Source organism: Pieris brassicae, chromosome 2, assembly GCF_905147105.1.
Source record: "Pieris brassicae chromosome 2, ilPieBrab1.1, whole genome shotgun sequence".
NCBI classification, from domain to species: Eukaryota; Metazoa; Arthropoda; class Insecta; order Lepidoptera; family Pieridae; genus Pieris; species Pieris brassicae.
This window is the reverse complement of record NC_059666.1, coordinates 22,428,091-22,500,179: the sequence shown is the minus strand read 5'-3', so window position 1 is coordinate 22,500,179 and position 72,089 is coordinate 22,428,091. Positions and strand designations below refer to the sequence as shown.

The following is a 72,089-nucleotide window of genomic DNA, read 5'->3' as shown; positions in this document are numbered from 1 at the left end:
TATAGGAAAACGTGAACATTCAAGAGTTTATTTTAAATTAATTCATGTGAAAATAATAAATGCACGCTGGACAAAATACTATCACTAAATACTTCAATTACGAGCACTTTACACTTTCACAGTACTTGTTCACTTGTCTTCAGTATTTGCACATCTCTTCAGTGTTAATCTCTTGCAATCGCACCTGAAACTGAGTTGTCTGGTCGCGTATTATTTTGCTTATATGTATATATATATCCCTGGAAATGAAAGTAAACAATATATCACTGAGAAGAATTCCTCTAGACAGATCTTTTCTGGGAAGGATTGTCACTGAGTAGCTGGTGTTATATCTTTATCGCACAATTTAACTTCAAGAAGTGTCTGACTATCCTCTTTTGTGTATCATTCCATCCTTGTTCCACTTCTAGAAACGTGAATTTCAATTTTCTAATATGTGAAAGAGCCTCCCACAAAACGGTCATAAATTATATTAAGTCTCTTAGTAGTAGAAAAATCCTAAAACATTTAATTTATCCATTTTCGTAACAATACTTGAAAATACAACCAATAAAAAAATTATAGCATGTATAAATACCTACAAAACAAGTAGTTTGACCAAGTGGAATAACAAGAATAAATTTTAATAATAGCGTTCGGGGGTAATTCAGGGGTAAGCTTTAGAATACCCTCAAAAATAACATCGATTTTGAAACCTTTATTCATTAGTAAAACTTCATTGCAGAAACATAATGCGATTGACATAATTAAATGAAAAGTAGGACAACTGGCGGCCTTGACGCTTTGAGGCTATCACTTTCAGGCAATCACTGTGAGACAAAATGAATTACCAAGAAGTGTAAAAATATATACGAATTATAGTTATTTAGACAGTATAAATCAATTAAAATATATGTAAACAGTGATCAGGACAATATTTAAAAAGAAAAAAAGTGCTCATACATATCGATAATTTGTAAATTAAACGAAATAGCTTTTTAACTACGTTTATTAGTTAAAAACTATTATTTCATAAAGCGAGTATTAGAAAGCTTAGCGGTTATATTGTGTACTATATGTTTTTTACTCGTCATCTTCCATGTCAGTACCAGGAGTAGTGGCATTAAAAAACGCTCTGGTTATGGCTTTCAGCATTTTCCTGGTTCCCTGTCTTAAAAGAGTCAGCTTGAATTGCATCAACACTATCAAGTATGTCGACATGAAAGAAATATTCTGAAATAATAATTACTTGAAATATGACTGTCCAATGTTGATTCATAAAAAAATTGTTAAATAATTTCCTTTGTAATTAAATACAAAAACTAAAACACTTGTATTTTACGTTAAAGTATCACAAATTTATCTCCATAAATATCTTGGTATTAAGTTTTTAAGTTAAACAGTTTCTTAAGAGAATCTTGAAGCTCAACTAGTTAAACCAATTGCTTGAGCAACGTGGTCGCTTAAACATTAATCAAAGTAATTATGAACTTCGATAATAATGAATATACTCACCGCAGTAAATAACTCCCTGTTAATATTAGTGAAGCCATCCAAGTTCATTATAGGAGGATTCTTGGCAATGGCGACTAGGAACATTTCAACCTCGCGTTGGGCGTTTCGATCGATGACACCTAGATTTACGTTCAGCAAGCGAACTTGGAATTCCAGACCGACCTAATGGACAGTTAATTATGCTTCACCACAGCACGTTGTTTAACAATAATCAATAGCAATATTATACACAATTATAGTAATTTTTAAAATTCTAATAGTTAGACATCTCACAAACACGCACACATAAACACATACATAAGCACAGCCACAGCAATATTTATAAGTATATTTTACAAGGGTTAGCCGTTCGTGGTAATTCAGGTAAGTATTTTCCTTCAAGAAAATACCGTACCAATTCAAAGGCCGGCAACGCACTTGCGAGTTTTGGCAATGAGAATGTCCATGTCCTCTTATATGAAAATAAATTAATATTTTGTAATGGTTTATAAAATCTGCTACATTAATAAAAATGAATAAAATCTGATTACCAATGCTGTACGCTTAAATAACGTAAAACAATTATAGACAAAGATATTCAGTATAAATTATAACCTATGTTTATCGAATCGTGTCTATGACGAGCAACACACATCTCAATTGCGTTTAATGTCAAAAAGTATGAATTTGGAATGTTTTCATCGTTTCACTACCAAAGACTATAGATTTTCCTATGTCTTACTTAAGCCTTGATTTCGATTTCGCTCAAAGAAAACAATTTCCACGAAGCTAGTGTACTTCAGTTTAGTAGTATTGACATTTTATTTTGTGCTGTAGTTTGTATGGAATAAGTGTTTTTAAAGATTCTAAAGTGATCTCAAAACTATAAGAAAACAATTACTTGCATTGTAAATCTCTTTCTTTGAGTTTTTTAAAGAAGTTTGAAAAGCAAGAATAACTAGTTCTTTTAAATTACCTATACCTATTATTGATACAGCATTTGACAATTGAATAGTATTTAATTTGATAACGAGTAAATATGTTTTGGGTAGGTTCATAAAACAGCATTTAAGATTTAATTTAAATTACATAGTAGTAAATTACGTTTATAAAGTTCAGTCAAACAATCATTATGTTAATATTTACATAGCAAAGTTGAAAATATTTTATTTTAAACAATATAAAATTCTTGAGAGCCATTCATGTAAATAAATAAATACAAGTAATAAATTGAAAAATAATATTTTCATTTTTCCAATCTCATATAAAAGTTCATTCCAATATACATTCACATCATGCGGTAACCGTTTTGTGAAAAGAGCTGTTCATTTACGATCAGCATTAAAGCAATTTTTAAATTAAACTGAAATTGAATTGCGTCTAAGAAAAACATTCTCCTTGTATAATACAAGATTTATCTGCATCAACAGATATATTACTGAAGCTGTTTACTGTCGAATTTTCGTTGTAGTTTCGTTATAAATATTTTAAAAAATTCGCTTCTTATTTTAAAACAAATAATACTTACTTTTTATTATCTAGACTTATGGACCGAGATTCTATCTGATTTTTTATAGAAGAAACTTCATCCATAAAACTTGGAAGTTAGGAACATATCATTTATGCGACTATAAAGTCAATTTACAATGATTATGACATCTGAAGCAAGTAATAACTTGCAGTAAAGCAAAAAAAAAATAGCTTTTATATTAAAAATTCTTGATTTAATTGTATCCGTGTCCTGTTCATTGTCCAATGGGGAACGCAGGAGATATGTTACGATATTTTTTTGTGGTTTAATTGTAGTAAATAAATTATCTTACCTTTCTCGTGGCATGATAAGCTTCGTTACAAATGATAAAGAGTAGGGTCATGCAATAGCCAACTATAACGAAGAGGCCCATTTCTTTATAACTAAGCCCATGTTCTAATATTTCAGAGAGCGAGCCGTATAAGGATATAGTGGTCGTGAAGAAGATGACCATGCAATAAATACCGTACATGTTGGAATACGCCCTTCCTGGGGACAATTGCGTCATATTTTAGGAGGCTTATTTCCTTTATATACGTCTTGGATATGGCAACATTAAACTAATGGGTAAAACTTCGATTCCTTTGGGGAGACAAAATAGTATTCATGCATTAATTTTCTCCTCCAAAAGTTCCAAAAGTTGGTTTATAAAACAGCTGTTAGGTATGCACGCCTCATTGCTAAAATTATATTGGTGTTTATTACGATGTCTGAATCGCTAAACCCAACCTCACAAACTATTAAAAATATTCGGACAGACACACTGTCCAAAATATTTATAATTGAAATAAATTTCGAACAAAATCGCTAACAAATGAAGGAATGATTCCAAAATGCAATTTCATCGTATCCCTGTATTTATTACAGCAATAAAACGCTGTGTTGGTCTAAAATAATTATCTTTTTCAGTGGGTTCAAAAAGGTTTTAATCAAATCAAAGCACGTAAGTCATAAACATAAACATGTTTTATGGCCGTGTCCTGTCCATTTGGCAAAAATTCTATATTTAAACAAATGTCACGTGTGAAGATAAATATGTCGGCCAAGTTGAGAATATTCTAGTCGTGTCTATTCTAATAGTTTTCCAAGCTCTTCTGAAGTGGGTGGGTAATATGATAAGTTTTGTGACAGGAAACGTCAGCTTTGGAATAAAAAAATATAATATTCGTAAAGCTTAAGAAAATATGAGATTTGACAAAGAATAACTAATGTTATTTTCCATTTTGTTCGATGCTTTTATATTGTGCTTGCCTCACATATTGAAATAAATTTTCATTTACTATTTATAATTAATTTTTTGACATGAAATCTTGTTATGGGAAGGTAATCGCGTTACGGCGTTACGTAACATAGACGCTTTCCTGTCTCCCTACTCAGTGTTTAGAGTGCGTAAGCCACTGTTGACAGTGAGCATATAATCTAAAATTATCACCGTTTTTGAAAGTTAATTAAAAAAATATCATTAATCATCAGTATAATCCTCGGAACGTTAAAGAATTAAATAGTTCAACTTAGATTATTTTAAGTTATCACTTCTGTCGGGCGTCTCGAACGCACACATTTTTTTTGGTTTAATTTTTGTTTCTCTTCGTGTATGTTATGTTAGCCAAGTGATGGTCAAATTAAATCTTGTATCAATTTGCCCAGCTTTTATAAACAAGTTATGTAAATAATACTTTTTATAATGTTTAATATATTTTTTATATGTCTGTATATGTTATAAATATACGATTGAAGAAATTACAGAATTACAATTTATATTCGTTTCAAATATCATTAAAATTACTTGTGAGTTGTTATTCAGCCAAAATACTGACCCAACTGTTGCATCATGTGTGACAAATCCACCCACAGATGGCGATACTGAGCGAGTTTCAGGGCCGGATCTTCCGCTTCAAGAGCCTTATGCAAGTTTGTTGCTAAACCTTTTGACGCTGTTCCAAATGCATTACAGTTTATATACCTAGAATTAGGAAAAAATAAATCAACAATTATTATAGTATTATTCATAGAAAATTACTTAAAGATAACCATACATTTTTATCGTGTGTTCTTGATAGAACGGAAAGGAGAAGCTTAAGAAGATCTTAACATTCTTTTAAGGGATAAGATGCAGGCGGATGACTTTAAATAAAGTGCTAACTGATAGACACTTGCAACGCCAGGCTTGCGTGTGTGTTGCCAACCATTAAAGGAATGGTACACTCTTCTCTTATAGACTCCTAAGTCATATTGGTTCAGCAATATCTGCACCTCTAGCTCTCCGTTAGCTGGTACCACAAAGAGATAGTGCAAGATCCTTCTACATATAGCGCTGTGTTGTAGAACGCTAGGCGATAAGGTGATGAGGTAATTATGATATATAAGGTACACAATGCCCAGAGAATGTTGGTTCCGGTTGACGCCGATCCGAAAAAGCAGAGTAGACGATTCGAGCCTCGTCTTGAAGTGAAACTTAAGTATAGTGATTATAAGGGTTAGTGTAGTATTAAGGACACACGATCAAAGTGTTAAAATATTTTGGTAAATATTCATTAAAAAAAGAAAAATAAGCCTAAAATATGTTACTCTTTAGCCACAAGACTCCCTGTAAAAAAAAGTTTTTCTATATAAAATTGTGATTCATAGAAAATAAACTTTAGAGCAATAATTGTTAGGAAAACTAGTGAAAATGCGATTAACACAAATAGGTCATTAAGGAGCCCTGTTTCACTGATGGCGTAAGCTCAGATCGATTAGAGCCAGCTGCTGATCCTTAATCTGAGGACACTTTGATAACACGTATAAAGTTATATATATATATATATATATTGTTTTAATAAAATAAAAAGATATTAAGAAAAAACTTTACACTATATGTAAAACGTTTCTTTTTAGCGTAATTTAATCCAAAATGGTATATTATATGGGTATAAATATATAGGTAGCGTATAAATTCTTAATAGGCCGACAACGCACATGTAACCATTTCTTCTGTATTAACTAAATATACGGAGCCTACGTAAAGTATGTCGAGTGATTTTCTAACTTCAGTGTATAAAACTACAAAGTATCTCGAAGTTACAATAAGAGCAGTTTAGAAAAGAAAATTTTTGTTGAAAATGACATTCTTATTATAAAAAAACACAGAAAATTACAAACCAGAGAGAACAGAAACCATCCAGCATAGCAATGATATGATAGTAAGCGAGCGAATGCCACAATTCAAAGTCGTCTTGTAAATAATGCTGTGATAGTATTACAGCGAAACTGAGGGCCCAAGAGAAAACACACAAGCCCCACGTCAGAAAGTGGAGGTTCGGAAATATTATCGGTGTTCCAGTTATTTTGAGATATTTCAACTGAAATTTATAGATGCACATTCAAATATCTAACATAATTACTATTAAATTGCTCATGTACAAGTATCTTATGTTAATTATAGATAATAAACTACAATTAATAATAAACCATCTTCGTCGTCGGCGAATATTTGAAATAATTTAATTATAAAAATATTCTGTAGTGTTTTTAATAATTAATGTTTTCAAGCATTTTTGATTGAATTAGAAAATATATCAAAATTTGAAACCACTATTAAAAGTAAGGTATATAAAAACTCTTTGTGTATATAAAAAAGTCTGTGTTACTCTAGAATATATGAAAAGTCATTTAATGACCCAAAACGACCTGATAATGTGTCCACATATTCTTAAATATAGCCACTTGAGGTCCATGACGCCAAGAAGCCACTGGTATGAGAAAATGTGGTATAAGGATACTTAGAAATATAATATTGTATATGACTTCATCGAATCGCTTATTCGAGTTCTGTTGGAAATTTGCGAACCGGTCTTTGCCCACTGCAATAAAATATATTTATTTGTAAATATAGTGAATTCCAATCTAAGAAAGAATATTGTCATTTGTCAAGTTTGAAAAGCGGAAACTAAACAAGTTTAATTTAACAGTAACGCTATACATTTCGATACAAGCGTTTAATATAAACCTCTTATCACAATTATGCTTTCCAAACACCAAACAAGATAAGCCCAGAGAGTAGATTTCGATATCCAGTTATATGTAGTCCGCTTTGTAGTTTGCGCATCTGGAAATATTTATTCAATGCATTGAATACAATTTTACATGCAGAATTTTATCTAGCTTCTATAAATATTTAATAGAACCGGTTATGTTGTTAGTTCATATATATATATAACTTAAATGATAACACGGTAGATAGTTTCCGCGTTGTAGGAGTACTCTCGCATAATGGCCCCATATAAAGCGTTATGTACAAGTGATTCACGTTTTAGCGTTTCTCGTTAAAGGGGATTTAAATCGAATATTAAGAAAATATGTTATGAGCGAAATAAGTGCGTACAAAAGAAATAAATTTCTAAATATAACGTATTAAATCCTCTGGTTACATGGACGAACACCGTGTTATACGAGGGACTGAAATCGCGTAATATAAAAATGCGTTATAAGGGTACCGTGTTAGAAGGGTGTACTGGTACTGAGCTTTTCATTTAAAAACACGATACCACACATATTAAATAATAGTATAAAAATGATTTTCCATTTAATTTAAAGCACGTTATGTAACCTAACTTTAGTTAAGTAACGTCTTTTAAATATTTTAAGTAATAATTAGAAGTGTAAGCCGAATGTAAACAAACTTAAAGCCAATATTGAGCCTCTTACTTTTTGCCACACTTATAAATTGTATTTTGACATTCTGTTTCTAATAATATCCAATAACATAAGTGTCATTTACATTTATAAACCCTTAGATAAGCCAAGTTCGTGTTTGTTAGCGTTTGTACCTCTAATTTTGTGTTAGTTATAACTTATAATACCTTATTTTAAACAATTAAAGGAATATATTACCGAGTTTCAAACAAAGAGTTTTATTAAAACATCCATATAAAAAACCGCTACCGAACTTAATTCGCACATGAAACAGCATTAACGGCCCCACGGCCCAAGAGTCCAAAGGGAACAAAATCGAAGTCTGAGGAAAGACTCTTATATTTGTGCCGTTTAATATTTTCCGACTGCTCTGCGGCCGAACCCTCCCCCACTTAATCATCCAGTTTTAGAGCTTTACAGACTTTATAAGGGTTGGTTATCTTCAAATACAAATACACTTTCTCTTCTAAATTAAATGCAAATTATTATACATATAAGTGAAAAGTACACTTAAAAAACTTTAATATAAATTAAGGAAACTTTGATATAACTAAAACAATTTTCAAATGAGAAAGTTTTAATCTTGACTGACGTTAAGCAATGCGTGGAATATATTCAGTCTATATTGCGTTGTTATTTTCTAAGTTGTAAGCGCTTTAGGCTCAAAGTTTCAACATTAAGCTTCTGAATGGTTTCTAAAGATTCGAAAACGGCCTTTTGCGAAACAGATGGTTAAAGTAATGCCATTTTAACGAAATTTGTTAAATAAGAATTCTTTAGATACCTTTTTAAGTTTAGACAAAGCCTTACTTGTTACAAATATTATATTTTGAAAATTATTTGCCATTGATTATATGTCATACAAATCTTAGACCTTTGGCTCGTCTATATATAGATTAATTTTTATACCGTTTATGACGGTAATTACTTTTTAATTTAACATTGCACTCACGTTTAGGTACTCTCATAATCGGCATTACCCCCATTATTTGAAACAAGACCAAGAGGCTTTTAGTGGTTATATAGAAACTGTCATGCTTGTCCAAAAGTTCGCCATCTTTATCCGTAATTTGGGGTCCATATACCTCCTTGGCATCGTATTCTAAAATCAAAAGTGTATTCTGGTTACACATTTATTTTAAATAACAATTGTATACTAAAATATTTATATTGATAGAATTTCTATTGAAAGAAAAGTACATACATTCAATACAAAAAAAACTTGAGATAGAACATACACAATACATTTCTTATTGTACGTATTAGTACATATTTTAATTCTGCTATGATGGTATATTTTGAATTAACGTTGTACTAAGTCCCTCTGTGTATGTAGCCCTAATGGAACAAGAGGTAAAAACATGATTCATTTAAAAAAAAATGGTTTAATAATGTGAGACACACTTCTTTTATCATAGTTACGATGATAGGTTTTTCATTCTAGACAAATTGGAGATCTGTTCCCACAAGTTGTCGATCTTTGGATCTTCACTTAGTCAAATTATTTACAATTTAATTACCCTACGTTATATACATTAAAGTATATAAATTAAAAGTTTTTATTGAACAATAGTCACACAAATTGATCTACCTTTTATAGCTTTTCCATTAAATTCTTTGTATGCATCGAATTTTCTGATTTGTTCGATACGATTTGGATTCATTTTAAAGTTCCGAGAATCGTTCATATTGTAATCGATTATTTTTCAATATGAAATTCAAATGGTTACGAGCGCACACTTCAAACGTGAATAATGGTATAGCAGCTCAAATAACAAAATAGCATAATCAATCATAACCTTTCCACCCTAATGCTACTTATGTCTTGCTAAAAAACAGTAGAGTAGAACAGAATCCTATTAACATTTTTGTAGTGGACTCAACAATCTTATTGGGAAAAGAATCGTAATTGGATTTAGCTTTTCAAAGATTCTTCAAGTATTGAATAGGATTGTCAATTTTTATGATTTCATTAAATAAGCTAAATTTCACGCCAATTTGATTATTGACGACATAGGTGGTTTTATATCCTTCAAGAAACGAGCGGACCAATTATTAATAGGCCGGCAACGCAAATGCTAGCCAGGTAGGCAATGTGAGTGTCCAGGGGCGAGCGATTTCATATCAGGTGAGCCTTCTCCTTCTGCCCCTTTGCCTCGTGTTATATTTAAAAAAAAGGAATAAGTTGAACAATAAAGATCAGGATGTGAACCTTGAGGATCTCCAGTTGGTGTGGCAAACGATCTTTTACTCAACGATTACTACGTTTTTCGTTCCCGTTTTTTAAAGTAACTTTTGGCTTATACACGTCATTGCTTCATCTCTATTCTTTCAAATTACCTTGTTCCATTAACAATAATATTGTTACGAAGACGGGTCGACTGCAATGTTTCTAGATTTTTTCCACTAGTTAGAGAACTTTTCAGCAGGCTGTAATATGATTTCTGACCGTTTCAGGACAGGGTCAATCACATATTAGAAAATTGTAATTTCCATAATGTTACCCTAGTTTTCAGGAAGCTGAAACCTTTTTTCAGTCAGTTTCAGAACATGTGTAGTCGTTTGGTGCAGTTTTCAGGAGACCCGTTTTCAGGCGTTTTCAGGCCTAGGTATACGCGTTTGATGAAGGAATATTCTAGACCGAACTTTCTAAGTGTGAGACAAGGACTAAATTATACGAGAGAGAGAGAGAGAAGATCAGAACTTTTTCGAAACTAGACTGAGCACTCTAGAACGCGGTACGACAAGGACGGAGCAACGTGCGAAAGAGACAAAGAGTGTGGACGTTCTAGAATTGTGCAATCGCTACTCAGTAGTAAACCCGCCTAGAAAGTTCTCGAATATTGTTTAGAATTATTCCCAGGGATATATAAGCGAGCCGAAACGCGACTAGTCGCCTTTAGTTTAGAAAGCGATAACAAGAGCGAAACACCGAAGCGATAAAGTGAATATAAGTGATAAAGTACTGTGTGAAGTGTGCATAAGTGAAGTAATTAGTGATTGTTTTTGTGTGTGTAATTAGTGCATCTCTGCAATTAATTTGTGCCCATAAATTCCTCATTGATTTTTCAAGAAATAAACCCTTGAATAAATCTACGGCATTTTCTATCCGATCTAGGGGATCGTCGTAACAATATTACACAAATTGTTTGATTCTAGATTCTAAGTCTTACTGTCATACAAACTCTGACTGCACACTAATTATTTATATGAAAATGATCTACCGCTTTCATACTTTTTATGCGCTATTTATGGAAAAGCTGTTAAAAATAGCCGGAGACACAGAAGATTATCAACTAAAATAAATAATACACATTGTTTTTACTACAAGCAAAGCCTTGTCCTACATTTAATTAAGACCACAACACCTCCAATACTTTCCCTGTGCGACGACAACTCTTAACGAAACAAATGACGCCACAAAGTCGCCAGTCATTAATTCATACTTCATACTAATGACGAGTTTCTAAAACAGTTAATAGCAACCTTAGTGAGTTGTTAGCTTGAAGTATATTACTACATTATTGAAGATTTCTTTGGCAAGACGGGCGCCTATTTTGTAATTTATTTATATAAATTACGCCAGCACGTCGTTAGTATAAAAGTAATGTATCTTATTGGAAAGATATAAGTTGGGAGTTCCACGGTAATTAAGCTATATATTGTAATTTATGGAAGATTTTCAGCTGTAAAGGTGGTGCAGATAGTTTTCCGTGTCTTTGGGCACTTAATCAGTCACCACCACAGTACTTTTTTAGAATGTAGATACTACACGACTGATTTATAAAATTAATGACTACATTCAAAAGCATACATTATATACACTGAAAGGGCTGTCAACGTTTATCTAAAGCAGAATAAATGGCTCATAAATTTTTATTTTGCACGATTTTGCGAGTATATAGTTTTTTTTCATAATTTGTGTAAGGCTGTCCATATAATACCTGATGTATTCAGCTTGATAATAATGAATTTTTTAAATTTGTTTTTAATTACGGGACCAATCTTCTATGCCTGGGTCAATTATTATTTCGGTTACATAAATGACTTCGCGATAACAATATCTCTCTCTATCTTAATTAACTCGACTGATTGAAGTTGATAATGTTGGATCAACCATACCGTGCACCGTTAGTCGTAGGAGCAGTGAGTCAAATCCATGGCAGAATACATCTACAAATCTCGCGTTGGTGAGACACATCAGAAGAATGGTTTTAACTCCACCTCATTGTTGAAAGTTAAAAAAATATTTTGCTGTTTTTGTGACACTTCATTTTGGCGACAGCTATGAAGAGATACAATACTTTACAATCAGATATAACATTTTTCTTCCAAGATGGTTAAAAGACGCCGTATGTAATCCTTGTCTCCGAAGGATTCCGTACATTGTGGCCACCACCAAATCTCGAAAATGGCCAGCTCACAACAACAAAGTGAATGCAGCATTATTTGTTGATGTTATGTTACTTAATGACTTGGCTCAGTACAACCTGCATCTGTTATTATTACATTGTGTGAGTGTGTGAGTTCCAGCATGGACAGTGGTCCATGCTTGTATGCATGTCCATGACCTAGTGCACGACATGTGGGAAATCCTCCAGAGATTCTGCAAGGCCGTCATGTGCCATAAACAAGAGGCGGAGAGGGCCTGGGAGTTCGATCCCGCAGCACATAAACCACAAACCACAATGTATTAACTCACAAGCTGAAATTCTCTGAAAACTGAAAATCGTACTTGACAAACAAGATCGTTTGCCACACCGTCTGGAGTTCATCAAGGTCAGGATGTAAACAGGATCTATTTTGAGAATTGTTCACCTTATTCATAAACGATATCTTCACCATTTTCTACTAACTCCAGGTTCAACCTGCTTGCCAATTACCTGATGTTGTAGGCAGGGCAACGTCGTCAGTGATGTAGTTCTGCTTCAAAGAGATCAGCTGGTAAAGTTATATCAATTGACCCTTAACCATAGATAAGCGCTTCACTAGGTAAAAATACCCACATACAAAGAATGGTGTTGTATCATCAAAGGAAATGCTCTAAGCGAAGTTTATCTCATTCGTATCATGAGGGTTGACTTAGACGGTAAACTAAACTTCCGTACATTTCGACAACATTACCAGGAAAAACTTCAAAACTCTGGGTTTTATCTTACGCAACTTTCAAAAATCCAGCACTATAATTCCTGTATAATATGCTCTTGTGTACTTTTGACTTTTGTAATCTGATGGAATCCCTACTATGTCCACGGATAAAGGGGTGATGGTGTGCATCTTGTATATATTGATTAGTTTTGTTACAAGAAGTTTAAGACGTTGCAAAAATGAAGGTACATTATTATCTCCACTAAGCGCACTAATTTGCTGTTCTACACTTGACAGAATGGCTAGAATGTCGGTTGCAGGGCCCGTACAATCTAGATATTTTTTCGGATCGCCCATCCGATATTAAGATGGCTTTTTTAATTTCTTTGCTATAATTTAAGTATTTTTTGTAATTCTTTTAAAAATATTTATATTTATAAATACAGAACAATACACCAACAACTTCCTTACACATGGGACACATATCATATTACCAGATTCCCTGTCATTTCCGTGAATGTACTGAGATGTAAGCGGGCTAACACGTGTCACAGTGAGCCTTGTGATTTATGTACTACTGCAGCTGTGGCTATTTATGTGATTATTATGTATCATATATGAGAGAATTGCCGATTATATAAAAATAGCAATTAATTACATTATTATTATGGTTATATAATTAGATTGGTTGGGATTAGGTTCGATATTCTAATTCGTTTAGGTACATAATTGTTGGTCTTGAGCAACAGTTGAGTTTTATCATTGGATGTCAAGGCAGAATACAAAATACGATGCGTATCACCTCGACGTCTGGCAGTATTTACCGTGCACCACCGCTATGTGGAAGCAGCTGCCCACTGAAGTACATCCAAACACATTATTACTTGAATAAAGCCAAGTGAAAATAGAAAGTAGAAAGTTCTCGTTATTGTCTAGTATAAGTTACAGTAATAAAATAGTTTTGTAAATTAAAAAGTATATTTTGAAAAACTGTACAATATTCTTTAATATATAAAAAAAAACAATTTTCCAATATGTGCTTTCTATATTTTCTTTTTTAATATAACATTTTCAACGTCTGATTATAATTTAAGACCCTTTTGTTCTTTGTAAAGCAAAACAAATTTGTAAACGGATCAACCTGGCGTCACAATGTGTTGCTAAGCCAACTGGAAATATTTTATTACGGATTTAGCTTTATTTCGTTTATTTATCGTACTCTGTGTACGTTATTTATATAATTTATATAAATTAATTGTAAATTAAACAATAAGATGACAAACTAGCTAAACAAATCAAAAATTACATAAAATCTAATGCTTTTGCCACTTATAGGAATAATATTAGGTCCTAACACAGCCAACCAATCCTTTAATAGCGTATTTAATTTTCTTGTATTGGAATAATGTCTTATTGTATATTTCAAATAATTACAACCAATTAAATTATACTAATTAATTGCGTAAACGTTATGAAATTCCAGACTTAATATCCCAGATATTAGTATAAGCAGAATCCGAGAGCAGTGCGCCTGGCATCTTGATTTCTTATACAGCTTTTCTTAGTTTAATGAAATTAATTTAGCGTTTTCGTTCTCTCTCACTTTCCATAGTCTTAGCCTAATTAAATAGTTCTAAGATAATTAAAACTGGATTTAAGAAATAATGCTTACCTTTATTCTTTACTTTTATAGGAAACAAACAAATTGTGGCAGTGGGCTCATCTGATGTTAAGTCATACCGCCACCCATGGACACTCAACAAAGGCTGGCAATTGCGGAAGCGGCCTTATAAGAATTGGTACGCTGTTTTTTTTAAGACCCTAAGTCGATTTGGTTCGGAAATACTTCAGGGGGCAGCTGCTTCCACCATATAATCAGCATTGGTAAATTAATTACCTGCAATCTATACTTAACATTGATAATTTTTGTCACAATTGTATAATTAACATACGTTTAAAGTACCTTATCCTATTATTTGCGGATTGATAGGGATCGTTCCCAAGTATCGGATATATCTCGGGATAACTGACTAAACATCTCATATTAGGTATGGAGAAATCTCAGGGGGCTTTTATCGAGAAATTCACATCTTTTACTGGACCGAACAATATTTTACTATCAATACCAACCAATATTACTATTATTGTATGCTAAATTGATTTAGTAATATCAGATATCGTTATTTCATCAAAACAGGATATCTCCTATACGCAGTTATACTATATATTTAGTATATATCTAAGTAATAAACTTTACATCGGGAGTTGTTGGCCTTGCAAGAATTGGAATTATTTCTACTGGCGGTGGATATTTATTTTATTAACATGAAATGTTCTGTACGAAGATCACGTTTTTTTCCCACGACACTGTGTGTGTTTGTGTGTTTGTGTTTAGACTGTGTTACCTATATTAATAAATGATTTTTGACTTAATCGGGGAAAACATACACGACCAAAGAGTTGAGAATAACTAAATCTCTATTTGATTTATAGTCTATTTCCATTAAATTATTCTTAGACACGAAGCATTAATTAGTAGAATTGTGCTACCATACTATAGACTAGTTTTTAATAACAAACCCTTAATTACAAGCAACGACACAAATTACTACGAAAATTCACAGAATGTTATCAAAGCTAGTAATTATCGCTTGGAACATTCGAGACCTGGAATATTATTTAGAATATGATAATTTTCATGTTCAAATGTTTACCTTTGAAGTATATTAGTTAATAAGTCTGATATTTGTAGTAGTTTGAGAATACAGACATTTTTGATAGAACCGTATAATTTATATTTTTTTAATTAAAAATGTGGTGTTTCTGTTAAATTAACTAACATCGATAATTTACCTTAGAGGATTTTGCGGGCTGCTACGCTCCAGAATGTCACAACTTTCTTTAAAACACAATTTTAAATCAATTGTGTCATGCTAGTGAGTATCACCTCGACATCCGTAGACACAAATGAGAGTTTTTATAAAGGCATTTTCCACCTACCATCTCTATGTGGAACCAGTTTTCATTGCAATATTACCGAACAAAATTGACTTAGAGTCCTTTAGGACACGCGTACCTATTCCTAAAGTACTAACAAATTTCCTGCAAATTTCATTTACGAGCCTTCTGGGAGTGTGTCCATGGGTGGAATCACTTAACATAAGATGAACGTCAGCTTTTTCTCGACCCTAAGTCAACCTGAAATGCGAACAACATTTAACATTTATTAATAACGAAACAGACAAAATAATAATAATAATCAAAAAAGATAAATAACAAACAAAACTTAAAAAAAGGAATAAGGTACATCTTAAGTGTGTAGTGTAATATGCGCCTGTGGTAGTAAATGGCCCCTGCTCAGCATTATGCTGTGAAGCAGACGTGTTCCACAGCGCTGGTCATTCTACCACACACCACAACAGTTCGTTTCTTGTTAAAAAAAACTCAGTTTTCGACTGAACAAACGCGTTGCAATACTCACGGAGATTCGATGATACATAAAAAAACTAAGTTACTTTAAAGCCTTATCTAAGAATTTGAATAAACATATTATTTTTATGTGAGAACTGTTTTTCCAGTTTCACAAAAAAAAAGGTTGTTGAGAGCTTTTGAATAATTCATAGATCCCTTATGTGGCACAAAGACGCGGATAACGTAACGAACCGCGAACTTGCTTGTGGCTAAAATAATAAATTTAAGCGGATTTATACTTTAGGTTAACAAAAAATAGTGTAGAAGTGTTCTCTTAGAACTTTATCAACATTCATCAACAACAGTAGTTTTCAAATAGGCGCTGTGTGGTGTCTTAATCGATATATTTTTATGCTACAAAGTGTACTATGGAGATTGTTCGGAAGAGTTGTTTGAGTTGATCCCTCCCGCCTCGTTTCAATGTACGAGCCGTATCAATTAAAATTGCATCAGCAGCATCGCTTCACAAGACATTTTCTATTGCGAACTAGCGAACTGTGCAATTACGGTGGGGGTCATCCCTGAGAGATACCTCCAATTGTTTAAAGAAAGAGTTCACTAAAATGGATGCCCATAGGCTGCGATGACTGCGCTTTATGGGCATCCCGTAGGCTCGTTTGCCCTCCCTATATATGTATATTTTACACTAATAAACGAATCTTTTATATTTGTCACTTACAAATAAACAGCTTCTGGTTAGGTCAAGCCCGGCAAGCCCAAGCAAGGCCCGAAGATATAAAAAAAAACAATAAAATTATAAAAACTAAACGAAAATCGATTTTAATGTTTTAAAGCAACTATGGATATCCAGACCTTGCCCGTTTATCAGAACGCTCAACTTGGATATCCGTAACATGATGGCCAAAACGCGTTCTGCTGACAAATGGAATGATAGGATTCCTGTGTATCTAGGAATGTATCTAAAGGGGACGGGAAAGTATGATTATTATTAATCATTATTTAATGCTCAAATTAGAGCAATTTACGCAATCAATTCAATTATATTAGATGGTAATTTTATAATGAACTAAATTTTTAAGTTTTATTCAAATGCAGCCATAGTGCAGTGGAATTAATGCACCAAAGTACTGGCGTAGTTGTTCATTCGTGTGACTCTCAACCAGTTTACGAACTAATTCAATACTAGTTCATGAATGTATTATGAAAGGAATTTCAAAGGAGGCCCAATTATTTTAGTATTGGCCCGTCGAATAATTATTTAACCTTGGAAGTTTATTTAGCTATTATTAAGTAGGTATCCATTTAAAACAAATTAATATTTTCTTAACTAACTTTTATCAAAATAAATGCGTGATAGTCGTTTGTCTCTATCCACACTAAAATTAAATATAACCACCGAGCTTCATCATCAGAGTATATCGGTACCAGCATACACGGAAGTTCCTACCAAAAATACGTGCAAAGTAATGCCGCAGCTATTGGAAACAGCTGATGGGGTATCATCATCATCTAATAATCTTCAAAAATGGTATTTCGTCAACAAAAAAATTGCACCCATCGGAATTGGGCCATTTGTGCAGGAGTTACAATACCGCAGATAGACATACCTTCTAAAAGGAGTTTTTCCTATATAATTTCTTAATCAAAATTTAAAAAATTAAAAATAATTTACTCATGTAGGTAACACAATGTATACTTATGAACGTCAAAAAAGAAATATGTATGAAATGCTTCTAATTCTACATTTACTGCCAGTTCTCAATGTTTTATTTTTCGAAATGATTGTAAGCACCTGCAACCATTACATTATGATCGTCATCGAGCCAGAGGTGTCTTGCCCTCCAAACCAAAAACTGCCAGCGCTCCCTGTCACATGGCGTAGCATTTGCTACATTTCAGACTCAGCTGGTCCTCCTCCAGTCAGTAAATCCAGCGGTACCTAGGCCGGCTCAGGTAAACTTCCTTCACCTTGGCCGATGCGCTCAAGGCTACATTTCTCGAATTGATTTATGTTTTCCATTCGTGACCGATAACTGTTAATATTGAATATTGGTGGAGGAAGTTTTGGAACAAATTAATATTGTAAGAACACAAAATTGCAAAATAATAACTTGAAAAGTTCACGCTCCGAACACATATTGTGAGTTATAAGTTTCGATACCGTTTATTGTTCACTGCATTAAAGTTGAACAAAGTTGTTACGAGTTTTAAGTGCTTGAAGAATTTTAGGTGATGGAGTTTCTAGAACGGGAAAATTAAGCTCATTGTAAACATGATCTCATTTACGCCACAATATATGTATGTAGTTGAAAATAAGTCTTCAGTCGATTAACACACTTAACAAACAAATAGATAAAACGTTTATTTCACAGGGACCGAAAGTATAGTAACAAATAAATGTACAGAAAAATTTTGCTGTCCCTTGGAGATAGCTAAGCATCTGCTTAGCTGCTTCTCCATCAATTGCCACCTCTAGGCACAACGATAGAGAATTATCTAGGTCAATGAACTTAAAAAAGGAAGAGCAGAAAAACTAGAAAACTTTAATGGCAACATAATATCTCCTGCAACTTCTGCACAAGTTAGTCCTGTACCTATAGGTGCTTAAACGCACTAATAAACTTTTATTTACGAATCCGAGAAAGAAGGTTTTCCCATTATTTGGTCGCATTGTACAGTTTATAGGTAACCTGAGACTCAATAGAGCTAAATGTACCCTTTATTATAATAAATTATAAAAATTTGTCAATGCTAAATCAAAACAAGTCGTATTTCTCAGAATATCGGAACCGTTTATAGAATACGTTTTAAAGAAATCGGTGGCAATGATGACATATTTTACTATAGCTAATATTTATAGTTAAAGATACTAAAAAAATATTAGTTTTATAAAGTTTTAATAAAAGATATACTTAAAAATTATTTTTTTACGGATTACTATCAGAAATGTTGTATTTAAAACAGCGACATCTATCGTATAATAAACAAACTATTACAAAGATTATAATCTACAGAGATTACACAACGTCAGGGACACGAAATGTTTTATAGTGATCACGCTACTCACCACTAGAGTGCTTCCGAGTGATTTATGACGAGTTTATTTACAATATCTTTCTTTATCTCTAAAATAAAGGTGTTTATTGTTATTCATATAATGTTAGTCAATTTTTGTATTAATAATATTAACAACGATTGCGAGGCAAAGTTTAAGCCCAATAACAATTAATCAAAGAATACTTTATTTAAATTAGTGCAATTAAAAAAAAATTATCTTAGGCCTCACGAAATTATTATTTATATAGAGTGACAATACACAGCTTCAAAAACTGATAACATTTAAAAAAATTAAACTAAAAATATAGCCAAAACGGAAAACATTGAACATTATGAACTAATTAAGGCAATGTACTAATAATTTGTTTGATGAGGAGTGTTTGGGTATGTGCAATGTGTGGGTGTGTGTGTTGCGTTTTAGGTGATCATTAAAAATCCATTAGATTTGCTTGTTTCCTTCGAAAATACGCGATACTTCAACATACTATATGTAATCTTCTCTAACTCAACATACTATATCTAATCGAAGACTATACAAAACATATGTTTGATCCGATTATTTTATATATTTACGCCATTAAAAAAATCTGTGGCGCTACAACCTTTTTAGGTCTGGGCCTCAGATTTCTGTATCTGTTTCATGATCATTTGTACATCGAATATAGGTGATCACCCTTCTGTGCCTGACATACGCCGTCGACTTTTTGGGTCTAAGGTATATCGGTTTCCTCACGATGTTTTCCTTCACCGTTCGAGTGAATTTTAAATGCGCACATAGAAAGAAAATCCATTGGTACACAGCCGGGGATAGAACCTACGACCCGAGGAATGAGAGTCGCACGCTGAAGCCACTAGGCCAACACTGCTCTGATTTACTCCATTACCTACTTGGATTTTATTCATATTGATCTAGAACCTCTCAGGCTATACGTTATATATTTTTAATTAATATTATACATTCGTTGTTACAAAAAAACGACGATACTCTGAATATTTCTTTCACTATATAGTTTCAACTGTCGACGCCATAGTTAAAAGCGCCGCCCCTTTCCATCAACCAATGCGCTCGCGCATAATAACATGCAAAATTATCCCCCCAAGCGTTTCGTCAAATTATACCTCATTTAACTTATTTGCCTCATATGCTTAACACATAATCATTATATATGTCGCTTTATGTATGTAATTTGTCATCCGTTATAAGGGAATTTTCTCGATTAGTATCAAAAAAGTTCAAAAGCAGTTATAATATATTAACATAATAAGCGAAGATAAGTAAAATCTTTATGAAGAAAATATTATTAATCATTCACCTACCAAAGCTTAAATAAATACAAGTATTTGATATGTATTTTCATCATGGTTTTTTTTAAATCTCTTAATAATTTGTAAATGCAAATATTATGACAGGTACCTATCGAAAGAAACACGGTATGGATGTCACGAAGGCGGCAAAAGCTCTTTTTAAACTCTTATAAACTCATAATTTTTATACCTTCCAAACGTTCCCTACACATCAGATAATTAGCAGTATATAGAACATCAGAACTTTTTTCTTGGGAATGAAAGGCTTACCCTGTCTTAAAGGATTTAAATCGGGAGCCGGCGGCAAATTACTTAGTAATTTGTCCACAAATGACAACCTACGATCCAGGAATGTTATTTTGAAAATTGTCCTTATTATCTGTTTTGTATAATTTACTCGCTCACGCATCAGAGGAATGCAAGATTTGTTGAGAATATTTATTTAATGTTGCAATATTTTGTATAACTTAAGAATGTTCAAAATACTAATTTGCTATAAAAGATAAAAATCCCATTACATTAGGTTAATATTTATAATTACAATTATTAACAATACCAATTACGAAATTTCACATGAAACATGTTCAATTATATTAGACTTTGGATAGACCAACATAAGGAAAAAGCAGATGGTACAGTGCAGACAGGAATGGCGGGATCTGTTTCCAAAAAACACAGATCAAAAAAGAATGAGATTTAACCTTAGATATATGTGTTAAAGTTTAAATGTATCTTAAATAAAAGGCTTCCTAAAATAAATCCTTTGTGTTTTACAGTTTAGATAAAAATCCAAATCTGCTTTAGTTTTTGCGTGACGGACTAAAATAAATCGCTTCCTATTATACCTATACGTCACGTTAAATGATAAACAGACATACGTAACGTGTATTTATAAAAACAAACGTAAGATAGGCCATTCAAAGGATAATTACCTAATCCAATCTCAATAGTAGAAGATCCATCATTTAACAGTAAAAAACCAAACAGGTGGCAAGCCTCAAGTCAACAACCTGCTTTCATGGAATTGACTGTTATATTTAAATTGAAACTCGAATCATTAATCAAGGTGTACGTGATATAAAAAGGTAATTCACTTTCACTAATAGCCGTGGAGTTCACAAAGACCACAGACAGAGTGACGCCTAAGCTGAAAGCGAAGGTGCTTCTTGGAACCATAGATGTAGCCTTATTCCCTGGAACCTATCCTTGTATCAAGTTAATTTCTACGATTCCCGTAATTCCTTTCATCGCGCCCGCTTTCGAATCCTTCGTGACGAAATGATAATATAAATTAAATTTTGTCTAACAATTGGGGCACATGCTTTGCCACTTGTGCATTTTAAATGCTTGTAACTGTTTGAGTGATTAAATATTATTTACCAAAGCTAGGGCTGCCATGTGTTGTCTAAAATAGTATTTGTCTTCGAAGAAGACAGTTTTACGTTTAGCCGGTTTAGACAGTCAGACGTTTAGCTTGGAGCTTACTTAGCTTAAGACAGAGGGTCTATTTGGTGTTCCATGAATCTCATCACTTCCTACAGTTAAAATTGATGCTTCTATTTTTATCCAAACGTACTTATACGAGGCCAAAAATGGCCTCAACTTCATCGAGATGGTACGGCAGTGCCGCTTTTTTGCTCGATTGGCGCCTGCCGTGACCACAATATTTTTTTCATATATTGGCTTTAGTTGGTTTACCTGTCTTCCATACAATAATACTCTCTACGTATACATAGCATTACACTCTTAATAACGGCAACAATTAAGTAATAAAGTACTTTTTAAGTTGCTAAATTTAGTAAAACTTGCGCAGCTGTGTGCGTTCTTTTGTCGCTTTATTATCATAGTCCGCAATAAACTTGACTGTCGGCATCATGCATATGAACTTTCTAATACATTCGTTCTTTTGTTTACAAATTGGAATTGCTTACTAACACTTATATTTGTTGATCATGACTAATAGGACTCATGGATTATCTATACGTTATCATTTTCTTAGTTGCACACCAACTTTGAAACTGTAAACATGGCTAGTAAATCACTGTGTATTGATAAAAAAGCTTTAGTTATACGCGCAATAGAAGAGGAAAGAAACGGAAGAGAAGATAAGTGCTGTTGGCAAATGCTTTGGATTTAGTCGCTGTATCATGTCCACAAAATGGAAAAACAAAGAAAAAGATCTCCAAGCTCTGGGCGAGGGGAAATCTTCCAAAAAATTAAAGAAACCTAAATACGAAGAACAATGACATGAAGAAGATGAGAAGGATGAGCCTGAGCCTCCCCCGAGCATTAAAGAAGAGTTGGTAGCAGCTAAATTATTGGAAAAATACTTTTAATTCGTTTATCATTAATATGCCACAATATCGCAAGATATATGACTGTAATAAATAAAAAAATACAACAAAACTATTGGCGCAGCAAAAGACGTCATGCAAAAACCAAATATACGCAATAGCCTTCAAATAAGATTCTTTTTTTATGAACGTAATGACTACGAGTCTGAAAAAATTAATTTAATAATTCTGATTTTTATTTTCTACATTCAACGACAACTCTCTATAACGCCATTAAATGCACAGTCCATTCGGTGTCGTTATATAGAGTTTATTATATGTTATAGATTTTCTTCTTATTATTAGAAACTTTATGTGCAATAAATTCAGAGATTTAGGAATAATAATTGAAATAGAATAAAAGAAATTAAATTAAATTTCGCTCACACATAATATACATTTTCACCAATCTCAGTTTCCAAGCATTTGCCATACTTAATAGAAATATAGTGTTTATGTTTCAGACTAGATTATGGAGATTAGCAGCAGCAGTCTTTATTACCAAATTTAATCATAAATTAAAACCAGTAATTACGTTTTGTGGCACATAAAAGAAACCAGTATCGCTGTAACCTTTCAGGTCTGGGACTCAGGTTTCGTGATTATTTTTATTCTCATAGCCAAGTAGATGATCAACTACTGTGGCTGACACAGAACGTCGACATTTTATGTCTGTGGCATGCCACTTGACTCACGTGCGTCTGCTAACAGGCACACACAGAAAGTTGGTGACTAAGAATTGGTGACCTGCTGCAAACATATGACTTCAGGTTTAAGAGTCGCAAGCTGAAGCCCACGCTCTCATTGTTTACTAAAAAACCATGTTAGGTCTGGTGTTATGGTCCACATGTGGTCTCTAACACTTCTAAATATATCAGACGCTTCTAGCTTCTCCGAAGCCACAAAATGCGTTCTTCGCTGATCTTGCCCTGTGATCACAAAATAGTATTTTGACTAATGTCATCGTAAGCCGAAGAAACGTGCCTATTACTGGCGCGTTTTTTTATTTGAAATTTAACGGTATAAAAGGGCAGTTATTTTTTTATAACCAGCGTCCTAGTTTTTAATAGAGTCTGGTGATAACCCTAAAGCAATATTAGATGACCCAGTTCAGTTAGGTCACGCGCATGAAGATAAGCGTACTGACGTGCTAATAATTATAGGCTTGTAAATGTCAAAGTTTTTAAAGAAAAATATGTGAAATCGTCAGCTTTTTTATTTAGTTTTAATAAACTAAAACCCTTAAGTGTGTTCAGGAACTTATCTAACACAGAAAGCAGCAAGAAAATACAGAAGTGGGTTTGTCGTTGCTTTATAGGAAATGCGGGTAAAGTCTCGTCGTGTTATATCGACTAACGTTAAAAATATTAAATTATTTTGCATAATTTTTTAGAATAAATATAAAAGATAAATGAACATTAAATGAATGAGGCGTAAAACTGATAAACCAATTATCTTGGGTCTTGAGCTTATTCTTAAGTAGTGACATCAATAATTTCTTAAAGTAAAGATGCCGCGAGGATTTGTTTTCTATATTCATTTAAGTGATTTTTAAGAATAGGTGTACCTGTGGTGCTTCTTAGTTAATAGACTGAAAATGATGCTATTGTATAAAAAAACATAAGAAAGCTATCATCAAAATACAGCGTTACCAATACTGAAGTTTTTGTATTCTTTAAATATCCGTTGCGCAGCGGCAAAACTGAATTCGCATCGTAAAATAATGTATAATTGAAATTGGAATCACTTTGTAAAGCAAGGTACTCAGTAACCATAGTGATACCCTGTTCAGGCATTACTAGGTCAGTGATGTGTTTCTGTGAGCGGCGACAGACTACACGCATAATGCCAGTAGCACATTAACAACGATTAGATAGCTGTGATGTTTTTGCCGCCCTTGCCTTTAGAATTGCCTTGAATACTTTTCAATCAAACAATTTCGTTGGAAATGCTCATTGCTCATAAATAATTTTGGGTTTCATTTTAGCACAAAATTATACACAATCCATCCAGTACCGCACCTCCAACCAGGAAACAGGGTAGAGAGAAATACATTTCTTGATAGTACGCTCTTTTCACTCCAACAAAATGGAGGCTTAGGGGGGGGCCAAAACTAGCTGTTTTACTCTGGAATATGAAAGTTTACTACAAAGTTTGCGTAAAAATTTTCATGGGTCAATACAAATGCTTCATTTTTATTGCATAATTATATTTGAAAGGATCTTTTAGATACTTTTTACTGATGTTTTAAAGGAAGTTAGAAGTTATCAACCTTTACTGAATAAATGTGTATTGAAGTATTTAGCTATACAGTAACAAATGTAGTGAAATCATATTGGAATTACCTGATTTATTGCATCATAACTCGAACGTTGATTCAAGGCAAAGTCCATGTACGTTTTTTACTTATTTTGTTATAATATATTAGGTGCGTGAGAACCAAATAGCTTGATACTGCCTGCTTTTCTTTTTAAATCTTCAAAAAAATGTTTATAACATAAAAAATAGTTTAGTCTAATTCATCATGAAAATTCTCTCAATGTTTATTTAAAATGAAGAGCAGAGCAATGCATGCTCTTGTGTTGCCAGTGTGTGTGTTCTTTGGCGGCGGTGTCACTTAACATCAGGTCAGCCTCCTGGTACAAAAAAACACAAAGCAGTAAATTAAGAAAAACGTTAAATTTAGTTTATTATCGTAGAATATATACACAATTTAACACGCTTATACAAATAATAAAACAATTATATATTGCATTTAAAATTATCTCACAAATTTACCAAATACTTATGTCATATATAAATGTCGCAAACTGTTGTCAAATATAAATGTCCAGTGGAATGTCGTGACAGATGACAGCTGACAGGCATATATTCGTAGTAACTGATCAACAGTTTTCTACCGTTTAAAATTTATCAGTAAATAAAGCAAATTTAGTCTCGACTGCAGCATGTTCAGGTCAACGAAACCTTAAGTTGTAATTTTACAATGGACCTTCTATTTTATTTTATTTTTGCTCTCAAACATCACATGTTACGAAGATCAGACTTATAATATAGTAAGGAACACGTGTCAAAACACTAGAACTTAAGAAGACGCAGCGCTATCGTTACAGTCAGATACATTGAACTGCCTCACAATCCAGGAATATCGCAGCACACCACACGATGAGTCTCTTTGTTAAAATCGCATGGTTCGAATATACAATGTAAATACATAATTATGTAGGAAAAAAAAATAATAGCAAAGAATCAATTCAGATCAAATCAGAATTCTGTTTCTAAAACGACTTGGCGAAGGTGTTTTTTCCTTTGTAAAAGATAGTGTTTTACAAAATATATGTATATAAATTTCAAATGTATTTTTTGTTTACATTTTTTAATATTTGTGCAACAATTATTTAGTATCATAAATTTCCATTCGTGCATAAATAAATTTAGCATTCGCTAATATATTACTACAGAAATTGTTTTAAACTCGCCAAATAGCAATCTTAGATCACTCAGAATAAAATATGTCGCCTTTAATTGACATTCCAATTGTTGATGTCAACGTCAATTAGACTCAACACAGTGTGAATACAACACACAAAAACTGTGCGTATACATTAGCTATTTTACATGATTTCAACCTTGTATGTAGCCTTGTAGGGTATCTGCTCTATCTTCAAAGATGATAATGCGACCGAGATTACTTGATACTTTTATGATGTTTAATCATAAATGACATTATTGTTTGATAACATTCCGTTTGCTATAAGTATTTAATTGCTTGGTAAATTTACATTAATGCATGTTTCAAATTGCAAATTGATGGTTTTTACAGGTGTGTACCGATGTTTGAGTTTTAAATATGAATTATATTCAACCAATCACTGGCACGATTTCAAATACTGCGATCTTCAAGTTTTGATACAAACCTTAAAATACAAATAAATGATGCTGTGAAATATGAAACGCTTTAATTGAATTCAAATCAGGAAGCAAAATACAATTTGAAATTAAACATCGAATGACAAATGGGTGTGGCTCACGCACATGTTGTTTAACCATATTTTATGAGGATGTTAAAGTAACGTAATATTACAATTTTAAATCAAATGTCTTATAATTTGCAAGATATTATAAACAATCTTAATAAAGATAAGTATAAAGTAATACACACAATTTTAAACTACAAAGGTTATAATTATACAGTTATAGTTACAGTATGTACAGTGATAGTAGGTCAATTATCGATTAGTTTTAGCAACAATAAAGGCTTAAATAAAGTATCAAGGCTGTCCAATCACAGTACACACCATGTTTTAGCGTTCAGTAGAGGCTCGCGCGAGCTATGGTGTGCTAGAAACAATATAGACAGACTAAAATAAACCGAACAAGCACCGTTGCTCAGATGAATCGAAAGTTTCAATCGTCGCTCGTATTACGCAATATAACACAATGTGTTTATAATACAGATAATACCGGTTTGGGAGGCTCTGCATTTCGCGGTTATTTTTACCTATTGCGATAGACGTGAAATTTCGTGGTGTATGTTAGTGTTATTGTGATAACGCTAGGTATACGACGTGCTTGAAAGCAGACATTGAATAGTGGCCCGTGAACTGTTGACTTGACCAATTTGTAACAACAAGTTCGGCGTTACGGAAGAGGTTAGTTGCCTTGATTTATTTTAAGATTACTCATGACCGGTGTGTTATATTTTTAGTTTTATAGATTTATTTATACTGGTTTTATGTGCACATGTGAACTCCACGTGGTCACGTTCTCAAATAAAATGCATAATATGTTTTCAAGGCTAACGTATTATTCAATATTTACATACAATTGTAGAAATACAGTCTAACTAAAGACATCGTGAGCATGATAATAAAAGATACTTTTTTATAACCTCAAATAAACCAGAGAATTTATGTAGGGCCAAATTAATTCTAAAATACATACATACTATTTTCAAATGGATTCTATAAATTAATATGAGGTATTAGGACTAACTTGGATGTTTGGAATGTGAATTATAATTTATGCAGAGAATTCATTGAGAGTAAGAAAACAGAGAACAATGCGATTGGACTTTCACTTGAGTCATTATTATTAACGTCACACGTTAGTTAAAATACTAGAATGTCACCACTCCAATAGAAGACAATTTGCATTGCAAAAAATGTATCTTAAATTTATTTATTTCGTAATCCAACAGTTTAAATATATTATATACAACAAAAAATAATTATACATATGGAGTGTCCTCATGATGCAGGATGCGACGGAAAAGATATTCTCAATACTCCTTTTAAACATATTACGCGATAGCGACAAAATGTTTCCCAAATACACGAAAACTATTTGTGTATAAAAAATCGTGACTTAAGCACAATAACTATGTATGGTAACCATGGTAACCATTTTTATAAGGAAACGTATCAACTATGGTTTTATACCGAGGCTGATTTTTTAGTTTTTACATAAAAAGGTTAGAACGCCGCCCACAAACATTTCCCGACTATGAATTATCAAATGCCAGATTTTCCAGACAACTTCTTAGTATCGAGTTCAGGAATAGATTTTCATATGAGATTACGCTGTTGAACATCTGTTCTAATAAACTACATATTGGTAAATAGGTAAAGGTTTTGTTTAATTAAATAGGCGGCAAACGGTAAAAATTGGTACATACTTCTCTTGTAGGACAATAAATGGAATTGATTTGGAAATGGTTATGAACGTATGACAGTAATTTCAGATATCATACAAAACTTCGGATCAACAAAAAAATTCCAAATATAATTTATATTTATGTATACTTAAGAAAATCGATAACAATTTAAATAAAAGCTATTAAATTTTATATTTACTGACTTCCCTCCAATACATCAAGCCCTTTATGAAAAACATTAGGTTGGGATAATAATGACACATACATATAGATTATTTACAGTATTCCTAACTTACATAGTTATAATAAAAATAATAATTAAAAAACGATAAATAGAATACTGAAAATTTGCTCCCGATAATATGGCAGCTTTATTCGTTGAGTGAGTAACATTTACAAATTATAATACATATTGTTACGAGCAAGGGGATCGGATAGAAAATGCCGTAGATTTCTTAAAGGCAATCATCAAATCAATGAGGAATTTATCAAAGGGGTATAACTAGGCCTAAAACGCCTGAAAACGGGTCTCCTGAAATCACCACTCGACTACACATGTTCAGAAACGGCCTGAAAAAAAAGCTTCAGCTTCCTAATAATACATATTATATTAATATGTGATTGACCCTCACCTGAAACTGTCAGAAATCATATTTCAGCCTACCGAAAAGTTCTCTAAGTAGTGGAAAAATCTAGAAACATTGCAGTCAACCCGTCTTCGTAACAATATTAAGAAACATTTTAATGGACCTAATTTATAATTGCTCCAATCATCATACTATCAGTTACAATTTCATTACGGATGAACTACACCCACTAAATTATAGCAGGCAACAAACAATTAAATTTATTGAATTTCTAGTCTAATAGAAATCGTATAGCGCGATATAAATATAATGACATTGTTATTCATGGGTAAATTGATTATTTAAATTAAATTTATCGTATATGTATTCTTTTTAAAAGTAATCCAATATTTACAAAATTATGAGTCAGCCGCGATGGCCTGTCTGTATTAACGCGATAAACTCAATTGATTTTAAGAAGAGTATCTCTTTCACCAAAAAAGAATTACTAACTTTAGAAAGTATAGTACGGAGAAACTGCAGTCTGAGTTTGTTTCGAGTATTAACATTGTGTGTATGTTCTATTCTAATAAACTTATCACTATTTTTGTATACATACATAATATTTTCATAAATATATTTGCAAGGGAAAGGTAAGTATATTAATTTCCTTGAATTTATCTCTCAGAGATTCCCTACATTTTAAATTATAGGTTGCACAAATGAAAATAGTTTCGACATCAGCAGCATAAACATAATATCAAGCCATAAGTCATTAAGCTGTGAAAGTAACTAAAATAAACAAGTCTAGCTTTATCGACTTCAGTTAGTGAGCGAACTTTTTTAACCATGTAAGTTGCAGAACTAAGTTTCTCCGCCAATCCGTTAATATGAGGGGGCCACTGAAGTTTTGAATCCATGGTGATTCCAAGAAATACAGTTGTATCGTCTATATTCAATTCCTCATCATTTATAATTGGTCTAGTATTCATAACCATTTTTTGCACAAACTTAAATGCATTTTGGTTTTTTTTTGCATTAAGATTACAATATTTATACTAAGCCAGTGGACAATCGAAGAGAGAGCCTTGTTCACATCGTCAAAATTTGTTATTTGTAGTTTGATTTTAAAAATCCAGGACGTATCATCAACAAACAAAACTGTTTGATATCTGAACTATCTCATTTTTCTCTACCATGAAAGGAAGATCATTTATATAATCAAGAAAGAGGAAACGGCCAAGAATTGCGCCCTGTGGTGCACCCATATCTACTAATTATTTTTACAGAAATACCCCAAAGATCGGTAGTATTCTTAATGTCTATGGTTCTAAATATCCTTTCTTTATCGTCGGCACCAATGGGTCGGAACGTAAAACTGACATTGCACTCGTTTACATTATCTTTGAGTAGCGATTCAGTGAGGGCGGGAGATGATTGAAGAGACTTAGCAGTCGAAATTGGAATGTCAGAAAAGTACTTATCAAGAATAATCGCTATCTCTTCGTTATATTTGATTATAGTGTTATCGACACATAGTTCGATGTCTTAATTGCGATCCTTGACTCCAGTTTCAGTATCAATTCCAGTTCACTATCTTCGAAGTCATTTTAGTTTTATTGTACTATTTTCAATCTTGTTTTTGATATTTAAGGACTTAGCCGCGTAACAAACTGAATCTGAATTCTGAAATAATTTCGAACATAAAGAGTAAATTATTTATTATGATTGTATGACTTTTCAGCGTAAAGGTCATACAACCATTGTCTACTTTTATAAATTCCCGCTGTCGCCCAATCACTAAACGATTTACACCGTGAATGAGAGACTTTCTTTGGAGAAAAGATAGTGTTGAACTCCTTATTAATATAATCACTTAGATTGTTGTATTGTGTATCAACGGTAGTACCTACCGGTTATAAAGGTAGCGGGCTGATCAAATAAAAAAAAAACACTAGAAAAATCTAAAACTGGAAGTCATTTTTTGTAATATACATGTTTAAAATAACATATATTTTAGAAAAGATAGCTTGTAACATGTACTGTAGTAAAGCATTATGGTAAACATGAATAAATAAGTAATGTTTTACATTATTACAGTAGGCATTCTAGATATTCTCATATTTATCAGAACAATAGCTAATTCATGTACAATTGCAACCGATATCGGAAAATTCAGATTATGTAAATTGTTCCACAAAGTATTTGTAAAGTACTATGATTATTGCGTCTTAAAAAACGAGATCGTGGGAATATTATGGCTTTGTAACTACAAATTAACTAATTTGTGCAAGATTGGGTCAATCCAGATGTTTTATTTGTGAACATTATCATATTGATTTTTCCGACTTTAAAAATGAGCAAACTCACTCAATGTGTAATTCATCATATTGCATTTATTTATTCCTGGGTCAAAGGTATACTTAAAATAATCTGAAAATATAATGTACCCTATTTCCTATTAAGATTAAGTTTATCTTAAATAATTAAATGATATTAATGCTAAATGAATGCCATCAATTGTCATGCTATGCAAAAACGAGCTAAAGAGAGAGCCTGCATCAGGCTATACTCTCAGGGCGTAAATCTACGATTTAGGCAATCGAAACGCTTACAAAATTAAAAAAAAAGAGCTAAATGTACACCTTGGCTAGTACACCAATAGTTAAAAAAAAAACAAAAATTCTTAAAATCAAAGAACGTCTAACACAAGTCATGCTAAGTATTTTGAAAATGTTTTTACACAAATAAAAATAAAGAATCGCTCCATAACCCAGAACCCAGCTCTCTTCTCAAACTAAAACTTCTTACGTGGATTTGAACCTAGACCATGCGTGCTGAGCTACAGAGGCGTGTAACGGTAAATACATGGAAAGCAATCATGCGCAACGCTCCACGATGATCGGATCCACATTGCGTAAAATATTATGAGACAAATGCTGTTGCATGACTATCAAGGTTAAAAGTGTAATAACCTCTAATGCTATAATAATGTTAATGAATATAGATGTAAAATCGATTGGTTTTATATAATCTTGTTAAGCTAGTAGATTATATCTGCATACGTTATTGGAGGGATCAAAGAGGAGTCGCTAAGTATCGCCATTAAAATTTTCATTTCATTTTGCCAACAAAACACACACACAGAAACACATAAAATAACAATAATCAAAAATAAAAAAGAATAATAATAGAGAGGTAACATTTTTTTTAAAGAAAAAGGTTTAATTGTGTAATGCTTGTGTGCTGTGGTTGTAATTGGCCCTGGCTCAGCATTATGCTGAGGAGCAGAGTTGTTCCGCAGGGCAGTTTCTATATAACTAAGCCACATTTGTGGTTTTAATCGTCCTGTTAGTTTATATTTATATATATAACATAGAAGGCCCGCAAGTGCGGTGACTGGTGCGCGGCAAAAGCTTCCTTAAAGAACGCTCAGTTTTGGATTGTACTGCACTATTTTAGTTATACTAATTGCTTAAAACTGAATTAAAGTTTTTTCTATTGTACCTCAAAAATGCAATATTTATAAACACAGTAGGTGCAATCTTACATAATCCGTACCGTATCCGTATAATAATTTTAGAAAAATTGCTCAAAATACGAAAGTCCACTCAAAACAATTACTTTGAAATCTTCACTACTTACGAAGAATAAAATTTGTATCATTGACCCTTCTATACTTTCAAAATGAAGTTGTGTAAATACAAGAAACAGATGATTTTGATCAAAAGGAGAAATAATTGTCAATATAAAAATATAATTGGATCAAGAAAACACTTTTTGAACGGATTCAAGCTTTCATTCAGCTGTGATACTTTTGACATTCAACACCTTTTGTCTTCAGTCACCGTGACCATGCACGCTCGGAAAATTTAAAATTATGTAAATAATTATAATTTTATAATAATAATATATAACTTCAATCCGTTTAAAAAGTATTTTCTTACGGCCAAAACTAATATTCAATCTCAATCCAATTTTAGCCTACTTAGATCGACAATTCAATCCATTTCTCCAGAAAAGCATGCCAATATTCATATCATAGATTGAGTTGCCAAACTATTTTTTCAACCAATCCTTCAGAGGACCGATCAGAGATTGAAGATTGCCCTCTGTATGAAAATTTGTGTTTACACATGCCAATAACCTATATGTCCATTTTGACAGTTGCCCAGATTGGCCAAATCAATTCCGGATAGCTATCGGAGAAATTTGTAGGTTTATGGCTTATGGATCGGTATTACGATCATCCAACTTTATATTCATTAGTAAAATGTGTTCATTTTTGTCGTCCTCCAGTTCTCGTGATGGTGATTTGGAAGTTTTAATGCAATTACCCGATTGGGATAGTGAAGTTAAATGTGTAAAAGCCATGTACAAAAGATAATACTAATTGGATCAAGCTTTTCTCACTTAGATTTGGTTAGATACAGATAAACTTTGGAAAAAACTGCCATTCCTAATCCTACGCACTCGTCTGTGTGGGATCTAGTAATAATTTCGTTCACCTACCATTCTAAAGAGGCCAGTTAAAAATGAAATTCTCTAAGCTAAAACCAACGCTACATCAAAATTGAGATTTTTGTACCACGTGTAAAATAACATACATAAAAGAACTAGTAGCGACGCACGAGACATTCCTTCAGTTCTTCATCCTTTACGGGTCTTAGCATATTTTTGAATGTTAGTAAAATTTTATAATTAAAAATAAATCATGCCCTAAAATACCACCAACGGCCCCAAGGGCCTCCAGTAGCCTGTTTGGATGCCGCGTTCTTATCCACTGGGTTGATCCACTGAAATATAGATACAGATATCAGAAGTAATTCATTAAGAAAAAAAAACTAATACGTAAAGAATCGACTATTTTCGATTCATTCAAAACAATACATGATTAAATGTATTTGGGAAGTATGGATATCTAACTTTAGGATTTTTGCGAATTATTGGGTATATATATATATATACTTTTTTGTGTTAGTAGGTATATTTTTATTAAATATGCTGGTGGTCATAATTTCAATTTTCACGGTATATTTGCTATACTACAACATAGATTTGAAGTAAGTAACGGAGTTCATCACACCGTAGAATAATTGGTTACAGTGAAACACCCTGCTGGTAAGTTTTTATTAGTCCTTGATCAACTCCCGTGAAACCGTTCAGCCGTAAAGTGCAGTTAGTTTTAGGAACTACAATTACAATTTTTTTTTCAAATTCTTTTCAAATGGAATATCAACAAAAACATAATTTTAGAAAACTTATAATTAAATACAAGTGTATTACATTTCTAAATGCATACCAAATTTAAAGAAAACATAAAAAACTATGGCGCATAACATAGTTAAATTGTTGCTTCTATTGGCCGTGAGATGTCGCTTTAAAATCAAAGTACATATATAATTAAATTGGAAAAAAAATGTTAAATGTTTCCAACTTAATTAGTGCTTCTTACAGTTATTATTATAAAATGTTATATAAATTGCATGTAACGAAACATATTTATTTGTTTATTGAAATGTAGTTGGGTAACGTAGTTGAATCTATCCAACACTAGATGGCGGAACATGTCATTCTAACAAATCTTAATAGATGTCGCCCAGTGCTTAAATAAACTTGATAATTACTGTATCCGAGGTCAGTTATAACAAATTATAATTTCGTTTAACAGCTTCCTATAATTTGAATATAGTTTATGTAATGATAACTTTTAAGAACATAAACTTCACAATAGTTACTTAAACATGCTTTAATTAAATACAATTTATAATTATATAATATTAAAAGTAATGATAATAACTAGAAATTTTTCACTATACTGTATTTCATTAGCTGTTAACTCATTGACTTCGTTTATGAGTTACCATTCCAATTAAAGTACGGTTTTAAACAGTACTTAAAAAATTAAAATGTCATTGATAATTCGTGCCACTTAACCAGGATTTAAACCCTAAGGCTCTATCGTCAGGTTCTAAGTATCAAATGACGTTATCAATTTTCGTAAAATCTGGTAAAATCCCACACAAGTAATAACAGTGACGTAGGCCACGATTCTATGAAAGGTGGTTGTTGCGTCGCGCTACGTCGCAACTTCGCATACGTAGTCTGACGTCACGCCTCGAAGGTCACTGCGAACGTATTATAAAATATTATTATGACATTGGTTATGTCATTTTTATTTGCTCGTTTTTAGTCATTCGAAACGGAATCTGTAACTTGCTCTTCGTTTAAAAACTGTTTTTTAGGTTACAATACTATGATTTGTTATTTATATTAAACTCTCTGTAATCGAACCATGATCTGTATTGAAAACCTTTAATTAGCCAAAATATTCCCGAGTTTTACAAAGCTACCAGTCGCTATTACAATTTTCAAATTAAAATATTCGGTCAAACTCTTTCTATATTTCGTTTCGTCCCTTGGGGTCGATGTGTGATACACAACTACCCGTACTAAAACTTTATTAATCTTTATAAATTCAATCGGTACCAAAAAAGTAATTCCCAGTCGTTACTTATACAAATTAATTCATTAAAGACGGTTATATAAATGACTCTGAGTATGAAATAACCATGGTATAATTTGTTATTAGGAAAATTATTTCAGGAAAGGAATAACTTCCTATCAAATGTCAACGCAATCAAAGTTCAAGGACGGGAAATGATATCTTAAGTGGAAATATGAAACTTTTTACTTTACTGTGAATCCTAATATCATATTGACGTCAATAATTACGAAAGTCAGGTTGTGATCGCAAACTGGGATTTACCATAACCGTGGCATCACGATTTCAAAATCATATGCATACATTCCTTGAAGTAAAGTGTTTGATAGAGATTGAAAAGAAAATAAACTTAAACAGTTGTTGGCTAATAATAAGGTCTATGATTTATTAAGGATAATTACACATATTATGATAATACTGTTGATATATATCAACAGACCATATAGTCTTAGTATATGAATAATAACTAAATATATAAGAATTCAAATAAACCTTAAAATAATTGATAAAATAACATTTGTTTGTATTTTTAGATTTAAAAATTTCATAATAAATCACTAGTTTAAATTTCCCATCTGTCAAAGTAGTACCAGTTATAATTAACTAAAGCTATCACCTAAGTAATAACATAAATATACGGTATATGCCCTATATTGGTGTACAGCTGGTGGTCGAACCTGAGGGATGAGAGTCGCAGGCTAAAGCCACTAGGCCAACACTGCAATCACCTAAGTAATACTGGTTCATAAAAATCTAAGAACTTTACATTATCTTATAACAGAGCAGCAATTATCTTTATCACGTGGTTCTAAAGTAAAGTTTCCACTATATTACGACATGGCCATTTATTAAATGGAAACTGTTAAAAACGTAGTCCCGGACATAATTAAGGTCATAATGTACGTTGGAATATTTTGTAAGAGAGGTTTTTCCGTGCACTTTCAGTAGTTGAATGGAAATTATGAATGAATTAGTCATGAGCGTAAAATCGTATTACATGTCAGGGAATCATTTTCAATGACTATATTTCAATTTTCCACTGTGGTTTACGTGTCTCAGCTAACAGAAAACCTGGATTTTACCGATTCCGTACCAAGTTTCCATTTCTGTATCTAGTTACGATTACCGACTTCTCTATTGAGCGAATTGGGCAGCCACTACGTAAGTGATTAAAATAAATCTTAATTTATTTGTTAGCGTTACTGGTTTTCACTCAAGAATGCAATAACTTTCTAATTCATAGATTTATTTGAGAATGTGTTGACTGCGTATTGATTTTCATTTGTCACAGAACTTATGGTTGGACAAGGTGTATAGGATATTATTCCCTGTGAATACAATCAACTAGTGTTAAGTAAAATTTTCAAAACGATCAAAGAGGTCTTTGATCGGAAAACTCCGTACATCCAAATAGGGCATGGTTTTACCAAAATTTAAACAATGAATTCGAATTCTGCGCAGTCATCAGCGTCAGTCATGAACGTAGTACTATCAGCAATTGCTTCAGAAAAATAAATAAGAAAGCAAGTAGAAACAAATCTTTGCTCACATTAGGTAACCTTACTCAAATGTGTTTTAAGCCAGCTTTAGGTTTAAGTTTAAGGGGCCAGCAGTAACATCAATATACATCTGATGAATGTATATCAATATACATCAAATTCAGTGCTCTGATGAATTTCGTATCGTTTTACAGTGCCTTACAAATTAAATTCAATATAATTTACGTTTTCAAGTACTTCAATACAGTGTTTCATTGTTCGAAATTCAAAAATTCTTGAATGCCTAAGATCTGTAGAATTTATTAAACCATACGGCAAATGATAACAAATCCATCATGAGTAAATTTGAAGAATCAATCATTCAAAATTTATTTTATATTTATATTTGCGGTGACAAACGAATTTTGCTGATTGTACCACAATGTACAGGCGTGACCATTTAGACGCAGGTTTCTCCCATAGACTACGGATACTCTATGTCGGTTTACTTTGACTCAGTAATGATTCATTCATTCATCTGAAGCCCTGAATGAGCGTAAAATCGCTTCACGGGCGAAATTGAAAGCGGATATTATTGTTCGTTTTTTCTGATTGTAATGTGCTTCGGTACCATTCCAGTTAGATCAAACCGCTCAATATGTTAAGGTAAATGAACAGTATGTGAAAATTACCGTTTCGTACTAAAGTTATAGATTTAAATTTATTTTATACAGGTTTTCTAACAAAATCTTTTAAATCTTTATATATATATATATCGAAAATTATCTTCCAGATTGATATTATAACGTTCAATAGTGCTGTCCTGAAATCACACAAAATTAAATTACGTAAAAAGACAAATCAAAGCAAAGCATAGCAGCTAATACATTAACAGTGGTACAAATAAACGTGGTATAAAATGTTATACCAAGAATAAGCAAAAAAGTTTACAAATAAACCCGGAATAACTTAAACCTAGTATAACGTCGGCATAACTATCTATACTAGCGTTGTTCTAGCCGCCATCCTAGTTTAAGTCAGACAAAACCTAAACCATGACTCACGGATTTTTAATGAAAGACGTTTAAACAATGTTTTGATAGGGAACAAGGTCATAGTAGATTACATGGAGACTCTGGCTATGCTTACACTCCTTATTTATTTACACCAGTACTAAATCCGACCACTCATAAACAAGAAGCATACAATTATGCTCACATTAGAACTCGCAATAGTGTAGAGAGATGTTGAAGAAAATATTTTTTAAATGTTGTAAATGTGCAGTAGGCTGTTGTTGATTGAAACCGACACACACATTGTCAGAGGACTGACAAGTGTGTTGCCCCATTTTGAGGAATTGGTACGCTGTTTTCTTGAAGGACCCTAGTCGAATAAGTCAGTTGTGCATCGAGGGACGCCGCGGTGATGCGGGTGGAATTTCGTATTGTGCCTCGACATTCCGTGATGAAACTCAGCTGCATGTATAATGCCGAACAACAAATACTATACAATTGTTGAATTGGAATGTTTTATACTTTGAGAGACTACAGTTGGTACTGATAGTCTAGCATTTTAAACACCATATCAAAATGGAGTAATTATTTTAGAATTATTTAAAAGGCGACCGTTGCAAAATAGGTGTGACATTAACGGATAACTAAACCAAGTGATCAAGTCTATTATTAGTCTTATCAACAAATACCACGCGAACCTACCAGGTGAGGTCATGAGTAAGACGTGTCAATATTTATACAATTAGCTATACTTATATCATTGTTTGAGTTACAAAATGCGACAGTCATATTTCTATGTACAAAACAGTCTCAACAATGCTTTGATTCTTAATTAACTCAGAGTGAGAAAAAGTTTGAACTACAAAACTTCACTAACAACCATATAACGTTGGAATTAAGAACGAGTCTCTCATTGTGATAATTTTTTAACCACATAGATTCTTAAACCTTCTTCCTTAGATACGTAAATTAAGATAGATGATACCAACTCCAAACCACTAGCAGACAATTATGATCCCATAAACTAAAATTTAATTATTAGATATAATTCTCTATTTATAGTTTATTAATTATAATTACTATGTTAGCAATCACTTCTATCTCAATTAGGTATGTAATAATAGTAAATAGATCATCCAGCCGGGTCTGTAAAAAAAAAATAATCTCTTTTTCTTAAAATAACAAACTATTTGTATTCAACACACAATTGTGAATAAATGGGATAATAAATTTAATAGAATCTGAATATATACAATACATAATCCTACATTGTCAGGGTTTTGGAAAATATTAGTTTATACAGATACAAAAAAATTGCAAATATTAACAGGAATAAGACGCCTAAAGGGAACTAAACCTTTTGAGTTAATAAAACCAGTTTAGTGACTTCGGTGCGGTATCTCGGACACGCATGTGTCCAAACATTATAGAACACTACAACTTTTTTGAACATTACCTTAGTTTAAGCTATTGTAGAATGTTACGTCAATATAACTTATCAGCCATAATTATTATATAGGCTAGATTGTAATTCATATTAAGTCGAACTCTATTTTGTGAATTTTATTTTAGGAAAAAAAAATGCATATATTAAATTACAATACTATGCCAATATTACTTTTATGTAGTTTGCATAACAAATACATTAGCTTTATACGCATGCGTGAAAGTATGCTTTTCCGGCTGCAGATGTCAATTGAATCACGTCTGTCGCTGAGATAAGACCTTGACCGCAAAATCTTTGACTGACTCACGGTGGTAATACCGATTTTTTTATCGACCACCAAATAGGTGTACTACATTCTTGTTATGGCCTTTGACATATATTGTTTACCAGGAACAAACTAGGATTTTACGTGTATTTTTTAAAATAGTTATTCATAATACCATGACGGGGTTCTTCGTCAAATTCTATACTCTGATCTCATGATGATGAAATCATCAAACATAAGCTGTCAATCAGAACACTTGTTATGATTGCACTTATTAAAGCTCGATTCCGGATCCAAACTAATTGCTTTATAATTCTAAACGCCCAAATATAAAAATAATTATATAATTAATAGAGGTTTTTTTTACATTTACGGCATGTAAATTATGTAAATATTTAATAAAAAAGCTTCAGGCTTGAGTGCTCACGATAAAAATCGTATCAGTTTCAACTTCTGGTAAGAATAGATGTCACACACATATGTATTTGTATCATATTATGTAAACATATGTTTCGGACTATATAGCAATATACGTGTAGTCCCACACGTTATATACATAGACTAGCTGCCCCCGCGAAATTCGTTTCTCCTTAGTGTGATAAAAAGGTAGTAGGTTTTTAGTACATACCAACATGGAACATTTTGCTATACTACCCCAGACACTATTCGGTTTTCCGGAATGAATACATTTATGGTTTATCCATTAATTTTCTCTATATAAATCTTACAGTTCAAGTCATAAGTTTTAAATTAACAAATAAAAGATAATGGTTGATCGTAGAGGGGTGAAAATTAAGGGTTGTATTTATTTTAGTATGCTGTATCATAAAAATAATTGTATTTTTTATCTAATTAAAAAAAAAATTAGGGGGATTAAAAATATATGTTGTCCCATTCGCACTAACCTAACCGATAGGCACACACAATTTCATTAGATTGATATTTAAGGTACTTTGCGGTTCTGCTAGGTAGTTCTAACAAGGCAAAAAAGCGATCCAAGTAATTTGTTTGATTAAAAGTTGCACTTGACATTTTTTTATCATCCTCTTTATTTGGAATCATTTCTGGATTTCCCTCCAGTAGATACTCTCTGTACATATCCACTGGGAGCCAAGTCAGTCTACCTAGTATGTGGATGTATCACAAGTATCTAGCAGTTAAGTTTTCTCTTAAACAAGTCTTGGTTACGCCTAACATGCGTTCACTTTTTGGGTCCAAGGTCCTGCGGAAAATTCTGTAGAGCATAACCATTTCATAACTGTGTGTTATTTGTCAGGTATGCCCAAAAATCTGGTGAATCACAGAGAAAGTGCTTCGTAAATTGGCGAGATACAATACACACTGTGACTCAGTGTTGATATGATCTGGATTATAATTTATGCAAATTATTTCATAGAATTCTAATGTCAATGTTAGCGTATATTTGTGGCACGAGATAAAGAGTAGCTGTTCTTTATTTATGTTGGACGTTGATTTAAAAAACAGAATTAATAATAAACAGGGCACTGTGTTTGATTACGAGACTAATAATTAAAGTAAGCCTTAATTACACCCCTATTTATTCACATAGATTCAATTTTCATATCTTGTCTTCATTATAAACTTATAATTGTAAGTTACATAGCTTCAATCCGGAAAAAAAGTGTTTTCTTTCAATGTGTAAAAGCTATGTTAACAAAAGACAATACTATTTTCATGTCTTATTCATTGATACATCGGGTCCCAGAGCGATTGGTTAATACAGGAGATCTTGTAGAATGAAAACATTATGGCACGATTTATACGGCTATACTTTTTGGGTTTTAAACACATTCTTATTAGTTATAATTGAATGCGTAAACTTACACAGCGAAAACGGTATTACCAACTAAATGATTAACATATTGAATTGTAATTTATTTACATAAGAGTAATATCAATTTAGCAGAGTTGATCCGATAAATACCTTTAACTCGGAGGATCTATACTCTGAAATTTTCTGTTTTTTTTCTTGTAGACAACTAAGTGATCAGCCTTCTGTGCAAATAAAATATTCTCCATTCCTTTGTGTGTAAGTTAATACTCATACGATGGCGAAATACGTAAAACTTATCACAGATTTCATTAAATGTTTACATCATCTAAACTTCTTTACGATCTCGAAGTCACGTTCACAACGACTAAATTGTTATGAAAAATGTTTGTCGTAAATTGCAAAATATTTAAGCATCCGATGACTTTTACCTGAACGGTATAATCAATAATTTGGGGCACGGTTGCACGTAGTCACTGACTCAGTCGATATTTTAGTGAAAAATTAAAAGAGTCAGGGCGCCACTAGTATGAGCATAGAAATTATTAAGATATATTAAGGGATACAAATAAATTATGATGAAATAATCATTAAAAAATAAAGCTATTTTAAGCTCCTTGACTCTAATACTATTTATTATAAAATAACTGAAAATACTTTACTTTGACTACATTTTTTTCTTATCGCGTTGTGTCCATTTTTGTGGCTTTTGTGATTGGTTTCAATTGACATTAAATAAAAAAAGTAAAACAATACAATATTTGCTACAAAGTAGTGAATATAATTAGTATATAATAGCCAGTGCACCTTTAATGGTGCCAACGTTAAAGGTACACTGCCGCAGGGACTAAACTTTTAAATTTGTTTTAAATTTATTATTAAATTTTTAATTATTTTTATTATTACTAAATGTAAATACCGTCTATTTGATTGTTATGTTTATAAATGAACACCCTAAATTGATATGTATCTTAAATTCATACAAGTATATATTATTTAGGTGAAGGCTCAGTATCACGCACTCTAAACGGATTTCGATTACGGATCTGCGCGGAATCTTGACATTGCGTCATTTCCGATCGCACTTGTATGTTACTAATTAGAATGTCACCGACGCCTAATCAAGCTAATTAGGACGAAAGTTGAATAGTTTAACGCGTTATTTTTATATACATATTCCTATGTTATTAACATACACGATACGTAAGTTCCATGACAGTTTCATTCATTACCAACATACAGACGCTAAATAAAAAGAATATAGTCAATAAATCATTCAAATAATTTTATTTGTGACTAATGTATTGCGTGATATCGTTAAGATGCGTCAGGCTTTGATTAGCAAGGAAAGGTTTTCTTAACCTTTAAAACTTTCCATGTAAATTGTGGTGAAAGTATTCCCATGTTCAAACTTGCAACTTAATCAAGGGCATGTACTTGCAGCAAAATTCTTAACGTTTCTATTAACCAATAATTCTATAATCCAATTATCCTAAAATAACACTTGCGAAGGTTAACAATACATACAACTAATACTGATAATTAATCGACGATCGTTATCCCGCTGAGGTCATTGCTCTGCGCAGACATAGAGACATCTCGCTCAAGGTCACTCATTGATACGTAATTCATTGATAGCGGAATTAAGTGTATTTAGCGTTTGATTTTTTATCCAAGTATATTTTAAGCGGCCTGTCCAAGCGTCGCACGACTGGATATTTTTTATGATATCTAAAAATAAATTTTGTCTTTGCTACTCAAGGATCTTAATCTTTAGAATAGTCCAGTAATTTTTAGAAAATACAATACAACCTTATCTTTATGTAAGGCATAAATAAAAAAATATATAATTACAACTCTTGGCCAGGGTCTCAGATTTATGTATCTGTTTTGTAATCATTAGTTTTTCTAATGGACCCTTCTGTACACACGCAGTATCTTGGGTCTCAGGATTCCTAATGATGTTTTTCCTTTACTGTGCCAGTGAATTTTAAAACCGTACATAGACATAAACTCCTTTGAGACACAGCTCGGGTAAGGCAACAAAGAGAAGAGGAGTCTGACGGTATTTTTCCTACAAATGGGCATTTTAATAAGTTAAGTATATAAATAGAAAAGTACTATAATATACCATAACCCTTTCAAGGCTATAGAAATTAGTTTGTCGGATAAATTTCTTCTTATACATACCAAATGATTGTGTCGATTGACGTTGAATAGTTGGGTATACACTATACAGCTTTATAAAGTTATTTAAAAAGTCAATTCAAAGTCTGAATTTTACATTTGTCCGCAACTGCGTGTGAGTCACGTGGTAAAGGCTAATTAGGTTTATTTAAGTGTTTATATATTTCCTTTTAATATAATACAACCATGATACAGTTTAATCGTATATACCTATGTTTATATAGTATCGTTGCGATATCCTGATGTCGTATCTTAAAGTGAATTCTTAGCATAGTAGGACGCCAAACGTTTTTTGGCAGATTTAAATCAAACTCATATAATTTCTTTATGAAAGAGCATTGTTTAATAAAGGGAATACCCTAAACCTGATAGCGTGGACTAGCGGCTATAGCAATTAAATAAAACGTAAATAATGCTTGCTTACTTCCGTATGAGAAAAATATGATTCAAATGCACTGCATCAGAGACAAGTATAAGTGGACAACATCGCGACCTTCCCCCCCACGATATTTTAGTCGAACACTTAAATTACTATACTAGTTACTAGTCAGTAATCATGTTATAAGATATCACTACAGAAAAATATTGAGCAATGGTTTCCCGTTGTCTTCTGCTCCAGACATTTAAGGTATTAATTCCTCCTAATGTAGCTGTAGCCACCACTATGGAGGAGATACCGCTACTGATCGCCAAAGCCTTGTAACCTTGTATCTAGTAGGGATCACCACGATACGATGTATCGCCTGTCGCGCGTGCAGGTGAGATTGACTAGGCTGGGCATGGTGTAAGTTGCGTTCTCCCCTTACTCCTCTATGTATATATATATTTGTCCCATTCTTGACACAATAGGTACATTTTAAAAAACTTCTGGGCTCGTAAGCTGTTCTACGGTAACAAACTTAAATCCTTAATGTCTCCGCAATCAAAAAGTTTTCTGTTTTTTTTTAATCACACAACCGCTAAAAGCTTTCGTTTCTTCAAGTAACAAATTACTCTCATTTATGACGTGCAAAGTCGCGGGTAAAAGTGTTCGATTAGTATGCGCGTGTGCATATTTGTGACAGGACGCACAACAATAGCCGGAATAGGAAGTGACCAGCAAAATGGCTGCTGCTTCTTCTGTGGAGTTCCGTACAATCAAATATAACTTTTACCAGACATCTTCGGCTTACTTAGACCCAAATTAGACAGCTCTTGTTTATGTTACGTATCCGTTTTCAAAGGGTTGGGTAACTATGGCAACTAACATAGGGCTATTTATAATACCTTATTAATGTTTGCCTATGAGAAAAGATGCAAATATTTTGATGTCTAAATCCATCTTCACGTGTATAAAGGGCATGAAACTTTTCTTATAAATAAAAACACCCTAAAGCAATGTCTATGGTTCACTAGATACAGTTCCGTGTCAAGCTCCTGAACGGCCTGATATTGTCAATCAACTTTTTTGCTCTTGATTGCTTGTATACATTATAAGTAGATGGTAACAGTTAAATATTATAGGTAAGAATATCAGTGTTGGTTAAGCGTGCATAACGTTTTAACATCCCCGCGTTCGATCCCCGGCTGCTCAGCAACGAGAGTGTTTTAATGCGTACATAACGCAGATCGAGAATGCGTATATAACGGTAGAGCTTATCAAGGAGTGACTCCTTCAGGAGTCAGCCCCACCAAACCATAACCCAATAATCTTGGATCATGTTGTGAAACCTCTCAGCAATACACATTTTAAAAATATATTGTGGACTTTCCAGTAGGTCAGTAGTAGGTTGGTTTCTGCGCCTGGTCACAAGACACGAACTACCCAAGCCTGGCTTGAAACCAACGTTCCGGATTTTATACGGTTCAGGAATGCGTAGATTCGTGGCCAAACAGATTAAAGGCCCGTATAAAAGCCAAATAGAATATATTTTTATGTTTTGCGGAGACCCCGCTTTCTTAACCATCATTTATAACAGATATTATTATAAAAAAATATTATATACATAACTTTGCGAACATAGTAGGTACCTACTGAACAAGACTTGGTAATTGGAAGTTTGTCTATATTCTTAGTATTTAACGTCGTAATATGACAGTATCATTCACACAATTCGAAACTATTGTTATTATTATAGCGGTATTTATATTTCATATATAAAAAGATTAAAAGTAACTTTTATTAGACTGAAAAAAATTAAAACACTTCCCAGCCCTCAGTCCCTTTTTTATCCTCGGATCATTGCTCTGTTTGACGTCAATCCATCTTTTGTAGTTGTTTTTATTATGAATATCGAATGAGGCGACTAGGTACTCACCTACGAACGAACACTGTTCGCCGTGTTTTAGTCATTTAAAATAAAGGTTTTAGTTTGTTTTAAATCTAACATACGTCATTCACAGTTATATCCCAAGTTGGAAATATGTTTACTATATTATAATAAAATTCAAAAATATCAATTGACAATGGTAACTCCATATGCAGTACATATTACCGAAACGATGCGACTTAGGTTACTTTAATAGAGCGTACCAATTCCTAAAACGCCGGCCCCTCTGGTATTGAGTGTCCATGGGCATTATATCACTTAACACCAGTTGAGCCTCCCATTCGTTTGCCCCTGTTCTATAAAAAAATAAATTAAATATGATATTTTTGATCCTTATAATGCTCGCTGTAACCTGTAAGTAGGTACCTGCAGATAGAATACTGATTTGTCTAACTTTTTACCACCTTTTTTATTTGTCTATCAATATAAACTTTCTTATTGAAAAGAACAATTCGCGGCTTATTTTCTCTTTGGCAGTTTTAAGATGAAGGGAATTTCCGATCAAACATAAGAAAAAATTAATACATGAAACCAATTTTGTTATTCTTGATTGGACTTTTTATAATATTTTGATACAGAAATAATGAAATAACTGTAGGTGACTTAATAATGAATTATCAGCTACAATGAACCGGATATCCGGGTTCAAATTATTAATAGTATGTCGTAAAGGAGATTCAAATCGGTTCACTAATAAGAAAACTTTATAAATAAAATAAAAAAAGACAATATTCAAAGTAAAATACATTCACTTACATGTTTACTAATTCTGGTTAATTCTTCTTTCAACATTTGTTTATACACTTGTATACATTAATTAACCTATAAATAAGAAAAAAACTATAAATAATTGTATTTTTTAATCATTACATTTAGAGTTTAGACTGCTATACCTGCTCGTAATTCGAGTATTACATAAAACTAGCACAAGATTTACTCGTTAATTCACGTATAACTTGCCGTTCTAATGGTACCTTCTACACTATGTGTTACCAAATATCAGTATATAGTATAATAACTTTATATAGTAAAATAACTTTGAAGTTAAGTTTCTAAAAATCGTGTTTGTGTTCAAGTTTATGTAGACGCGTTTATACCCACCAAACTTGAGTTCTTTGCAAATTTTAACCCTGTTATATTCCACACGCCATCTTATTGGCAGACTTTCGTAAATATTGAAAAACAATAATTCCCTTAATACGTTTAAAGGCTGTCGGTGGCTGCTAGCCGTTTTGAGTGGAATCGAACGAGAAATTTGTCATGACCTTCTCATGTACTCATGGAATCGTTTGAGTTATGACAGGTTGTAATTTCGACTTCGTAATGTTTAGCCAATTTTAATTCAGAGGAATTCGAGTCTTACTAAATGTATTTTGGATACAAGAAATTGAAAAGTCCTTTGACTAGTATATATTAATATCTAGGTCACGAATACAATTGCATCCCGCCCGAGGCATCGAAATTAATATTAAATTATCAAATCCAGACTAATCATAAGTTTCGTTTCTCAAATAAAAACTGCTTCCATTTTGATGTGTTTTTTTTTCTTTTTTTACAGATCCGATTGGCTGCAGCGATTAAGGTGAGTAAATTTGATCCAATCGTACCTTGGGAGATTATTGTGTTTGTTTCTACACTTTGATATTAAAACCGTTAAACCGATTTTCATGAATTTCTGTAAGCTGGTAAGTAATTTTGAAAAACAGTATATTTTTATGTATTTACATTACTTACTATATATTTATGAATAATATTTTAAAAGTGCCTGCCATGCGGGATCATTCAGAAATCATTTTATATCTGGATCTGAATTTATACAATAAATATAAAAAAAAACAAGACGTTTAATAGGACCTATATCCAGAATTAATGGCCTTATAAAGTTTTATCTATCTGTTTTAACTTTAAATAAATATGCATATCTACAACAATTTCAAGTATTTAATGCATATAATAAAACCTCTTTTGTTTTGTTTTGAAACTCGTTGGCTATGCTCTTATTACCTGTGAACGTTGACACTGACAGTTGACTGAAAGCCTTGTCAACGTATAGTGAGTGAAATTTCGAATAGGTTTTTTGAATATTTTTCGTGTTTTTGATGAAATTTATTTATGCGAGGTCATGGTAATCTATCATGTGTTATAAATTTCTTTTGGGAAAGTTGTGTACGGGTTTTTCACTTCAACATATTGAAAACGAAGTGATTGTATTGTCATCATGTTGAACGAATGGTCGCATCGAAGAAAAGAAGTAAAAGTAAAGAAATTTCAGGTAATCAATATAAATCATAATTTATACATAAATCTTCTCTGATATCTTTATTTTAACACGTTTTCGTCATAATAAAAAATAAAACTTGTACTTACTTGTAAGCCGTCTAGAGCATTGTTTCCACTTTTTTATTGGTCCTCGTAATTGCTTAAAGCAAGCATATTCCAGGACAAACGTCCAGCATGTCCCCAGGCTAACGCAATAAGGCGTGATCAGTTAAATTTAGGCCAGGTAGAAAATCTTGTTTTCGATAATAAAATATTTAAAAATCAAATTAACTATTATACTTAAATATTTTATAATTATATCTATATGTATTTTAGTTACAACAATAAGTTCTAAAATATAAATAGAAATGCCTAGATTTTGGATATTATGTCTATATATAAGGTTTTGCTTTAATAACTTATTTCCCGTCCAAAGAACTAAAACTTAGGAACTAGTAATTTATATGAAAAACATAATCGTATGAAATTTGGCACGTGATACTCCCGTAACGAGCTTATTATGTTAGTTATTTTAATTTCGAAAATGGAACACAAAAACGCCAGTAGGGCCCAACCGCACAGTGCCCACCCAGTTGGATCGCTGCGGACCTTGTAATGCCATTTCCTTGCCATCGTTGGCGAATACCGCCAATTCCTTCCCAGAGCTTTTCCATCAAACAAGGCCGTAAATCTCGGACATACGTATAGAAACCTATACCGTTTTGCAAATATGTTAAGGCCGGAAGTCCTGTGAGCTGACGCGACTAATTTTCCAAGTTAATGATGAAATTGTTTCGGCATGTCCGATCAAAAGAAATTACGCTGTTATATCTTGTTTAATAACCACAATTTAAATTTAAGTATGTATAACTGTCACTATTGGGTTTATGTAGATTGCTCCTACATTGACCTACAACCCAAATTTATTTGTTTTTCTATAATTATGTTCTATCGAAAAATTTATTACTCTGAATGTAATTGACTCACAATTACAACCAAAAAGTTTGTTAGTATAGTTGCTTGTGACTATCCAATAAAAGCTCTGATACAACAGACGATGAATAAAACAAAAATTTGGTCTATGAAAACGAACCTTTAACAATCTTATATGGCCTCCGTTACTTAGTTATGTAGTAGTTATGTTGTGTTAAAACGTTAAGAAAAATTACCTTTACAATAATTTACGACCTTAAATTCATATTTGTAGACAGTAAACAAAACTATGATACAAATAAAAAGATATAAAGTCTAAATTTGTAATCCATACGTAAGTTTATGGGCGCGCCAAAATTTTAATAGGTCCAAGAAAAATCTGACTTGTGAATGACCGTCGATTTCGATAACAGTACTTCAATACCGAACCGTACACGTTTCAGTCGATCGATAAGATTATAAAAACGTTAATAATATCTAAGTAGACAAGGAAGTGCTTGTAAAAGAGTTAGAATGAATTAACTTAAAGCTTTAATTACACGATACAAAGCGTCCGCTAGACGTGCTCGTATGAGCTTGCTTCACGTTCTCTTTGTGTATAGTATGAGTTGTCATCATATCAATTGACGCTCAGTTTACGTGTTTATACAATTTGTGTCTTTCTAGACTAATATCTGCCCCTTATGTATAATATGTTAACCTATTATTGACATCAGTGATGAATTATCTTTGCAATTGAGTTTACACAGTAACAGTGGTTTTGTGATGATATTGTAACTAAATTATCTTATTTAATGGAAATGCTACGAGAATCATACGCTTTAATTGTGGACAGTTTACGCTATTTGATATGTCATTTAGCTACTATATGCATATACATATATGTGTTCAGGCAGGTAATAGAACATTTGTTTGTAAGCATAATATTCCTGTATTCAAGTCAATTCAAGACATCAATAACTAACGAGTTTTGTCCTAATTGTTTAGTCTTTATTTCAGTTATAAATGGGCTTCAACCCTGTAGTCACTCTTACTCCAGATTATTCTGTAGTGCCAGTTGTGACTGATACATATAATATATACTTGACTTGCTATCATATCTTGAATATGATGAATACTGCTATCATATTCAAGGCACTCCCGAAAATTACATAGATATCGAACGTATAGTCGTGCGATAAACTAGTTTCCTGTATTCGATGGAAACTCGTACTAGACCCGCTGATCAGACTTGTATAGAAAGCTTTTTATATTAACGTATATGATACAAATGCAACTGGTGTATTTATTAACGAGTCTACAATGTTGCAGTGGGAAATAGAGACGTTCATATAGCAAAAACTTTAAAAAATGCAATACTTAAATAATGCAGTATTTCCGAACCAATTCGACTTAGGGCCCTTCAAGGGGAGCGTACCAATTCTTAAAAGTTCGGCAACGCATTTGTGAGCCTTCTAGAAATGTGCCCATGGGCGGCGGTATCACTTTACATGAAACGATCCTCCTGCCCGTTTGCCTACAATTAAAGAACAAAATTAATTAATTGTTTTTATTCCAATTCCTACCAATGAACATAAAATTAACTAAATTTATATCTTACAAAGATTTTACTAAACACAGAAATTAAGATTAACTAGAACATTAATGTGTTTCCCTAATCATTTGTCCGATGTCATGGTGGTTCCTGTAACGTTGAGGGCAAACCAGAATTAAATTTACATGAGTCAATACGTCATATTCTTGCTCCTGGAACCCAAAAATGTGCTGTTCATTGTGAGTCACACGGTCATATGTCCATTTATGGCTATGGTGATATTTTTGAAACATGTCGGGTATCTGAAAAGGTTTACAATTATGAGGTTCAGAATAATAAAGCTGTAGATAAATCAATAATGACGCTACACTTTTTGACTAATTACATTAACTTTTTTTTAACTTTTTCTCGATAATTTTTTTATAACCATGTATCAAGCAGCTTTGTTGATCAGGCCGTTTTTTCCTACAACGTACCAGCGAGCGTTGTTTGCGACAAAGAAAGAAAGCTCTACCCGGCAAACACTGCTCTCACAATCCAAAATTGAGAGTTTCTTCACGTCTCATTTGGTCAAGGGACACTGTTCTTACCACTTATTCTGTTGAAAAAATTTTTTTTTTGTATAATGGCTTTTTTAATTAATTTTAATTTGACTTTGTACCTTTGATATCATAATAATTTACAAATATAGTACATCGATGTGAATATGATTGTTAGCCAAACATGACACATTCATTCATATGTGACTAAATATTTATTGTTTCTTTGAAATTTTGAAGATGGTCATAGCGGAGTTTCCAAATTGTAGACGTAATGTCATTTTACAGAATAAATCTTAACAATTTATTTCGATTTTCTTGTTTAAAAATTGTACGCATGTTATATGTTTTAAATAATTGTAATTAATTATTTTTATGGATTTTCTAAAATTATATTTCACACTAACTCAAACTAATATGTAGAAAAATAAACTTTCTTAAATTTTATTAGATAGTGATTTATATGTACTATATTAATGTAATTGTCAAATTTGTAAATTGTATTAAGAATCTAGTAAACGCTTAATTCTAGTTGATTGGTGCGCTATACCGTAACAAATCTTAACAAGCTAATACTAAATATGTTTACTCAAAAGCCGCCCGGGGGCGTATTGTTGACGTGCAATTTATCACACAAACGACCATGATAGATCTATTGGTACGAGAAAAAATGAATTTCACGGTCCAGACTTGTTAAAAACTCAATTGTACTCACAAAAGGACAATATTGTGTCCGACCGGTAACCAACAATACGACAGTGAAAACGACCCGTTCAGTCGCACGCTAGTTTTTGTATCGACTTTTATAGACCTCCTCAAAGCGGTGCACTACCGTTAGTAAGACAATGGGACAGAATTGAGTTTTGAAAAGACAATATGGACAAAAGATATATCAATTTATTACGTCATATATAATGTAGTGAAAGTTGTTCAATTGTTTTAGTTTTGTTTACGGTAAACAAAACAAGGCGGTGACAAAGGTACCGCTCTCATACAGAAGTCTAGTTTTACAGCCGCCAATAAACAGTTTGCGAAACTTAAATGGGACTTTTATGGTATTTTAAATTTGTATGTCAAGCGAAATTCGTATTCTAGAATTGGAACCGGTGTACAGGCCTTTTGTGACGAAAAGCCAAAAAATGTGCTTAACTATGATTCCTACGTTTGCGTTTAATTGCTTTAACTTTGAATATTTATATAACTATTTATTTATTTATTACTAATCTTACAGCTAACATACATATTATAAAACACAACACTTAGACAAATTACAAAGCCAAAACAGATTCCATAGATAAACAATATTTGTATATGAAATAGAAAACCTAATTACAGTAATAGACAATTAAAATGAAAGAAAACTGAAATTGAAGATGTAACGAATAAAAATTATTATTTGGTATTTGAAAGAAAAATCTAGATTGTTACAGCTTAAGAATGCCAAAGTCTTTCCTCCTCTTCAAACGTTTCCTCGCATCCTCTTCGGTGAGGTGGAAAATATCAATATCCTCATAATTAGTGTCATAGTTAGATGTAACGCGAAAAATTGGCGAATTATGCAGCTAATTCGTGAGAATCTTGTCGCATGTGGTTAAGGAATTCTTAGAGAAATTAAAGACAGCAGATCTATCCGCCCATTAAGAATACACATTATACTATATAATTACATATTACAATACATATACACCGCTAATAATTGCTATAATTCTTAGCTGGAAATATTAAAACACACTTAGATAAATTAAAATCTTTAAAACAAGCAGCCATGAAACACGTCAAATTAATTTCATACATTTATATTTACATATAGTACGTATTATGTATATCTAGTATTAAACACTCTAAAAGAGCAGTGTTGGCCAAGTGGTCAGCATGCGACTCTCATCCCTGAGATCGTGGATTGGATCCCCATCTGTGCACCAATGGACTTTCTTTCTATGTGCGCATTTAACATTCGCTCGAACGGTGAAGGAAAACATCGTTAGGAAACCGGCTTGTATTAGACCCAAAAAGACGACGGCCTGTATCAGGCACAGGAGGCTGATCACCTACTTGCCTATTAGATTGACAAATTATCATGAAACAGATACAGATATCTCAGGCCCAGGCCTATAAAGGTTGTAGCGCCACTGATTTTTTTAAAATATTTTTTTCAGTAAAGGCTTTATTGAACTATCTTCAACTAATCTAATTACTGTATTAAGTATTCAAAATGTACTAGACATATAAACGATTTTCTCCCCCCGCCCCCCCCCCCCCAAACAATTACTTTCATTTGTATTGCATCGTAATTCAAGAATCCGTCAGATTAGGTTTTTTCTTTTTAGCGATAACGCAACCCGTTGCATCCCTTATAATTTTTATGTATGTATCATGTTATTTGTTTTTGTCAATTTATCAGTATTATGACTATATATCAGATTAGAACCTAAATAATATAACTTAAGAGGTTGTGCAAATATGTGAAGTTCCTAAAAGTTTAAACAAGATTGCTTTAAGTTAAAGTAGGTATGCTTTGAACTTCAATCCGGCCAGTTTTTATCAATAGCTGAACGAATTGTTTTAATTACATTCACTACTTTGATCCGGGTAAAAACCCAATTGTTTACAAAAAATAATTACTTATGCATATCTAATGATACGTCTCTCGTTTACAATTTATATCTTGTGACAAATCTTAAGAGTTGAAAAAATTATCTATTTTGTTAGAAATTTAATTCAATCAAGTCTAAGATATGCAAATGGTGAGGTTAATATAATAAATAAGAGCTTAAATGATAATAATTTAATATATGTGCGTTCGTTTGTCATTTGTTTTTATCGCAATTTAATTAACAGTATACCTTTGCCTGAATTTTCTATATCTGTTTATTTAATAATTTCTCTGTTCTGTGTCAAATACCTAACTTCGTCGATTTTTGGATGACGCTTACTAGTAGTCAGTACTCTCGATAGTTTCCATTATTATACCTAGCAAATAGGACTTATAGAAATATTCAGTGGGGCTTTGGCGAACATTCAAAAATCGAGTTGCCACAAGGCTCAAACTGCGTAAACTGTTTATCGTCATGATAAATGTAATATACGTAAAAAAATTACTTGCTTTTTGTAAAATTTATGAACTGTAAAACATTTTAAAAACCACAATACTGAGTCATCTGGACATAATAGCAGTATTAGTGGGACAGCGATGTAATAAGAGGATTATATCGGCAAAATGTAATTTCGTGATTCTCGCCTTTTGTTTTCCCACAGAACATTTTTGGACATGATTTGTACTTAAAAGTATTGTTTAAATAGAGAGTGATTTAGTGCCTTTTAATCTTCTAAAACACGTTTTCAAATGGAAGCGGACACGCCAGCTCGATCCTTAAGTACATATTATTTATAGTACTTTCTACGCATTAATAATAAGGACGATGTTTTTTTTATTATAATAGCAAGTAGTTTGGAATTTAAGGAAAATTTACGTAATGTTTTTTTTCGTATGTACTAAGTTTATTATCATCACATAAAGGGAATCACTACGTAGTTGCATTGTCACCGTTACAATTAGAAAATTAGCATTCCAAAAGCATCTTGAGATGTTTTCCTTCTAATATACATTTTATATTAAGACGATAAATGCAGCTAATTTTAAAACGCTTTAAATAAGAATAAGAGACTATAAGTCTTGTCTAGAATCTTTTAAGAAGAAAGTCCGATATCCTTTAAGAACGATATTCTATAAAATTACACATATGTAGCAATACATACTGATTTTAGACACTGGCTAGACAGCAGACGATTCATAAAATATAATGTACGCAGCCAATCGTACCTTAATTCGCTACTATATAAAACTCCTATAGTTAACGTATGACAAATTCATAAATTTTACGTTATACGTCACGATGATACCACAATTACTTTACAATCGAATAAATGATTCTAAGACATGAATAATCATCATTAGGACATTGGATGACTCGTGTCGTGCGAACTGGTTAATTGATAACAGTCATGAACTGTCTGTACAGTGTCAATCTGATGAACTCCTGTCGTAGTACACAGTTTTGGGAAACAGCTATTATCTCGCAAGTCAACCTAGCAACACCCACGCCGCGGACCGCGTTACGATTTTTTTAATGTATCAGGGGGCAAACGGGCAGGATGCTCACCTGATGAAGTCATAATGCCACTGGACACTAACATTGCTAGTAGGCTCGCAAGTTCATGTTAAGAATTGGTAGGCTCTTTCTTGCAGGACCCCTAGTCGAATTGGTTCCGAAATAATTCAGTAGGTAGTTGTTTATATGTTTAAATTTCCTGACGGGAAAGTTTTATAAAAATTTTAATGCAACTTTAAAAGGCAAATTATCGATGATAATAATAATTAAATCATTGTTTTTATGAGTAGTAACAATATTGTTTTAATTTAATTAGTTTAACTAGAGAGATTCCGTTATATTATATTTATAAATGAAAATGAAATGTATTATACCCGCCCTCTTTGACGTCACATTAAACATCCTTTAATGGAAACTTTCTTTAAATAGAGCCTTCTAAGGATTAGCCTTAACCTTACGTCACACATTACAGTTTACTTCCAAGAGTTAGCATTGATCATTACGTCAATTCATTCATTCTTAGTAACATAATGTTTTATAAGTATTTTTAGAGTCGCGAACTATTTGACTTGGTCTGCCTCGTAAGTTATACAAATATTTGGGTGTATAGAGGAAACTACTATGACGTCTTGGGTTACATATTTTATATTTTCGCAAAGTGTTAATAGCATCGATCTAAACGAAGTGTTAATTTATTAAATTTAGATAAATATTGATGTAGATTAATGTTTATAGATTTATTTTCATACGGTTGGATGATAAAGCAACGTATTTCTGGCAACAAAAGAAAATAAAACGAAGACTAAATTAATATTTGTTTTTATCTATGGTAAAATTTCACATATTGTTTCATCAATTGATCTGTCAAAAAAATACGCGTCAAATTGTAAATGTCTGCGGTTTCTGTAGCGATCATGGTCGAGTCGTGTATTAATTTTAAACAAGAGTATGTTTGTGATGTTGTTATCACTTGACATATTTCACATCGACAAATATTACAGATTTCATACACCTAAGCATTTTATAGTTTATACTTCAGCTAGACAGCGTGTCGACGGAAATGCGATATCGTTATCAATTTAGTTTTAACTTCTTAGTAGCCAATGATTTTGCTGAAAATGCAAAGTCTGTGGAACCGGTAGTTTAGGTATTGATTTAATTTAATGATAAGACTAGGATTAGATCCATCACTTAATTTTTACTACCAATATTTGAAATGATTTATAATATTAAATAATAGAAATGTATGCATGCAAATGTAAAGAATAATTAAAAAAAATATAGATAAAGCAAATCGTCTGAAAGCTCATCTGATGTTAAATGATACCGCCCATACCATCAATGCCAGAGGGCTCGCGGGTCTGTTACCGGCCTTTGAAGATTTGGTACGCTACTTTTTTGAAGGACCCTAAGTCGAATTGGTGCAGAAAAAACTCTATACCGTTATTATAGAACTGTGTATTCCACATTTTCCTTAAAACGAATCACTACTATATGGGATTCTTATCACTATAATTCTCAGTAACCTGATAAGAATATAGTAATTCATCCTTCTGGATACAATTAGTAAGCTACTCATAATTGTGAATGAAGTATTATCGACAGGAAACTCCACGCTGATACAGACACAGGTGTAATGGCGTGACAAGTTCATGGAACTGAAAAGTGACGTAAGCATCCTAGGATTTTAAAGGTTATATTAAGAACTAGCAATATCGGTTATATTTAATTTGTTTTATACAAAAATTATATAAATTAACCCTACAGCTAGCATAAATTAATATAACAAATAACAATAACTAACCTTTAAATATAATGACTAAAATATATTATTAAAAGTAGTCCATTTAGGCAAGGTTCCGAAGATACTGGAAGCTTGTCTAAAGCAATTTAATAATTTGCTTTACACAAAATTAAGGCTTAATGTTGGTCTGAATCTTGGTTAAGCAGTAATAATTTTATTTACTACATACTCAGTACAACATAGAAGTTTTTTTTTAAATATTTGCACCCATTTAACTAAGTACCTTTAACAACAATAGTGAAATTGACAAAACAAGTCTCAACCTTCAAGCTTATCTTAATTAACAAATGGTGTGCTACCTGCAGTGATAGATCCTTTGTTGAATGCCAATTTACTAATGATCAGAGATTTTGTATATTATCTTCCTTATTGCACAGGCTTATCTCTCCATTAAGTAATGAGTTAATTGATTTATTAAATTTTCAATACTCATAAGTGCTTAATTATAGATATTTTTTTTTGTTAATTAAGATTAGTTATTGACTTTCCGTACAGTTCGTTTTTGAGTTGTTTTCAAAAGATTTTTAATGTTACTGTTAATTTTATTTTGCGACAACTATTAGATTTTAATAACAAGAACAGTGTTGACCTAGTGACTTCAGCGTCCAACTTTCATCTCTGAGGACGTAGATTCGATTTCTGGCTGTGCACCAATGGACTTTCGTTCTATGAGCGCATTAAAGATTTGCTCGAAGGGTGAAGGAAACCATCGTGATGATCGGCTTGCCTTAGACCCAAAAAAGTCGACGGCGTGTGTCAGGCACAAGTGGCTGATCATCTATGCTATCTTGCCTATTACATTGACAAATTATCATGAAATAGATACAGATATCGAAGACCCAAACTTAAAAACGTAGCGTCACTGATTTTTTTGATTCAATTTTAATACTATGGTTTTTTTATTCTCAAAATATTTACGTTGTTAATAATATAACCTTTGTAAACCACCACAAAGAGTACATAAAAATAATCTACATAAACAGGTATATACACACCTATATAGACATCTTACAACTATGTATAACTATGTATTCATAGTAAATCTAGATACATGTCTAGACTACGCGCATATAATGAGTTAATTACATTAACGATTATGATTTTTTATAACTATGAGTCAAGTTCATTGATTTGGTTAATTTTTATATAGGAAATGACCGGTCGGGGAAAAATAAAGCCGGATAGAATCACGGAAAATTAAACGAATCATTGCAAATGATTAAAGATGGAAATTTATTTGTTTTATTTATCTACGTATTTGTAATTTTATTCAGAAACGTGATACAGTTTGTATCGCGTCTTAGATGACGATGTATATTTATGGTTAATGAAGTGCTTATAGCCATTGCGGGTTTTTTAATTAACCCAGTAGTATTTTTTTAAAGAACATTTTCGCGATACTTAGCGATTTGATCAGATAGCAAAGGAATAGTTTTAAATGTACCGGGACTTTGTGCGTTTTAAGTATACTTAAAAACGGATTTTATAGTGTTATTAACATCAGTTTTTAATTTGTGATCATAGTATTACACTTATAAAGTAACAAGTAATAAGTAGTAATAAATATATTTTCTGTTTAAACATATACTTGTATATGAATATAATTGTGATTAGAAAAAATTATTTTATCAATATCTGAACAAAAAGGCTCGGGCATTACTATTTATTACAAACTAAAATTAAATATAATAAAAACTTTACTGGATGAATAGTAATTTTTAGTATTTAGAATTATAGGTTTGTAAAGTTAGTTTTCAACAGTCTAAAAATCATGGTTTTTTTTTGTAGTTGTATCATTCTTGAATTATTTCACAAATGTTGACGGAGAAAGTATTATAGAGATGTATTATGAAATCCGTGGGATTCTGACTCAACTGAAAAATTTGAATGAGTAATTCAATATGACTCAAACTAAAGTGAAATAACTGAAGTTTTAACAGATGCCACTAAATGATTGAGATTCATAATTGGCAATGAATCAATTCGGAAGTTCGGTCATCTAGGTTTAATAAAGAAATTAAACTAAAGGATGGGATATTTTACTGAAATAATTTCCCCCATAATATCATTTTTATTTCATAAATATTACACCACTAGCCTTAAGATGAATCATGCCAAAAAGTTACCAAGGCCGTAACTTTCGCGGCTAAAACGATTACGTGCGTATAGGTTTGTTCAACGGAAAAGTATTGTAGCGCGAAAATTTTCAACCCTCACAGGGCCCAGACCCTAAACTACATACAGGTAATCAACTGGGTGGGATCGAGACCCGCCTTAACCACCATTGGTCGTCGCAAGCCTACTCGAGTATCCCTTGCCGCCATTCGCTCTCCCGCACGCGCGCCCCACTGCTACAGCCACGTGTTCAGCACTCAGCTAGGCTTTATCATTCGCGCCATCAGACCATTTCATTTAGTCGCTTACCTGACACGACGCGTGCGACATCAATTTTGGGGATGTCAAAGGCGATCAATTGTTATGGATTACATTAGTATCCCGCACTTCGCGACATTCAGACAAGCCGGCACTGTGATAATTAGATTAAAGATGGATGTATCTGACAGCTGTTGTGGCAGCCCTAAGCAGCTCCCTGCGTACCTGGGCCCTGTTCATAGGCCCTCAGGTTGTGAACGATGTTCTAGGACCAGATCTTTTAACCAATATAGTGACTGTGATAGTGAATTAGTGGACCGATGTCGAACCTACAGATCAAGCGTTGCCAAAAGCAGTAAGCCCTATTTTCTTTTTTTATTTCGAAAAGCTTTTGAATTTCTGAAATATTCTCATTTCTCATATACGTTGCTATAGCAACGCAATGTTAGTAGTAGGTAAAAAAAATATAGTCTGTTAATAATCCAAACATACAATTTTGTAAACTCGTATGTGTAACTGTAAATAAAGTTAGTTACTCAATAACACTGTTTTTACTCGTAAAGCTTTTTGGAATTTATTTTTGTTGAAATTGAATTTTTAATCAAATATTAAATTAACTAAAGCTTAGTAATTGTCATCAAATATGTAAGATCTTTGCATCTTGGCTTGAGGTGAGGATATTTAATCCAATAATGTAAACAATATGGGTACATCCCACGGAAGCAATCCTTATCTCAGCGATTATACATTGTATTAGATATTTATTACATAAATATCCGGCTAACAAGTGTTTGGGCATACAAATCTAGCTCTACAATGTTAATTGAACTAGACTTAAACTAATTAAATGGACTGTTACCGGAATAACATTTCTGTCTAAATGTTTCAATCCTTTAACAGTCGTACAGTTATGTCAGCACTCAGGGGCTGTTTCGTAATTAGTACTCACTGCAGTCCACGACTCTATATAGGGCCAAGAAATGATAAAGTTATGCTATAAAATGCGTAATTTGCACAAGCATATTTGACGAAGCGATTTTGAAACTTAGACTAAGACATCTTTTAAATTTTTTCGTATTTCACTCATTTGGTATTTAAAATCTTTATAAATTTGCATGGCTAGGCTACAGTTGAATTACATTTAATTTGTATTCGTTTAATTAAGCATTTCATTTAAATTATACCGATATTAGCTACTGAATATTGGAATTATTTATCATTAAAGAAAAACAATACAATTAATTAACAAAATGGCTTCATCGATTTGACAACAATACCAATCGTTTAGGCTATATTATAACATTATATTAGATCCGCTTTTAATTTTAATATTTGGGTCACATCCGCGTTCTCTATATTTATAACTAATTTCGTATTATTATGTTATATAATTATATATAATTAGTATACATTTTCCCGGAAGTTGTAGTATTTTTACGATTTCTGTGACTAGATACAACAAAACCCAAGACATCCGTAAAAAACAAGTTAAGGTACTTCACCTAAGGTTTTGTACTTAACATTTTTAATCAATCAGATTTGCCTTTTAATTATTAATTTGACTAGAATTTTAGTAAAAAAGCATAAAGTATATAATGTAAAATATTATTTTTATTATTATACCATTTCACCATTTAAACAAAAACACTAGGCTTATCCTTGTAGAAGAAGAAAAAATTATAAATATATAACCGTTAAATTAACTTTAATTGTATTTACATAAAATTGTTTTAGTTTGATATTTCTGTGAATCTCACCGAGTGAATCTATATAATTAAAGGTATGAAGCCACAAGATGGATGTTTTAAAACGTAACAATGCGGTGATAAAAAGAAAAATCTCTGTAAAGACAGGAAAAAGTCCATGTTTATAGTTTAATGGCGGTCCGGTCAATTTCATGAACTATGTCCAACTCGTTATAGCTGCAATCCTTTTCGTCATTAACAACATTTTCAAACTAATCCCTCTTCATTTAACCGCACAATTAGAGACAGTTATTCCAGGGAGCTGGAATCATCACGATTATAATTGCTCGTCACACATACCTACACCACTTGGAGACATAGATACAAGACACTATTACGCTTTCTTTCATGGGAAACGAGTCTTGTACTATGCTTTGAAACTTGTCGAGCGCTTCATTTGTTATGTTAGTTAAGTCTTTTTTGTTCGTGAGATCTTGCTATTGGCGTGAAGGACCTGCACAGCCCACTGTTTTGGCGAGCTTGGCTCAGTGTGATAAGTAAGGCATTTCAGTCATCGTTGACAATGTAATATAGCCTCTGTAAAATTTCGGATTTTATTTGAAGCATATTATATCATCTTGGTTTCGGTTACTTCTTAATAGGTATCGACTGGTTCTTAATAGCTTCAGACCTTTATTCATTGTCTTGTGTAGCTTTGTTCTTTTTTGCAAAATAAAATACAAAAAGATAGTTGTAATATCTGAATGATTTATGGGTAATACAATGAAGTTTTGCGGTGTAAATTTATAACGTTTCATGACCTTTTTTTTTGTTGTAGTACGGGTTTGACAAAATAAGGGTGGACATTTAGTTATACTTCAAATAAGTTAAAATCAAAATTTTAGTTTAATTAAATTAAACAGATTTATAATTGAATTTTATTTTATGTTTTCGATTTTCGATACGAATACCGTAAGATACGTTATCGCGCCACGCGCTACTCTGCGATAATTTGTCTTATTATGCGCAGTCAAATTTTACGACCACTTCGGTTGTTAAGCATTTCGAACAAAATGAAGTATTCGTTCTCAATTTAAAACACCCAATTTAATGTTAATTTAATGATTTTCTTTGTTCAACAAACGTGTCTCTATTAATTATAGCCCGGCAAATAATTGTATTTGATCCCAATCGGAGAACTAATGAGTCGTTTGGCATAGACTGTCGCATTTATCTCCTCTTTATTTACATAATCACTCGCAGGCGCCTACCACGAAGCCCCGCCAAACGGAATAGCGCGTACTTTTCTCAGTTTTGGAGTCGAAATTCTAGTTAGCAGCGCGCGATTTCTTTTTAAAAAGGTTAACAAGGTGCTCTCGTTTGGGTCCTTTTTCGTGCCGAACAGCCTCCTTTTGTGTACGAGCGAGCTGTTAAAAAATAAACGAATTCTTTGTTTCTCGGGTAGTCGAGCCGACCTCCGACGCGGTCCCTACTTTTTTATGCCCCCTTATAACCTGTGTATTACCTACGTGTAGGTATCCACGGTTTATGGTCGGTCAGATCTTCAATGGGCTAAGGAATTCGATCGAGTCTCCTCATTGTCCATTTATATTTTTTAACATAGTAATTACTGATCCTTTAAATGAGATACTTTTGGAATCTGGTAATTCGATCTCGAAAATTTTTGATGTTTTGACGCGAAAAAATTGCATCGCCGGAAAGACGCATACTAAAGATGTTTGCATTTAGATTGCGATTATTAAAAAGAGATTAGATGTGAATTATTTTAACATTTTGTTGATTGAAGGCATGAAAAATTACATGATGTTACGATCGGCGACTCTACATCTTTTTACGAGTTGACCTGTTAGTTTTTTTGGTTGAACTGTTGTCGGTGAGCTGCGGTTGCTTGCTTTTGACCGGCGCACTAATAAAATGTTATGATCGTGTGTTTAACGCGTGTTGTGTGTCGGACCTTCCTTTTGACAAGATCATTATTGCCCGGCTCCACCTTTGCGGTCGTCTTTTGTACCAGCCTTGTTATTGCATCAATTAAGTAGTATAGTCTACAACTAAATCGCATCTAATTAGTTAGCGCTCTCACAGCCTTATTTACGCCATCATTAAAAAATTGAAATGAAATGGGATATATCGCGATTTCTTTTCATCCCAAGGGGCGTGTGATAATCGAGTTCCGTTCAGAGCTTAGTTAAATAATAAGCGGTGGAGCTTATAACTATAATTTTATTTTATTTGGCCGCCGCTTGAGCCGCGGGCTAAGCAACAAAATCGCCACAGAACTCGCTAACGAGAGGTAAAAATAAAAAGTCTCACAATTTTACACGATCGGCAATTCGTTGTCCATTTTAGGTGGAGTTGTGTGTAAAATCAGATGTATTTTTAAAGTCTCGTTGTTAAATATCTAAACATTGTAGCGTCAATGAAATGGCGTAAAGTTCTATAACGTTAGTCACTAAAGTAGACATAACACATGTGATTCACACACTGAGTCAAAACAGTAAGAGTAAATAAGGGGCCATCAGTGAGTAACGCCGAAACGGACGATTATGATCTAGGTAATTGTATTTTGCGATAATTTATTCCCCATGAAGGTTAGTTATATTGTTTCATGTGTATTATTTGTTAAATTTGTTGTGTTATTATTTTGAAAAAAGTTCCGTAAATATATCCGCAACACCGTTAAAATTGCCGCATTAATGATTCACGCAAGTTCACCGGACAATTAGCAAAGGCTGTCCACCTCTGGGCCGCGATGTATTAATTCATCGGATGTTCAACGATTACCATAATCGATACAATAGTGTGCGACGCATACGCAACAAGCTTTTTAATTTCATTGACAAGATGCAACTGAATTTCGGGTAATCAATTAGTGTCAACGGTAGTCACGTGACAGCACCACGGAGAGTGTTCGGAGGAGTTGTTCGGATTAATAACTTGAGTTGAGTTTTATCAGTGGACCTCGAGGCAGAATACGTAATTCCACCCGTATCACCTTGTCCGTCGTTCCACAATTTAGCGTTTTTAATGCAGTTTGTATCCACCACTTTGTGGAATCAGCATACTGAAGTATTTCCGAACCAATTCGACTTAGGCCCCTTAAAAAAAAGAGCGCACCAACTATAACACGGCGAGCCCTCTGGCATTGAGAGTGTCCATGAAGGGGCGGTATAATTTTACATAAGATTAGCCTCCTGCCACTTTGCACCTTGTTTTATAAAAAAAAGATTTCTATATGTCAATAACGCTTTGAATTTGATGTTTTCCTTGCTCGGTGCCCGGCCTCGATTCTCAGTCACCCTTAGATACTACTTGTTTTGACTAAATACCATTTACTTCGATTATGTGAAAAAAAAAATTATATCTTTTTAGGTGCAGTTAGTTATTGTTGAGCAAAATTATTTTAAAATTAAAAATTTTTGTTCGTCATATATATTATTAGGAGACAACTTTAAATATTACTAATTAGTGTCGATAGATATAATATAAAGTAGATAAAAAATAGAAAGCAAAAACATGAGTTTTGTGTAAACAATATAGTCGTGTGTTTATCTGTAGTAACTTTAAATTTAATTTATATTAACGTATCATCAATTTGCAGGATTCGTCAACGTCTGCGCAGCAGTTTGCCTTGTTCTTCTGGTGGGAGGGCTCTCACCGCAGTCGACAGCGGCACCTCATAATCGAATTATGGACAGACAACGTAGGTCATCCTCCCAGGAGAATCACATTTGGGGAAACCCTTGTGATTATGGCTCTGATGTAAGTACCTTAGAACTCGAACTATATTATTATTTTCGTCAATTAACTAGATTTATATATTTGAATTAACATATTTAAATTTAATTTTGTTTTTAAATTAAGTTATAATTGACAAAAAGTATTTGGTATTTAGTTTATTTGAATAGATTTTTTATGAGGATGAATACTTAATTTATAAAATAACAATGTTTTTTTTTTTTTAATTTTCAGAGCAAATCGTTAAAATACTCAGCAAAACTAGCTAAAGAAGTTGAGATTCAAGCGAGGAACGCCCTCAATGCAGCATCGGAGTATAAAGATAAATTTGTAAGTACTTGACTAATTTATAAAAAACTAGCTTCGCCCGCGTTGATTTCATGTATTTTGCGACCTGTTCAATAAACCGAAACTTAAATAGAAATCACACTATTTATTCGTGAAAACTGTACAAAAACGTGTCAGCTAGTTTCTGAGTTTACCGCGTTCATACACATGTGTATACGCGATATTTGAGGATACATATATAAAAAACAATTTGGAACAAAATTTGCCACGAATTAGATCATGTTTGTGAATAGTGATTTTAATTGACGACGCTCTAAGGAAAATATTTGAAATATTTGCTTTCATTGACGGTGTTTGTCGAGTAACGAGACAATTGCAGCGTAGTAATCGCATCAATATTCCCGTCGCGTAGCTCTAAATGAGCGGACGCAACCTGCGACCGGCCAATACCTATAAAACCGAACTAAGGACATCGCATGTACCTTTAGGGCTAAATAAATATGTATCCACTTGTGAATACTGTAATGCATGTTAGATAACATAATTTTGTAGGTTTTGCTTGAAATCTCGTACTAAAAGGTACTGGAAAAATTTTCAGCCATTAGCAATTCTTTGCGTGCACGTTTTTAGCGCCATTTTCTCACCGCGTCGGATGGCGTGGAAGAGATTGCATCAGCGCGGGCGCCGCCGGTTTCGCCTCTGTACGTCCGCTGCCGCTTCCTCCCTTTTAATTATAATTTTGTACTGCGTTTATTTTATGCCAAATCACCACATCGGCAGACCTCAATTTTGAACGCGTTTTAAACCCCCCAATTACGTTAACACCCAAAAAATTACATATTACATTCACGCTCGGAACCGATGCCGATCGAATTTGCATTCAGGAATTTTTACGGCCGTACGTTGTGTAATAAGAATCCCAATGGGACAATTCAATCATTATAATCCCGAGTATATTATATTTCCGAATCGGAAGTAAGGTGGCCCGAGCAATGAGCAGTAATGTGATGTAGTCGCGCCACGAATCATTTATGGATGACCTTCTACCACGACGGCACGCGTGACATTCGTTGTCACAGCGATCGGAGTACATTTCGATAACAATTGGTATTAACTGAGAATGATCGAGTGTTGGACGGTCAATGGAAAGGGAACAATGAATGAATATCCATTCGTGTAGGCCAGCTGTGTTGAGTGACGTTCGCGTATGAGGTATGGTAGCATTTGTAATAGGCTCGCCGGTCGTAACGACGGCGACGTCCTGTCCGCTCACTGCTGCCTCTCCATCGTAAAATGACATTATCAACGCACAGTAGCCGGAACGAACTACAGGACGATGCGCATACGCACCGAATACTGATTGCGCATTAGTATTGCACGACACACCTGCCCGATGATTTTTTTCTGTCTCTCCCCATAATGTCGGTCATTCGTTAGTCATGTATCATTTATTGGTATCGACACTTCACAATAGTGAGGCTATAGTCGTGTCAGTCGCAAGGACCTTAGTATGTAGTATTTTGACATTTTCAGAATCTTATTTTGCAGCTTATGTTTCTTCAAGTAATGTATGCAAATTTTTAAGAGTATTGTTAGCACATAGTGAATAAAAACGATATAGAAAAAAATACCGTGTGATACAAAACACAATATCCAAATTACTCGAGTTATCTGTCGTCAGCTCATTCCTTATAAATAACTGGCCGTGCTTTACCGAGAACGCAATAACAAATTCAACGAACCCTACCGGTACTGTGTGACTCCGCACTGGCCACCGTGTGAATGTGCCACAGCATTCGTGTTTTTAGACTACGCCGGTGTCAAATTATCGCATCATATTTTGACGGTTGAATTGCTCAGATATTCATCAAGATAGCCGAAACCTTTGCTTTAAAAATGTAATGTGAAAAGTGACCGAGGCGAGCGTGTGCCGCGTTCTTTTACGCTTATCGACTCGTTACGTTTCTTGATACATAAACATTGTATTATACATGGCATTACATACAATATGTACATACTTAGTGCGATAGCGTTGTTCACACAGGCGACAGGCTGTCTGCGGCGGTGGAGACGTGTGCGGACGAGTGTAAGCGATGTGGTGCGTTTGTGTGAGTGCTTGTTTATTTGATAAGCTTCCGATGTTTCGAGCTAGCTATCCGGATGCTAAGTCGTCGAATTTCTTAGATCCCACCTACGGGAGCTGTGAATGCATTATTGCATGCAGGTGCCTCATCGTCTCCGAGTATTTAATGATATTTACTTTTGAATCAGAATAACAAATTTTATTGAGAACTTTTATATTTTAATATCGAATACTACTTTCATTAACCATACATTAATATAAATGGATTAAATGTCTTAAAATTCATTACATTTATAAACATATATAAATTTTGAACATATTGCTATGAAAATTATTCCATTATACACATACAACATATAACAATTGTCCAAGGCTTTAATATCTACCGGACGAACACCTGCGTCTAAACTTAGTGCTCAAGTACATAATTGTCAACACGACACATTCCTCTTATGATAATAACTTGAAATTTAATTTTAAATTAATTACATTGTTGTACAGAATATGCGAATTAACTGAACAAAACATATTTTTTTTTAATATTTGGCTATTCACAGTAATGTCTACTTGTGTCGTAATTGAAATTCTCTTTCAAAACACTCAATATAGATAAAATCTTTCACAATAATAATTTTGGTAACGATTTGTATGCGCTTAATCAATATTATTGTTATGCAATATTTTACCGTAATCGCCAAATATTGTAAGGGACACTTATTTAAAATAAATGTTGCATCTGCTTCTGTTGTTGGCGCAAATTGTACTCTAATGAATGGATATATGGTTTAAATTTGATAAGCAGTTGTTAGTCACGTATATTGGGATCGTAGTGTCAAATTTTAATGTTGAAACGGTTTTATTACGTGACATGTCGGCGGTAGTGGACAGACCTCCTGTTTCGATCTCATCTTTCACACGACCTTGGCTGACCCATGATAAAACTTATCCAAATATTTTGTTAAAAATTTTCCTTATATGCTACTGAATATTTCGATTACAATGAACAATAAATATGAATTGAGGATTGAGTCAATACAAGTTTCTTTTATAGATATGAGAGATATAGAAAACTGCCCAAACTAACTCACAGAAAAGAGGCCGCTAAAACATATTTTAAATAATAGAAATATAAATAAATTAAAGGATAAATAATTGACTTACATGAGTGGTCGAAATATCCGAAAGTACTAAGAACCAGGGCAAATTGTGGCCCATATATACTGAAGGAAATTGCTTATCGTTCCTTCCAATCTTCTTTTCCATTGAAGTCAATCAACGCGTACGAACTGGTCTCTATTTTTATAATTCAAAGAACCATGCTGATTCACAAGGCTACCAAACTTTAAGTCTTATTTTGGACCTCTTTCCTGAACATTTTCTCACTATATTAAGATTATAAACTATGGACACACTACTTTCACTTAATAGAGCTACTGAAGAAGTGAAATAGGTGGTTTTTAGAGTAGTTGGTGCGTTTATACGCTTGCTAATACGTAATATCATTTACAAGGAAGATTGTGGACACTATAAACGTATAATGATTCCACGTAGAGCAATTTCTGTAGTTAATATATCTGTGGGCGGAGGACAATATACGAAACAGTATTTACGAAGTATTAATTATTCTTAATATTATATATTTATTGTTATAGGTCAAGCTTCATAGTTTCTCAACATATGAAGATTTACTCAGCACCTGGAGTGGCACCGATTGGCTCAAGGGCTACAGCTGGTTAAACCAAGAAGTCAAAGATGGTCTACCGCAAGGAAATCTTCGTTACAAGGGTGTCACTGAAGAATACCTGGACAGTTTAATGGTATGTTTTTGTTATCAATAGGCCTAATCAACCGATGATCTAAGCTAACGCTTTTATAACATTTTAACTTTTATAATAAAGTATCAAGCAATTCAGATAATGACTGGTGGTTACTTAACAAATACGATTTGATTGTTTTATAAACGAAAGGCGGCGAATTCGCTGATGTTCAAAAACGTGCATCCGTATGTGTTTTTCAATCGATTTCAAAGAAGCGGCATCGTCGGTGGCACTCATTGTTGTCAGCCGACTATGGTTTACGTGAGAACACAATGGTTTCGCAATGTGGATGGTTCGACAATCTTCGAAATTGGATTGATAAAGGTTTTGAAACCGCGGAGGGAATTGAGCGCAATTTGATTGACGCGATTCCATATAGCATTTTCATAATGATTAACTCTTGTCAACGTGTTTAACGGTTATATGTTTTATTACAGAATAATATTGACGGACATCTGCCGTCAATGTACAGGGGTCTGAAGATGGTAGTCGCTGGACTGTATCTCGTAAGCACGGAAGGCTTGAATGATGACATCAGGTCTGATGCTGAACTCAAACAGAACATCACGAAGACAATGCACAACGCTCGGGCTGTTCTATGCTTATTTAGTGTAAGTATTAGATATTGTGTTTTTACGAATTTGTGGAATTGTTCTAGGATATTATTTTATCATAACAGTATAAAATGTATGCCGATTACGTATATAATGCCTTTTAATGTTTAAGCTATAATTATGAAGTAGAGCATTCATCAAAATAAGTTCACTGGGCCTAGATAACCACTTTATAGCTGAAGGTTTAGGTGTTATGATCATTAATTTATTGATGAATTTTCTCTTATTGTTTCAGGATGTAATGAGATCTCGTAACCTTGAGGTAGCTCCACTCCTAGACTCGGAACTTCCCGACTTCAAGAACGACAAGGTTCTCTACGCATTTTTAGTGTACAGGGACACACTTAACTACTTAGACTACCTTTCTGATGTCTTCAAGAAGATGTACGTTGTAGACTCACAGAAGACTGATTGATGATTTACAACAGAATTGAATGAGTTACACGATACGACTATATTTCGATGGTGATAAGTGACGTCTGTAAAGACGTATATTGTATGTGTGTAACTTGTTCACGTCTGCCCCATTTTTGTATTATACTCGGACTGTCTACTTAACTGATGGTGCTTTTAAATATAGTTAACAATTTTAGCCGAGAATCTCTGCACCATCAATAGTAGTGAATTTATTTGCCATTATATTGCCATTTCGGTCCAGAGCGAAACAGTTCCTGTATGTAAATAGTTGAATTTAAATTATTTATTAAGAAGGCAGCTTAATTCTAAATTTTCCGCTAGTCAAGGTTATTTATTTACGTACAATTCATAGTTTCAATTTTGAAATTCATAGTGTAAGTGACTCTCATTCCACCAAACTTGCGTGCTAGTAAATTATTATTTGATTGTTTCATCTGAGTGTTTTGATATGAATGTTATCGAGGGAAAGATTGAAGCAGAAATAATTTGATTTGTACATTTTACTTTAGTTTCCTTTTAGTTTTACTCGAATTCTTTGTTAACTATTTATATGGCTGTTACAAAACTATGACTAGCTTTAATGAAGCAGCTAATTATATTGTAAAGTATAGAGCCAGTGTATTTATGACTTAATCATTATTTGTATAGTTCAAATAGTATTTATGACTGCGCAAACGGCTATGTTTGTGATATTAAATTATTACAATTATTATTTATTTTTATTTGCCCCTCAAAAAAATACTTATAAACAAAACACACAGAGTGTTTACTTTGAAATCCAAAATCTATATTAAACTATGTTTAATTGTTTAATTACAAAGCCTTATGAATCAAATAAAAACATATTTACGAGTATTTTAATAGAATATTATTTTTATATATACGAAAGCGTTAAAAATTGTTCAAGTGGCACCTAACTATAACCTAGCAAAACACTACAAAATCGATTTTGTAGCCAAAAATTTATTAAGGGTTTCAAGTTTTCCTTCAATCTGTATTACAATTTAATATCTTAAAATATTTCCTTCCAATAGGGTGTCCCTACGGGTCTATCATTTATTTACACAAGATGTTCACACGCCAATGAATATTTACGTTCCCTGTGTCGCTCTGAACGAACGAACAAAAATAAAAAGCCAAGAAATGTCGTTCATTCATAATTATCGTTCGTACGTGACCATAAAGCTTACTATACACAAATCACCCAGAAATAAGGAAAAATCGTAAAGATTTTTAAAAGTACATATGATAAAAATTTAAAAAACCTTTGTGTTAATTTGGCTTATTTTATTAATAATTTTATTGTATACAACATGCAAAAATAAATATTTTACGCTATTATTGTATACATGAAGTTATTTATATTTTATTCACTTGTTATTATCATTATTATTTATTTTTATTTCATTTATTGGCATCATAAGTATATAACTAGTACCTTTTAATCAAATATGTTTCTAATATTAATAAGTACTTTTACTATCAAGGATTGTTTGGCAAGTTAAATTTTGTTTGTAAATAACAGATATGTAAGCCATTTAGAAATGTTGGATTGAATAAGGCAGTCCCGAGACATCACAAGTATTCCCCTTGTACAATTAAACAGTGCAAACTGGGCTCATCATGAAACAATAGTATATTGTGATGCAGGAGCGTGTACATAACAAATTCTTCAGGCGCCTATACCCATTTTACCCGCTCAGGTATGCAACTTTAATCATAATAGATTCTGTGGGCTATAACTCAAGAGTGCGATGAGAGGAG

The 72,089-nt window shown here is 32.8% G+C and overlaps 2 protein-coding genes across 5 annotated transcripts; one reads left to right on the top strand and one right to left on the bottom strand.

The window, feature by feature from the left end:
- Positions 1–1,062: 1,062 nt before the first annotated feature.
- On the bottom strand, positions 1,063–9,366 carry LOC123720158 (gustatory and odorant receptor 22). The gene is made up of 9 exons (XM_045676675.1): positions 9,270–9,366; positions 8,631–8,780; positions 6,993–7,091; positions 6,674–6,846; positions 6,146–6,345; positions 4,822–4,967; positions 3,297–3,493; positions 1,495–1,656; positions 1,063–1,212 (listed from the first exon to the last, which is right to left on the bottom strand). Exons 1-9 carry the CDS (start codon positions 9,364–9,366, stop codon positions 1,063–1,065), a joined length of 1,374 nt encoding a protein of 457 aa, XP_045532631.1.
- A 17,890-nt stretch (positions 9,367–27,256) lies between these two features.
- Positions 27,257–71,028, top strand: LOC123720746. 4 transcript variants are annotated; one of them, XM_045677484.1, is made up of 7 exons: positions 27,257–27,545; positions 47,670–47,693; positions 64,970–65,130; positions 65,341–65,436; positions 69,130–69,294; positions 69,732–69,905; positions 70,144–71,028. In XM_045677484.1, exons 3-7 carry the CDS (start codon positions 65,059–65,061, stop codon positions 70,321–70,323), a joined length of 687 nt encoding a protein of 228 aa, XP_045533440.1. In that variant the 5' UTR covers positions 27,257–27,545; positions 47,670–47,693; positions 64,970–65,058; the 3' UTR covers positions 70,324–71,028. The 4 variants fall into 4 exon arrangements, with proteins under 4 accessions (XP_045533440.1, XP_045533441.1, XP_045533439.1 ...); XM_045677485.1 differs by lacking the exons at positions 27,257–27,545; positions 47,670–47,693 and adding exons at positions 48,155–48,383; positions 59,854–60,017; XM_045677483.1 differs by lacking the exons at positions 27,257–27,545; positions 47,670–47,693 and adding an exon at positions 48,155–48,383.
- Positions 71,029–72,089: the final 1,061 nt, after the last annotated feature.

Coding starts and splice junctions, on each gene's coding strand:
- LOC123720158 (XM_045676675.1), bottom strand. CDS start 9,366: ATGAACGATTCTCGGAACTTTAAAATGAATCCAAATCGTATCGAACAA. Junction 6,346..6,673: donor ATATGTGGACACATTATCAG/GTCGTTTTGGGT, acceptor TATAAATTTCAG/TTGAAATATCTCAAAATAAC. Junction 1,213..1,494: donor ACAGGGAGTTATTTACTGCG/GTGAGTATATTC, acceptor TTATTATTTCAG/AATATTTCTTTCATGTCGAC.
- LOC123720746 (XM_045677482.1), top strand. CDS start 59,768: ATGGATTACATTAGTATCCCGCACTTCGCGACATTCAGACAAGCCGGC. Junction 65,437..69,129: donor CGGAGTATAAAGATAAATTT/GTAAGTACTTGA, acceptor TTATTGTTATAG/GTCAAGCTTCATAGTTTCTC. Junction 69,295..69,731: donor AATACCTGGACAGTTTAATG/GTATGTTTTTGT, acceptor GTTTTATTACAG/AATAATATTGACGGACATCT.